This window comes from Heptranchias perlo, chromosome 3, assembly GCF_035084215.1.
Source record: "Heptranchias perlo isolate sHepPer1 chromosome 3, sHepPer1.hap1, whole genome shotgun sequence".
Classification (NCBI taxonomy): Eukaryota; Metazoa; Chordata; class Chondrichthyes; order Hexanchiformes; family Hexanchidae; genus Heptranchias; species Heptranchias perlo.
Genome location: NC_090327.1, coordinates 142,249,194 through 142,321,282, shown reverse-complemented (window position 1 = coordinate 142,321,282; position 72,089 = coordinate 142,249,194). Strand labels below are relative to the sequence as shown.

The window sequence follows — 72,089 nt, the reverse complement described above, 5'->3', positions numbered from 1 at the left end:
AGACACTAGCGAGGGAGTGGTGAGGTACAGACACTACCGAGGGAGTGGCGAGGTACAGACACTAGCGAGGGAGTGGCGAGGTACAGACGCTACCGAGGGAGTGGAGAGGTACAGACACTACCGAGGGAGTAGCGAGGTACAGACACTAGCGAGGGAGTGGAGAGGTACAGACACTACCGATGGAGTGGAGAGGTACAGACACGAGCGAGGGAGTGGAGAGGTACAGACACTACCGAGGGAGTGGAGAGGTACAGACACTTCCGAGGGAGTGGCGAGGTACAGACACTACCGAGGGAGTGGAGAGGTACAGACACTAGCGAGGGAGTGGAGAGATACAGACACTACCGAGGGAGTGGCGAGGTACAGACACCAGCGAGGGCGTGGTGAGGTACAGACACCAGCGAGGGAGTGGAGAGGTACAGACACTAGCGAGGGAGTGGAGAGGTACAGACACTAGCGAGGGAGTGGAGAGGTACAGACACTAGCGAGGGAGTGGTGAGGTACAGACACTAGCGAGGGAGTGGAGAGGTACAGACACTAGCGAGGGAGTGGTGAGGTACAGACACTAGCGAGGGAGTGGAGAGGTACAGACACTAGCGAGGGAGTGGAGAGGTACAGACACTACCGAGGGAGTGGAGAGGTACAGAAACTACCGAGGGAGTGGAGAGGTACAGACGCCACCGAGGGAGTGGTGAGGTACAGACACTAGCGAGGGAGTGGAGTGGTACAGACGCTACCGAGGGAGTGGAGAGGTACAGACGCCACCGAGGGAGTGGCGAGGTATAGACACTACCGAGGGAGTGGAGAGGTACAGACACTACCGAGGGAGTGGAGAGGTACAGACGCCACCGAGGGAGTGGAGAGGTACAGACACTAGCGAGGGAGTGGAGAGGTACAGACACTACCGAGGGAGTGGAGAGGTACAGACACTAGCGAGGGAGTGGCGAGGTACAGACACTAGCGAGGGAGTGGCGAGGTATAGACACTACCGAGGGAGTGGTGAGGTACAGACACTAGCGAGGGAGTGGAGAGGTACAGACACTACGGAGGGAGTGGCGATGTACAGACACTAGCGAGGGAGTGGAGAGGTACAGACACTACCGAGGGAGTGGTGAGGTACAGACACTACCGAGGGAGTAGCGAGGTACAGACACTACGGAGGGAGTGGTGAGGTACAGACACTAGCGAGGGAGTGGCGAGGTACAGACGCTACCGAGGGAGTGGCGAGGTACAGACACTACGGAGGGAGTGGAGAGGTACAGACACTAGCGAGGGAGTGGCGAGGTACAGACACTACCGAGGGAGTAGCGAGGTACAGACACTACGGAGGGAGTGGAGAGGTACAGACACTAGCGAGGGAGTGGCGAGGTACAGACACGACCGAGGGAGTAGCGAGGTACAGACACTACGGAGGGAGTGGTGAGGTACAGACACTAGCGAGGGAGTGGAGAGGTACAGACACTAGCGAGGGAGTGGAGAGGTACAGACACTAGCGAGGGAGTTGAGAGGTACAGACACTAGTGAGGGAGTGGAGAGGTACAGACACTACCGAGGGAGTGGTGAGGTACAGACACTAGCGAGGGAGTGGAGAGGTACAGACACGAGTGAGGGAGTGGAGAGGTACAGACACTACCGAGGGAGTGGTGAGGTACAGACACTACCGAGGGAGTAGCGAGGTACAGACACTAGCGAGGGAGTGGAGAGGTACAGACACTGGCGAGGGAGTGGAGAGGTACAGACACTACCGAGGGAGTGGAGAGGTACAGACGCCACCGAGGGAGTGGAGAGGTATAGACACTACCGAGGGAGTAGCGAGGTACAGACACTAGCGAGGGAGTGGAGAGGTACAGACACTACCGAGGGAGTGGAGAGGTACAGACGCCACCGAGGGAGTGGCGAGGTACAGACACTACCGAGGGAGTAGCGAGGTACAGACACTAGCGAGGGAGTGGAGAGGTACAGACACTACCGAGGGAGTGGAGAGGTACAGACACTTGCGAGGGAGTGGCGAGGTACAGACGCTACCGAGGGAGTGGAGAGGTACAGACGCCACCGAGGGAGTGGCGAGGTACAGACGCTACCGAGGGAGTGGAGAGGTACAGACACGAGCGAGGGAGTGGAGAGGTACAGACACTACCGAGGGAGTGGAGAGGTACAGACACTAGCGAGGGAGTGGCGAGGTACAGACGCTACCGAGGGAGTGGAGAGGTACAGACGCCACCGAGGGAGTGGCGAGGTACAGACGCTACCGAGGGAGTGGAGAGGTACAGACACCACCGAGGGAGTGGCGAGGTACAGACACGACCGAGGGAGTAGCGAGGTACAGACACTATGGAGGGAGTGGCGAGGTACAGACACTACGGAGGGAGTGGCGAGGTACAGACACTACGGAGGGAGTGGCGAGGTACAGACACTACCGAGGGAGTGGCGAGGTACAGACACTACGGAGGGAGTGGCGAGGTACAGACACTACCGAGGGAGTGGCGAGGTACAGACACTACCGAGGGAGTGGAGAGGTACAGAAACTAGCGAGGGAGTAGCGAGGTACAGACACTACCGAGGGAGTGACGAGGTACCGACACTACCGATGGAGTGGAGAGGTACAGACACTACCGAGGGAGTAGCGAGGTACAGACGCTACCGAGGGAGTGGCGAGGTACAGACACTACCGAGGGAGTGGAGAGGTACAGACACTACCGAGGGAGTAGCGAGGTACAGACGCTACCGAGGGAGTGGCGAGGTACAGACACAACCGAGGGAGTAGCGAGGTACAGACGCTACCGAGGGAGTGGTGAGGTACAGACGCTACCGAGGGAATGGAGAGGTACAGACACTACCGAGGGAGTGGCGAGGTACAGACACTAGCGAGTGAGTGGTGAGGTACAGACGCTAGCGAGGGAGTGGAGAGGGACAGACACTACCGAGGGAGTGGCGAGGTACAGACACTAGCGAGGGAGTGGCGAAGTACAGACGCCACCGAGGGAGTGGAGAGGTACAGACACTACCGAGGGAGTGGCGAGGTACAGACACAAGCGAGGGAGTGGTGAGATACAGACACTAGCGAGGGAGTAGCGAGGTACAGACACGAGCGAGGGAGTGGCGAAGTACAGACGCCACCGAGGGAGTGGAGAGGTACAGACACTACCGAGGGAGTGGAGAGGTACAGACACTAGCGAGGGAGTGGTGAGGTACAGACGCCACCGAGGGAGTGGAGAGGTACAGACACTAGCGAGGGAGTGGAGAGGTACAGACACTAGCGAGGGAGTGGTGAGGTACAGACGCCACCGAGGGAGTGGAGAGGTACAGACACAAGCGAGGGAGTGGAGAGGTACAGACGCCACCGAGGGAGTGGTGAGATACAGACACTACCGAGGGAGTAGCGAAGTACAGACGACACCGAGGGAGTGGCGAGATACAGACACAAGCGAGGGAGTGGAGAGGTACAGACACTACCGAGGGAGTAGCGAGGTACAGACACTAGCGAGGGAGTGGCGAGGTACAGACACTAGCGAGGGAGTGGCGAGGTACAGATACTAGCGAGGGAGTGGCGAGGTACAGACACTAGCGAGGGAGTGGAGAGGTACAGACACTAGCGAGGGAGTAGCGAGGTATAGACACTACCGAGGGAGTACCGAGGTACAGACGCTACCGAGGGAGTGGAGAGGTACAGACACTAGCGAGGGAGTGGAGAGGTACAGACACTAGCGAGGGAGTGGAGAGGTACAGACATTAGCGAGGGAGTGGCGATGTACAGACACTAGCGAGGGAGTAGCGAGGTATAGACACTACCGAGGGAGTAGCGAGGTACAGACGCTACCGAGGGAGTGGAGAGGTACAGACACTACCGAGGGAGTGGCGAGGTACAGACGCTACCGAGGGAGTGGAGAGGTACAGACACTACCGAGGGAGTGGCGAGGTACAGACACTAGCGAGGGAGTGGTAAGGTACAGACGCCACCGAGGGAGTGGAGAGGTACAGACACTACCGAGGGAGTGGAGAGGAACAGACGCTACCGAGGGAGTGGAGAGGTACAGACACTAGCGAGGGAGTGGTGAGGTACAGACGCCACCGAGGGAGTGGAGAGGTACAGACACTACCGAGGGAGTAGCGAGGAACAGACGCGACCGAGGGAGTGGAGAGGTACAGACACTAGCGAGGGAGTGGAGAGGTACAGACACTAGCGAGGGAGTGGCGAGGTACAGACACTAGCGAGGGAGTGGCGAGGTACAGACACTAGCGAGGGAGTGGAGAGGTGCAGACACTACCGAGGGAGTGGAGAGGTACAGACACTACCGAGGGAGTGGCGAGGTACAGACACTACCGAGGGAGTGGCGAGGTACAGACACTAGCGAGGGAGTGGAGAGGTGCAGACACTACCGAGGGAGTAGCGAGGTACAGACACTACCGAGGGAGTAGCGAGGTACAGACACTAGCGAGGGAGTGGAGAGGTGCAGACACTACCGAGGGAGTGGCGATGTACAGACACTACCGAGGGAGTGGCGAGGTACAGACACGACTGAGGGAGTGACGAGGTACAGACATGAGCGAGGGAGTGGAGAGGTACAGACACTACCGAGGCAGTGGAGAGGTACAGACACTAGCGAGGGAGTGGAGAGGTACAGACACTAGCGAGGGAGTGGAGAGGTACAGACACTAGCGAGGGAGTCGCGAGGTACAGACACTACGGAGGGAGTGGAGAGGTACAGACACTACGGAGGGAGTAGCGAGGTACAGACGCTACCGAGGGAGTGGTGAGGTACAGACGCTACCGAGGGAGTGGCGAGGTACAGACACTAGCGAGGGAGTGGTGAGGTACAGACGCTACCGAGGGAGTGGCGAGGTACAGACACTAGCGAGGGAGTGGTGAGGTACAGACACTAGCGAGGGAGTGGTGAGGTACAGACACTACGGAGGGAGTAGCGAGGTACAGACGCTACCGAGGGAGTGGTGAGGTACAGACGCTACCGAGGGAGTGGCGAGGTACAGACACTAGCGAGGGAGTGGTGAGGTACAGACGCTAGCGAGGGAGTGGAGAGGGACAGACACTACCGAGGGAGTGGCGAGGTACAGACACTAGCGAGGGAGAGGCGAAGTACAGACGCCACCGAGGGAGTGGTGAGGTACAGACGCCACCGAGGGAGTGGAGAGGTACAGACACTACCGAGGGAGTGGCGAGGTACAGACACAAGCGAGGGAGTGGTGAGATACAGACACTAGCGAGGGAGTCGCGAGGTACAGACACGAGCGAGGGAGTGGCGAAGTACAGACGCCACCGAGGGAGTGGAGAGGTACAGACACCACCGAGGGAGTGGAGAGGTACAGACACCACCGAGGGAGTGGAGAGGTACAGACACTAGCGAGGGAGTGGAGAGGTACAGACACCACCGAGGGAGTGGCGAGGTACAGACACTAGCGAGGGAGTGGAGAGGTACAGACACTACCGAGGGAGTGTTGAGGTACAGACACTACCGAGGGAGTAGCGAGGTACAGACACGAGCGAGGGAGTGGAGAGGTACAGACACTAGCGAGGGAGTGGTGAGGTACAGACGCCACCGAGGGAGTGGAGAGGTACAGACACTAGCGAGGGAGTGGAGAGGTACAGACACTTCCGAGGGAGTGGAGAGGTACAGACACTAGCGAGGGAGTGGTGAGGTACAGACGCCACCGAGGGAGTGGTGAGGTACAGACGCCACCGAGGGAGTGGTGAGGTACAGACACAAGCGAGGGAGTGGAGAGGTACAGACGCCACCGAGGGAGTGGTGAGATACAGACACTACCGAGGGAGTAGCGAAGTACAGACGACACCGAGGGAGTGGCGAGATACAGACACAAGCGAGGGAGTGGTGAGGTACAGACACTACCGAGGGAGTAGCGAGGTACAGACACTAGCGAGGGAGTGGCGAGGTACAGACACTAGCGAGGGAGTGGCGAGGTACAGACACTAGCGAGGGAGTGGCGAGGTACAGACACTAGCGAGGGAGTGGCGAGGTACAGACACTAGCGAGGGAGTGGAGAGGTACAGACACTAGCGAGGGAGTAGCGAGGTATAGACACTACCGAGGGAGTACCGAGGTACAGACGCTACCGAGGGAGTGGAGAGGTACAGACACTAGCGAGGGAGTGGAGAGGTACAGACACTAGCGAGGGAGTGGAGAGGTACAGACATTAGCGAGGGAGTGGCGATGTACAGACACTAGCGAGGGAGTAGCGAGGTATAGACACTACCGAGGGAGCAGCGAGGTACAGACGCTACCGAGGGAGTGGAGAGGTACAGACACTACCGAGGGAGTGGCGAGGTACAGACGCTACCGAGGGAGTGGAGAGGTACAGACACTACCGAGGGAGTGGCGAGGTACAGACACTAGCGAGGGAGTGGTAAGGTACAGACGCCACCGAGGGAGTGGAGAGGTACAGACACTACCGAGGGAGTGGAGAGGAACAGACGCTACCGAGGGAGTGGAGAGGTACAGACACTAGCGAGGGAGTGGTGAGGTACAGACGCCACCGAGGGAGTGGAGAGGTACAGACACTACCGAGGGAGTAGCGAGGAACAGACGCGACCGAGGGAGTGGAGAGGTACAGACACTAGCGAGGGAGTGGAGAGGTACAGACACTAGCGAGGGAGTGGCGAGGTACAGACACTAGCGAGGGAGTGGCGAGGTACAGACACTAGCGAGGGAGTGGAGAGGTGCAGACACTACCGAGGGAGTGGAGAGGTACAGACACTACCGAGGGAGTGGCGAGGTACAGACACTACCGAGGGAGTGGCGAGGTACAGACACTAGCGAGGGAGTGGAGAGGTGCAGACACTACCGAGGGAGTAGCGAGGTACAGACACTACCGAGGGAGTAGCGAGGTACAGACACTAGCGAGGGAGTGGAGAGGTGCAGACACTACCGAGGGAGTGGCGATGTACAGACACTACCGAGGGAGTGGCGAGGTACAGACACGACTGAGGGAGTGACGAGGTACAGACATGAGCGAGGGAGTGGAGAGGTACAGACACTACCGAGGCAGTGGAGAGGTACAGACACTAGCGAGGGAGTGGAGAGGTACAGACACTAGCGAGGGAGTGGAGAGGTACAGACACTAGCGAGGGAGTCGCGAGGTACAGACACTACGGAGGGAGTGGCGAGGTACAGACACTACGGAGGGAGTGGAGAGGTACAGACGCCACCGAGGGAGTGGTGAGGTACAGACGCCACCGAGGGAGTGGTGAGGTACAGACGCCACCGAGGGAGTGGTGAGGTACAGACACTACCGAGGGAGTGGTGAGGTACAGACACTACCGAGGGAGTGGAGAGGTACAGATGCCACCGAGGGAGTGGAGAGGTACAGACGCCACCGAGGGAGTGGAGAGGTACAGACACTACCGAGGGAGTAGCGAGGTACAGACACTAGCGAGGGAGTGGAGAGGTACAGACACTACCGAGGGAGTAGCGAGGTACAGACACTAGCGAGGGAGTGGAGACGTACAGACACTACCGAGGGAGAAGCGAGGTACAGACACTAGCGAGGGAGTGGTGAGATACAGACACGAGCGAGGGAGTGGCGAGGTACAGACACTACCGAGGGAGTGGAGAGGTACAGACACTACCGAGGGAGTGGAGAGGTACAGACACTAGCGAGGGAGTGGAGAGGTACAGACACTACCGAGGGAGTCGCGAGGTACAGACACTAGCGAGGGAGTGGAGAGGTACAGACACTACGGAGGGAGTGGTGAGGTACAGACGCGACCGAGGGAGTGGTGAGGTACAGACACTAGCGAGGGAGTGGAGAGGTACAGACACTAGCGAGGGAGTGGAGAGGTACAGACACTAGCGAGGGAGTGGAGAGGTACAGACACTAGCGAGGGAGTGGAGAGGTACAGACACTAGCGAGGGAGTGGAGAGGTACAGACAGTAGCGAGGGAGTGGAGAGGTACAGACACTACCGAGGGAGTGGAGAGGTACAGACACTACCGAGGGAGTGGTGAGGTACAGACGCCACCGAGGGAGTCGCGAGGTACAGACACTAGCGAGGGAGTGGAGAGGTACAGACACTACGGAGGGAGTGGAGAGGTACAGACGCCACCGATGGAGTGGTGAGGTCCAGACGCCACCGAGGGAGTGGAGAGGTACAGACACTACGGAGGGAGTGGTGAGGTCCAGACGCCACCGAGGGAGTGGCGAGGTACAGACACTACCGAGGGAGTGGAGAGGTACAGACGCCACCGAGGGAGTGGCGAGGTACAGACACTACCGAGGGAGTGGCGAGGTACAGACACTAGCGAGGGAGTGGTGAGGTACAGACACTAGCGAGGGAGTGGTGAGGTAAAGACACTACCGAGGGAGTGGTGAGGTACAGACGCCACCGAGGGAGTGGAGAGGTACAGACACTAGCGAGGGAGTGGCGAGGTACAGACGCCACCGAGGGAGTGGTGAGGTACAGACACTAGCGAGGGAGTGGAGAGGTACAGACACTAGCGAGGGAGTGGAGAGGTACAGACACTAGCGAGGGAGTGGAGAGGTACAGACACTAGCGAGGGAGTGGTGAGGTACAGACGCCACCGAGGGAGTGGTGAGGTACAGACACTAGCGAGGGAGTGGCGAGGTACAGACACTACCGAGGGAGTGGAGAGGTACAGACGCCACCGAGGGAGTGGTGAGGTACAGACGCCACCGAGGGAGTGGTGAGATGCAGACACTACGGAGGGAGTGGAGAGGTACAGACACTAGCGAGGGAGTGGAGAGGTACAGACACTAGCGAGGGAGTGGAGAGGTACAGACGCCACCGAGGGAGTGGAGAGGTACAGACGCCACCGAGGGAGTGGTGAGATACAGACACTAGCGAGGGAGTGGAGAGGTACAGACACTAGCGAGGGAGTGGAGAGGTACAGACACTACCGAGGGAGTGTTGAGGTACAGACGATACCGAGGGAGTGGAGAGGTACAGACACTAGCGAGGGAGTGGTGAGATACAGACACTAGCGAGGGAGTGGTGAGATACAGACATTAGCGAGGGAGTGGCGAGGTACAGACGCTACCGAGGGAGTGTTGAGGTACAGACACTAGCGAGGGAGTGGAGAGGTACAGACACTACCGAGGGAGTGGTGAGGTACAGACACTACCGAGGGAGTGGAGAGGTACAGACACTAGCGAGGGAGTGGAGAGGTACAGACACTACCGAGGGAGTGGAGAGGTACAGACACTACCGAGGGAGTGGAGAGGTACAGACACTAGCGAGGGAGTGGAGAGGTACAGACACTACCGAGGGAGTGGCGAGGTACAGACACTACCGAGGGAGTGGTGAGGTACAGACACTACCGAGGGAGTGGTGAGGTACAGACACTACCGAGGGAGTGGAGAGGTACAGACACTACCGAGGGAGTGGCGAGGTACAGACACTACCGAGGGAGTGGCGAGGTACAGACGCCACCGAGGGAGTGGTGAGGTACAGACACTACCGAGGGAGTGGCGAGGTACAGACACTACCGAGGGAGTGGCGAGGTACAGACACTACCGAGGGAGTGGAGAGGTACAGACACTAGCGAGGGAGTGGCGAGGTACAGACACTGGCGAGGGAGTAGCGAGGTACAGACACTACCGAGGGAGTGGAGAGGTACAGACACTAGCGAGGGAGTGGCGAGGTACAGACACTAGCGAGGGAGTGGAGAGGTACAGACACTAGCGAGGGAGTGGCGAGGTACAGACACTAGCGAGGGAGTGGCGAGGTACAGACACTAGCGAGGGAGTGGTGAGGTACAGACACTAGCGAGGGAGTGGAGAGGTACAGACACTACCGAGGGAGTGGAGAGGTACAGACACTAGCGAGGGAGTGGAGAGGTACAGACACTACCGAGGGAGTGTTGAGGTACAGACGCTACCGAGGGAGTGGAGAGGTACAGACACTAGCGAGGGAGTGGTGAGATACAGACACTAGCGAGGGAGTGGAGAGGTACAGACGCTACCGAGGGAGTGGTGAGGTACAGACGCTACCGAGGGAGTGGAGAGGTACAGACACTAGCGAGGGAGTGCGTGAAATACAGACACTACCGAGGGAGTGGCGAGGTACAGACGCTACCGAGGGAGTGTTGAGGTACAGACACTAGCGAGGGAGTGGAGAGGTACAGACACTACCTAGGGAGTGGTGAGGTACAGACACTACCGAGGGAGTGGAGAGGTACAGACACTAGCGAGGGAGTGGAGAGGTACAGACACTACCGAGGGAGTGGAGAGGTACAGACACTACCGAGGGAGTGGAGAGGTACAGACACTAGCGAGGGAGTGGAGAGGTACAGACACTACCGAGGGAGTGGCGAGGTACAGACACTACCGAGGGAGTGGTGAGGTACAGACACTACCGAGGGAGTGGTGAGGTACAGACACTACCGAGGGAGTGGAGAGGTACAGACACTACCGAGGGAGTGGAGAGGTACAGACACTACCGAGGGAGTGGCGAGGTACAGACACTACCGAGGGAGTGGCGAGGTACAGACGCCACCGAGGGAGTGGTGAGGTACAGACACTACCGAGGGAGTGGCGAGGTACAGACACTACCGAGGGAGTGGCGAGGTACAGAATCTACCGAGGTAGTGGAGAGGTACAGACACTAGCGAGGGAGTGGCGAGGTACAGACACTAGCGAGGGAGGAGCGAGGTACAGACACTACCGAGGGAGTGGAGAGGTACAGACACTAGCGAGGGAGTGGCGAGGTACAGACACTAGCGAGGGAGTGGAGAGGTACAGACACTAGCGAGGGAGTGGCAAGGTACAGACACTAGCGAGGGAGTGGCGAGGTACAGACACTAGCGAGGGAGTGGTGAGGTACAGACACTAGCGAGGGAGTGGAGAGGTACAGACACTAGCGAGGGAGTGGAGAGGTGCAGACACTACCGAGGGAGTGGAGAGGTACAGACACTAGCGAGGGAGTGGAGAGGTACAGACACTACCGAGGGAGTGGCGAGGTACAGACACAAGCGAGGGAGTGGTGAGGTACAGACGCTACCGAGGGAGTGGAGAGGTACAGACACTAGCGAGGGAGTGGAGAGGTACAGACACTACCGAGGGAGTGTTGAGGTACAGACACTAGCGAGGGAGTGGAGAGGTACAGACACTACCGAGGGAGTGGAGAGGTACAGACACTAGCGAGGGAGTGGAGAGGTACAGACACTAGCGAGGGAGTGGAGAGGTACAGACACTAGCGAGGGAGTGGAGAGGTTCAGACACTACCGAGGGAGTGGAGAGGTACAGACACTAGCGAGGGAGTGGTGAGATACAGACGCCACCGAGGGAGTGGCGAGGTACAGACACTAGCGAGGAAGTGGAGAGGTACAGACACTAGCGAGGGAGTGGAGAGGTACAGACACTAGCGAGGGAGTGGAGAGGTACAGACACTAGCGAGGGAGTGGAGAGTTACAGACACTAGCGAGGGAGTAGCGAGGTACAGACACTAGCGAGGGAGTGGAGAGTTACAGACACTAGCGAGGGAGTAGCGAGGTACAGACACTAGCGAGGGAGTGGCGAGGTACAGACGCTACCGAGGGAGTGGAGAGGTACAGACACTAGCGAGGGAGTAGCGAGGTACAGACACTAGCGAGGGAGTGGAGAGGTACAGACACTAGCGAGGGAGTGGAGAGGTACAGACACTAGCGAGGGAGTGGAGAGGTACAGACACTTGCGAGGGAGTAGCGAGGTACAGACACTAGCGAGGGAGTGGCGAGGTACAGACGCTACCGAGGGAGTGGCGAGGTACAGACACTAGCGAGGGAGTAGCGAGGTACAGACACTAGCGAGGGAGTGGCGAGGTACAGACGCTACCGAGGGAGTAGCGAGGTACAGACACTAGCGAGGGAGTGGCGAGGTACAGACGCTACCGAGGGAGTGGAGAGGTACAGACACTACCGAGGGAGTGGTGAGGTACAGACACTAGCGAGGGAGTGGAGAGGTACAGACACTAGCGAGGGAGTAGCGAGGTACAGACACTAGCGAGGGAGTGGAGAGGTACAGACACTACCGAGGGAGTGGCGAGGTCCAGATGCTATCGAGGGAGTGGAGAGGTACAGACACTAGCGAGGGAGTGGAGAGGTACAGACACTACCGAGGGAGTGGTGAGGTACAGACACTAGCGAGGGAGTGGAGAGGTACAGACACTACCGAGGGAGTGGTGAGGTACAGACACTACCGAGGGAGTGGAGAGGTACAGACACTAGCGAGGGAGTGGTGAGGTACAGACACTAGCGAGGGAGTGGAGAGGTACAGACACTACGGAGGGAGTGGTGAGGTCCAGACACTAGCGAGGGAGTGGTGAGGTACAGACACTAGCGAGGGAGTGGTGAGGTACAGACACTACCGAGGGAGTGGCGAGGTACAGACACTACCGAGGGAGTGGTGAGGTCCAGACACTAGCGAGGGAGTGGTGAGGTACAGACACTAGCGAGGGAGTGGAGAGGTACAGACACTAGCGAGGGAGTGGCGAGGTACAGACACTAGCGAGGGAGTGGAGAGGTACAGACACAACGGAGGGAGTGGTGAGGTCCAGACACTAGCGAGGGAGTGGTGAGGTACAGACACTAGCGAGGGAGTGGTGAGGTACAGACACTAGCGAGGGAGTGGAGAGGTACAGACACTACGGAGGGAGTGGTGAGGTCCAGACACTAGCGAGGGAGTGGTGAGGTACAGACACTAGCGAGGGAGTGGAGAGGTACAGACACTAGCGAGGGAGTGGCGAGGTACAGACACGAGCGAGGGAGTGGAGAGGTACAGACACTACCGAGGGAGTGGAGAGGTACAGACACTAGCGAGGGAGTGGCGAGGTACAGACACTACCGAGGGAGTGGAGAGGTAGAGACACTAGCGAGGGAGTGGAGAGGTACAGACACTAGCGAGGGAGTGGCGAGGTACAGACACTACCGAGGGAGTGGAGAGGTACAGACACTACCGAGGGAGTGGCGAGGTACAGACACTAGCGAGGGAGTGGTGAGGTACAGACACTAGCGAGGGAGTGGAGAGGTACAGACACTAGCGAGGGAGTGGTGAGGTACAGACACTAGCGAGGGAGTGGAGAGGTACAGATGGGTGTCATCAGTGTATTTGTGGAACCTGATTTCATGTCTTTCGATGATATTGTGAAGGGGCAGCAAACAGATGTGGAAGAGGAGCGGGCCACCTCGAGATCCATGGAGTATTCCAGAGGTAACGTTGTGGGGCTGTGAAGATAAAACCATTGCTGGAAAAGCTCTGGCTACAATTCTATCAGTAATGAATTCCTCAGGGCAGTGTCCTAGGCCCAACCATCTTCAGCTGCTTCATCAATGACCTTCCCTCCATCATAAGGTCAGAAATGGGGATGTTCGCTGATGATTGCACAGTGTTCAGTTCCATTCGCAACCCCTCAAATAATGAAGCAGTCCGAACCCGCATGCAGCAAGACCTGGACAACATCCAGGCTTGGGCTGATAAGTGGCAAGTAACATTCGCACCAGACAAGTGCCAGGCAATGACCATCTCCAACAAGAGAGAGTCTCACCACCTCCCCTTGACATTCAATGGCATTACCATCACCGAATCCCCCACCATCAACATCCTGGGGGTCACCATTGACCAGAAACTTAACTGGACCAGCCATATAAATACTGTGGCTACAAGAGCAGGTCAGAGGCTGGGTATTCCTTCATGTCTGAGAACAGGTGCTGTACCGAAACTGTCTAAACATGACCCCTCCATTGCCTCTTACTGTATTGAGTTATGTGGAAGCTCCTGCATCGATGTGGCAAGTTGCAAATACTGGAGTATAAATTCACAGCCGGCCATAGTGCAAAATGGGCAGTGGAGAATTTTGAAGGAAATGGGGGTAATTTTAACTTTGGGCCATGGTGAAAAATGTGCGAAATCGAACTTTGGTCAGTAAATGTATTATTACATTGAGTAGCCACGTGGGGCCTGCTGGAACTGGCTCCCACTAACCAGTCTCGGGGTTGGATCCTAACTTTTAATGGGCCAGTTCTGTTTTCGCCAGTGGTGAAGGGAGTCAATGTTTAGGGTGGTGGATGGGGTGCCAATCAAGCGGGCTGCGTTGTCCTGGATGGTGTAGAGCTTCTTCAGTGTTGTTGGAGCTGCACTCATCCAGGCAAGTGGAGAGTATTCCATCACACTCCTGACTTGTGCCTTGTAGATGCTAGAAAGGCTTTGGGGATTCAGGAGGTGAGTCACTCGCCGCAGAATACCCAGCCTCTGACCTGCTCTTGTAGCCACAGTATTTATATGGCTGGTCCAGTTAAGTTTCTGGTCAATGGTGACCCCCAGGATGTTGATGGTGGGGGATTCGGCGATGGTAATGCCGTTGAATGTCAAGGAGCTGTGGTTAGATTCTCTCTTGTTGGAGATGTTTATTGCCTGGCACTTATCTGGTGCGAATGTTACTTGCCACTTATCAGCCCAAGCCTGGATGTTGTCTAGGTCTTGCTGCATGCGGGCTCGGACTGCTTCATTATTTGAGGGGTTGCGAATGGAACTGAACACTGTGCAGTCATCAGTGAACATCCCCATTTCTGACCTTATGATGGAGGGAAGGTCATTGATGAAGCAGCTGAAGATGGTTGGGCCTAGCACACTGACCTGAGGAACTCCTGCAGCAATGTCCTGGGGCTGAGATGATTGGCCTCCAATGAACTGGAGACAATGTTCCAAATGTGTCGTCACTAGAGATGTTGCTGAGGTTTAAATGCCGTGTTTCATCGTATGCCCTTGAGATACAACCCACACATGAATAACATTGTCCCTGGTGCAGCACTGCCTCAGTCAGGGGTCAGAATCCTGTGGATTTAACAACTGCAGTTCAACAGTAACGGGGCTTCCTCGGCTGGTGTTCCAGCGAGCACAAGGATCAATCGAATATTGAAGAGGAGGCCCTCAGCTCAGGCTCCATAGGAACTACACAGGGAGAGGGGTTAGAGTGGAACTACATAGTGAGAGGGGTTAGAGTGGAACTACATAGTGAGAGGGATTAGAGTGGAACTACACAGGGAGAGGGGTTAGAGTGGAACTACAGAGAGAGAGGGATTAGAGTGGAACTACACAGGGAGAGGGGTTAGAGTGGAACTACAGAGGGAGAGGGGTTAGAGTGGAACTACACAGGGAGAGGGAATAGAGTGGAACTACATAGTGAGAGGGGTTAGAGTGGAACTACATAGTGAGAGGGGTTAGAGTGGAACTACAGAGAGAGAGGAGTTAGAGTGGAACTACACAGGGAGAGGAGCTAGAGTGGAACTACATAGTGAGAGGGGTTAGAGTGGAACTACAGAGAGAGAGGAGTTAGAGTGGAACTACATAGTGAGAGGAGTTAGAGTGGAACTACATAGTGAGAGGGGCTAGAGTGGAACTACACAGGGAGAGGAGCTAGAGTGGAACTACATAGTGAGAGGGGTTAGAGTGGAACTACACAGGGAGTGGGGTTAGAGTGGAACTACACAGGGAGAGGGTTTAGAGTGGAACTACAGAGAGAGAGGGATTAGAGTGGAACTACATAGTGAGAGGGGTTAGAGTGGAACTACAGAGAGAGAGGGGCTAGAGTGGAACTGCACAGGGAGAGGGGCTAGAGTGGAACTACAGAGAGAGAGGGGATAGAGTGGAACTACATTGGGAGATGGTTTAGAGTGGAACTAGATAGGGAGAGGGGTTAGAGTGGAACTGCACGGGGAGAGGGGTTAGAGTGGAACTAGATAGGGAGATGGGTTAGAGTGGAACTACACAGGGAGAGTGATTAGAGTGGAACTACATAGAGAGAGGGGGTTAGAGTGGAACTCACCTCCTGACTCCCCAAAGCCTTTCCACTATCGACAAGGCACAAGTCAGGAGTGTGATGGAATACTCTCCACTTTCCTGGATGAGTGCAGCTCCAACAACACTCAAGAAGCTCGACACCATCCAAGATAAAGCAGCCCGCTTGATTGGCACCCCATCCACCACCCTAAACATTCACTCCCTTCACCACCAGCGCACCGTGGCTGCAGTGTGTACCATCCACAGGATGCACTACAGCAACTCACCACGGCTTCTTCACCAGCACCTCCCAAACCCATGATCTCTACCACCTAGAAGGACAAGAGCAGCAGGCGCATGGGAACAACACCACCTGCACGTTCCCCTCCAAGTCACACACCATCCCGACTTGGAAATATATCGCCGTTCCTTCATTGTCGCTGGGTCAAAATCCTGGAACTCCCTTTCGAACAGCACTGTGGGAGAACCTTCACCACACGGACTGCAGCGGTTCAAGAAGGCGGCTCACCACCACCTTCTCAAGGGGCAATTAGGGATGGGCAATAAATGCCGGCCTCGCCAGTGACACCCACATCTCATGAACGAATTTAAAAAATGTTCTGGCCATGGGTGTTTCGAAAGATGCTATGGACAAGGTTGAGGAGAAGTCCAAGGATGATCCCGGGCTTTAGGAATCTAAGATTTGATGAGCAGGAGCACAAGAGCTGAACTGATTGTCAATGAAAAGTAAAGGGTAATGGAACAGGCTCTCAGACAAATCACCTGACTATCTCCTTCAAAAAAATCGAGACAAGTTTGGTTGAAGTATTAAAGGAGACAGAGATGTTCCTGGGCTGCAAAGTACAACCTCTCGATGGGATGACGAGCGATGATCACTGATGGCATTTTTTATAACAAGCAGACGTCAGAACTGATAACAACTCCCCCAAATGAGCATGGATACAGGAAGGGACTATTGATAGAATGGAACACGCCCAATGAGCCATCTCAACCCAATATAGCACAGGAAGTACTGGATGTCCCAGTGCAGGACACCAAGTGAAGGGAGTTCAGCATCCCAAGGAAACCTCCTGATCTGACAGACCAGCGGATACATCTCAACACAATGTCAGGACAGGAGGTCACAATGTGAGGGAGTTGCAATCCGACGAGATTGTGCCCAGTTAAAACTGGAGGTAATGCTCAGTGTGAGCGATTGGCGGGAACTTGTTGGCAGTCTCAGGTCAACTGTCCTGAATGGGGTTCAACATCACTGAGGATTTGGAAAGTAAGTTTTCTCGCTCCATTTGTACGTTTGTGGGCAGCAGCTTTTACTGCTTCCTCTCACTGCATTGCTTTCTCCTTCGAGCTGTTACATTGGCTCTGCAAAGCCCACGGTTGAATTTTCTATTCGTCGTGAAGCAGTTTCTCATGAAGGATTCTCATACAGAATTTGAAGGCCGAGTTCTATTTAATTTTAAAACAATTTCTTCTTCAGTTACAGAATTCGGGCTGCTGCATTTTACAAATGGTAAATCTGAGTTTGAACCACAACCTCAGATCTGCTGCAGCTCCATCACTGTAAGTTTGTCGAAAGGGCACGTATTATTTACAGGTCTAAATGGGGTTTTCACCACACTTACACTGGAATTACGGTGGTGGAGTGGGAGCAGCAGCGAGGCAACTACAGGCTCACTCATCTTCACTCCCTCTATATGATTGCATGACTGTGGGTCCCCTCTCCTACTCTCTCCCTCTCTCCTTTATCCCTCCTTCCGCCTCGCATTCTCTCTCTCTCTCCTTTATCCCTCGCTTCTCTTCTCATTCTCTCTCTCTCCTTTATCCCTCGCTTCTCTTCTCATTCTCTCTCTCTCCTTTATCCCTCGCTTCTCTTCTCATTCTCTCTCTCTCTCCTTTATCCCTTGGTTCTCTTCTCATTCTCTCTCTCTCTCCTTTATCCCTTGGTTCTCTTCTCATTCTCTCTCTCTCTCTCTTTTATCCGCCTGATTCCCCTCTCTCATTCTCCCTCTGCCTTTTATTTGCCTCATTCCCCTCTCTCATTCTCTCTCTCCCCATTATCCTCCTGTTCTCTCCTGTTCTCTCTCTCCCCTTTATCCACTTAGTTCCCCTCTCATCTTCGTTCCCTCCTCTTTATCCGCCTGATTCCGCTCTCTCATTCTCTCTGTTTCTTTTATCCTCCCGGTTCCCTTCTCTCAATCTCTTTCTCTTCTTAGTCCCTCGGTTCTCCCCTCTCATTCTCCCTCTCTCCTCCTCTATCCAGTTGCCTCTCTCATTGGCTCTCTCCTTTATTGCTCTCTTTTCTCTCACTCCCTCTCCCTGTTTCTTCTTGGTAGCGAATTTCTTGAGTGTGTTCAGGACTGCTTTCTGCGACAATATGTCCTAGAACCAACAGGGTGCAGGCCATATTAGATTTAATAAATAATGAGCCAGATTTAGTTAACAGCCTCATGAGGCGGAAACATTGATCTAATAGTGATCATAATATGATCAAGATCAACGTGTGTCCTCGTACAAGGAACACAGAAAGTTAACACACAGGTGCAGCGAGCAATTAGGAAAGTAAATGGCATGTTGGCCTTTATTGTAAGGGTTGGAGTACAAGAGTAAAGACGTCTTGCTACAATTGTACAGGGCTTTGGTGAGACTACACCTGGAGCACGGTTTTGATCTCCTTATCTAAGGAAGGATATACTTGCCTTGGAGGCGGTGCAACGCAGGTTCACTAGATTAATTCCTGGGATGAGAGGGTTGACCTATGAGGAGAGATTGAGTGGAATGGGCCTATACTCTCTGGAGTTTAGAAGAATGAGAGGTGATCTCATTGAAAGATATAATATTGTGAGGGGGCTTGACAGGGTAGATGCTGAGAGGTTGTTTCTCCTGGCTGGAGAGTCAAGAACCAAGGAACATGGTCTCAGGATAAGGGGTCGGCCATTTAAGACTGAGATGAGGAGGAATTTCTTCACTCAGAGGGTTGTGAATCTTTGGAATTCTCTACCCCAGAAGTCTGAGGATGCTCAGTCATTGAGTATATTCAAGGCTGAGATGGATAGATTTTTGGACTCTCGGGGAATCAAGGGATATGGGGATTGGGCGGGAAAGTGGAGTTGAGGTCAAAGATCAGCCAAGATCTGATTGATTGGTGGAGCAGGCTCGAGGGGATCGCATGGCCTACTCCTGCTCCTAATTCTTATGTTCTTATCATTGTGTTTGAAAGGGAGAAACCCGTATCAGAGACTGAGATTCTAAATTGAGTTAAGACCGACTTGAACAGGATGAGACAGGGACTGTCCACAGTAAATGGGACAAATCTGTTAATGGGTAAAAGGACAGAAGATCATTGGGAGGTGTTCAAAAAATTTGCGATGGTACAGAACCAGTTTATACCCCTAAGGGGCAAGAGCTCTACTTGCCAAATAAACAGCCATGGATGACAGAAGAGGTCAGGGACAACATAAAACTAAAAGAAAAAGCATACAAAAAATACAAAAAATAGCACAGATCCCGGCGACTGGGAGAGATACAAAGAACAGTAAAGGGTGACAAAATAGATAGTAAGAGCTTCAAAAAGGGAGAATGAAAAGAAACTTGCAAGAGATATCAAAATCAACACAAACATTTTTTACAATTATATTAGGAAAAGAGAGAGTGGTTAACATCAATGTGGGCCCTTAAACACTGGTCATGGCGATATTGTAATTGAAAATAACGAAATGGCAGATGTGTTAAATAATTACTTTGTGTCAGTATTTACAGTAGAGGAAGGGATAGCTTGCCAGATACCCCAAGGAAACTAATTTTGGATCAGGGACCGGGACTCACCATAATTAACATAAGCAAATTAACAGTAATGAAGAAAATAATGGCACTAAAGAGTGATAAATCCCCAGGACCAGATGGTTTCCATCCCAGGGTTTAAGAAAGTTGAGAGGGGGAAATCAAGGAATTATAGTCCAGTTAGCCTAACATTTATTGTCAGGAAATTACTACAGCCTATATAAGAACATAAGAACATAAGAAATAGGAGCAGGAGTAGGCCATTCGACCCCTCGAGCCTGTTCCACCATTCAATAAGGTCATGGCTGATCTTCAACCTCAACTCCACTTTCCCGCCCGATCCCCATATCCCTTGATTCCCCTAGAGTCCAAAAGTCTATCAATCTCAGCCTTGAATATACTCAATGACTGAGCATCCACAGGGTAGAGAATTCCAAAGACTCACAACCCCCTGAGTGAAGAAATTCCTCCTCATCTCAGTCTTGATTGGCTGACCCCTTATCCTGAGACTATGTCCCCTAGTTCTAGACTCTCCAGCCAGGAGAAACATCCTCTCAGCATCGACCCTGTCAAACCCCCTCAAAATCTTATATGTTTCAATGAGATCACCTCTCATTCTTCTAAACTCCAGAGAGTATAGGCCCATTCTACTCAATCTCTCCTCATAGGACAACCCTCTCATCCCAGGAATCAATCTAGTGAACCTTCGTTGCACCCCCTCTAAAGCAAGTATATCCTTCCTTAGATAGGGAGACCAAAACTGTATGCAGTTCTCCAGGTGTGGTCTCACCAATGTATTATATAACTATACAACTGTAGTAAGACTTCACTATACAATTGTAGTAACACTTCCTTACTCTTGTGCTCCAACCCACTTGCAATAAAGGACAACATGCCATTTGCCTTCCTAATTGCTTGCTGTACCTGCATACCAACTTTTTGTTTCCTGTACGAGGGCACCCGGATCTCTCTGAACACCAACATTTAAAAATTTCTCACCATTTAAAAAAATATTCTGTTTTTCTATTCTTCCTCCCAAAGTGAATAACCTCACATTTCCTCACATTATACCCCATCTGCCACCTTCTTGCCCACAAATTTAACCTGTCTATATCCCTTTGCAGAGTTTTTGTATCCTCCTCACAATTTACAATCCCACCTAGCTTTGTATCATCAGCAAACTTGGATACATTACACTCGGTCCCCTCATCTAAGTCATTTATATAGATTGTAAATAGCTGCGGCCCCAGCACTGATCCTTGCGGCACCCCACTGGTTACAGCCTGCCAACCTGAGAATGACCCTACTCTCTGTTTTCTGTCCTTTAACCAATCCTCAATCCATGCTAATATATTATCCCCAATCCCATCTGCCCTTATCTTGCGTAACAACCTTTTATGTGGCACCTTATTGAATGCCTTTTGAAAATCCAAATATACGACATCCACTGGTTTCCCTTTATCTACCCTGCTAGTTACATCCTCAAAAGACTCGAATAAATTTGTCAAACACGATTTCCCTTTCATAAAACCGTTTTGACTCTGTCTAATCATATTATGATTTTCTAAGTGCCCTGTTACCACTTCCGAAATAATGGATTCCAGCATTTTCCTGACGATTGATGTCAGGCTAATTGGCCTGTAGTTCCCTGATTTCTCTCTCCCTCCTTTCTTGAATAGAGGGGTAATATTTGCTGCCTTCCAGTCCACTGGGACTATTCTAGAATCGAGAGAATTTTGGAAGATCACAACCAATGCATCCACTATCTCCGCAGCCACCTCTTTAAGAGCCCTCAGATGGAAGTCATCGGGTCCAGGGGATTTGTCGGCTTTTAGTCCCATCAGTTTTTCTCTACTGATATTAATTGTTTTAAGTTCCTCACTCTCATTAGCCCCTTGGTTCCCCATTATTTCCTGTATGCTTTTTGTGTCTTCTACTGTGAAGTCAGATACAAAATATTTGTTCAACGTCTCTGCCATTTCCTTATTCCCCATTATAATTTCTCCTGTCTCTGCATCTAAGGGACCAACATTTACTTTTGCTATTCTCTTCCTTTGTACATACTTGTAGAAGCTCTTACAATACGTTTTTATATTTCTTGCTAGTTTACTTTCATATTCTATTTTCTCCCTTTTTATCAATTTTTTGGTTGTCCTTTCCTGGTTTCAAAAACTCTCCCAATCCTCAGGCTTACTACTCTTCTTGGCAACATTATAGGCCTCTTCTTTCAATCTAATACTCTCCTTAACTTCTTTAGTTAGCCACTGGTGGATCACTCTTCCCGTGGAGTTTATATTTCTCAATGGAATGTATATTTGTTCAGAATATTGTTTTGGCGCTACACGGCCTACCGACATCCAAGATGGCGTTTTGGATGCGCATGCACGTTTCATGCGTGGCATGCGCCGGACGCCATCTTGGTATAGGAGTTGGCATAGGTGCAGAAAATGAACGCTGGAATCATGTAAAGTAGGGAGAAAATGGCTTCAATCAGGCTGCAAAGCTGATTTAAAGTGATTGACACCATTTTGGGACCTAACGCTCAACTCAACGCACAGTCTTAACCCCGATCATCTGAACGTGTCTGTGCCTGGAGGACCCCTCACCCCCACCAGCGCTATTTAAAGGGACCATGCAGGATTTACAGGTTAGAGGCTGGATTATTGCTTCTGGCTGCCGAGACATTTGTAACTGTTTTTGGAGGTCTCCCAGACTTCAATACGAGGACGCAGGGACATAGTCTAACATTTAGAGTCAGGATGGCAGGAGTGAAGTTAGGAAATGCTTCCACACGCAAAGGGTGGGAGATGTTTGGAACGATCTTCTACAGACGGCAGTTGATGCTAGCTCACATGTGAAAGTTAAATCTGAGATTGATAGATTTCTGTGAACCAAAGGTATTAAGGGATATGGGGCTAAGGTGGGTATATGGAGTTAGGTCACAGGTCCACCATGATCTCATCGAATGGTGGAACAGGCTCGAGGGGCTAAATGCCACTTGCTGCCTCTTGATATGCGCCACCTTCTCCTGCAAGAAAGCGGGACGTGTGTCTGGGTGATGTGTCTGTCATGGTTGAATAGCTGCCAGTGTGTGTGGCCTGTGAGTTGTGGGTGGGTGGCTTGAAACAATGGTAATGTGTAAGGGTGAGAGGAAGCATCTGATTGGAAGAGTTGAGTACTGATGGAAAGAGTTTATTGGTGTGTGGGTGATGGGGGTATAGTGTGTGGAGCAGTTGGTTGGAGACACCACTTGACAGTTGACCTCACTCACCTTGACCACTCATGTCAGAGCATTGAACTTCTTCCTGCACTGCATCCATATTCATGATGCTGTGCGCCTGGCATTGACTTCATCCCCCGCTGCCTCCCACTGCCTTTTGGGTATATGTCTGGAGGGCCTCTTGCCCACCCCTGGGTGGATATAGGATGTCTCTCCTTCTGTCCACCTCTTGCACCAAGGTCTCTAGTGCATCAGCAGTGAACCTTGGTGCATGCACTCTCACAGGCCTGGTACAAACTCAGATCGGCAAATTGGTGAGGTCTGGTGTGTAGATTGGAGGATGGGGGATTTAGTGGTACACAACCTTTATTCAATGTTTTAACATAACTCATCAGCGTGTAAACGTAGGGATGGGACCTGCATCTGTGTTTTACGTGCACAATGTCTGATGTCTGTTCAGACTCCGTGCAGACAGTAGACTCTTATTTTCAGGAAATAACAGGTACCAGCAACCTTTAAGAGATTTCTAGGAAACATCCTCCCTTTAAGAGATTGCGCTCTCTCTGGTGGTGGAAAGTGCAAAATGCATTGATTCCATGTGCAAGGCCTGGAATGGAAGGCTGATTGCAGGTAAGTCCTCGGTTGGGTCCAAACTTGCATCCTGCCTGCGCAGGGGCCATTGGGCGTGGGGTAATAGCAAATCACGCTACCCCCGCCCAAAAACGGGCCCTATCGAATCTTTCCCCCATTGTCCCTTTCTGTCACACTCTGCTCATCTTTACCTAAGTCATTACACTGTTCCATTCTCTTAACTTTTCTCATTCGATTTTTAAAATGCCCTTCACCTGAATCCTCCAACCCCCACCCTTTTTAGTTTAAAGCCCTATCACCAGCTATATATTTAAGTATAGAGTAACTGAACACCTTGAAAATTTCCAGCTGATCAGAGAGCCAGCATGGATTTGCAAAGGGCAGGTCATGCCTGACGAACCTGATTGAATTTTTTGAAGAGGTGATTAAAGTAGTGGACAGGGGAATGTCAATGGACGTTGTTTATATGGACTTCCAGAAGGCATTCGATAAAGTACCTCATGAGAGATTGTTAGCTAAAGTCGAAACTCATGGAACTGAGGGTAAGTTATTGACCTGGTTAGGAAATTGACTGAGCGACAGGAGACAGAGAGTAGGGATAATGGGCAGGTACTCAAATTGGCAGGATGTGACTCATGGGGTCCCACAGGGATCTGTGTTGGGGCCTCAACTATTCACTGTATTTATTAACGACTTAGATGATGGGACAGAGAGCCACATATCCAAGTTTGCCAATGACACAAAGATAGGCAGCATTGTAAGTACTGTAGATGGAAGCATAAAATTACAGAGAGATATTAATAGATTAAGTGAATGGGCAAAACTGTGGCAAATGGATTTCAATGTAGGCAAGTGTGAGGTCATCCATTTTGGATGTAAAAAGGATAGAATAGAGCACATTCTAAATGGTGAAAAGGTCAAAACAGTGGAGGTCCAAAGAGACTTAGGGGTCCATGTACATAGATCATTAAAATGTCATGGACAGGTACAGAAAATAATCAAAAAGGCAAATGGAATGCTGGCCTTTCTATCTGGAGGACCAGAATACAAGGGGGTAGAGGTTATGCTACAGCTATACAAAGCCCTGGTTAGACCACACCTGGAATACTGTGTTCAGTTCTGGGCATTGCACCTTCGGAAGGATCTATTGGCCTTTGAGGGAGTGCAGCGTAGGTTTACTAGAATGATACCTGGACTTCGAGGGTTAATTACGAGGAGTGATTACACAAACTAGGGTTGTATTGCCTGGAATTTAGAAGATTAAGAACATAAGAAATAGGAGCAGGAGTTGGCCATACAGTCCTTCGAGCCTGCTCCACCATTCAATCAGATCATGGCTGTTCCTCAATTCATCTTTCCAGCCCTGTCCCCATATTGCTTGATTTCCTTCAATTTGAAAAAAACCTATCCATCTCAGCCTTGAATATACTCAATGACTGAGCATCCACAGCCCTCTGAGGTACAGAATTCCAAAGATTCACAACCCTCTGAGTGAAGAAATTCCTCCTCATCTCAGTCCTAAATGGCCGATCCCTTACCCTGAGACTATGCCTCCTTGTCCTAGACTCTCCAGCTAGGGGAAACAACCTCTCAGCATCTACCCTGTCAAGCCCCCTCACAATCTTATATCTTTCAATGAGATCACCTCTTAAGGAGTGATGTAATCGAAGTTTTCAAGATATTAAGGGGAACTGATAGAGAGAAACTATTTCCACTGGTTGGGGAGTCTAGGACTAGAGGGCATAGACTGAAAATTAGAGCCAGGACTTTCAGGAGTGAAGTTGGGAAACATTTCTACACACAAAGGGTGGTAGAAGTTTGGAACTCTCTTCCATAAACAGCAGTTGGTGCTCAATTATTAATTTTAAATCTGAGATTGATAGACTTTTGTTAACCAAAGGTATTAAGGGATATGGGGATAAGGCGGTATATGGAGTTAGGTCACAGATCAGGTATGGTCTCATTAAATGGAACATGCTCGAGGGGCTAAATGGCCTTCTCCTGTTCCTATGTCCCTCTGTTCCTTCAGTCTGTGCATTGTCACTTCTCAATCCAAGAATGTCGATTTTGAAATCGCTGAATTCCCTGATATTTAGGGATCTTCTTACTACATGAATGAGGTTGACCATTGACAGGTTCCCTGAGCACAAAGAAGCAGTTCCCCATCCCCCAGGTGGTGATTTGTTGAATCAGGGATTTCGAAGCACTCCGATAGGGCAAGGTTTGGAAACAGTTTTCCCGCTGGTAGAAAGTAACCCACAGGCTGAAAATTGACTATTTGCAGTTGGTTGTTGGCAAATAAGTTAATTTCCACGTTCATTTTGAAATAAACAACAATTACACTGCCTGGGCCAAAGGCATGCATTTTAGGTGCTCTCTCCTGATGGTAATTTGAAATGTTGCTCAGCTTCAAACAGTGCAGTGTTACGACCGTACAATTACACGGAGCCCTGAGCAGATCGAGTGATGGTAATAGCTGATCATGCAGCGGCTGCTGGCACCTTGTGGTGAGGAATATTCACCGTTCCCCACCCAATCATTGAAGCCCGATTCAGATCTAAAATGATGCACCAAGAGTCCACGGCCTAATACATAGTCCCACTGGCAGTGAGCAGCATGGAGCAGTGTCTGGTCATCAGCACAGTGGGAAAAGGCAGCTCCGGATAGGTGCAGCTGGAGAGAGAGGTGAAGAACATGAAACAGGTAAAGAGTAGGCGACAGAGAAAGGCTGCTCACCGACCCGGCCCAGGTTGGGGACATGATACCACCGTTCACAGCAAAAGTTCTTCTGCTAGGATTGTAAGCTGAGCAGCTCTGTGTCAAAGAGCCTGGGATGAGGGTTGTCCTATGAGGAGAGATTGAGTGGACTAGGCCTAGACGCTGGAGTTTAGAAGAGTGAGAGGTGATCTCATTGAAACATACAAAATTCTGAGAGGGCTTAAGAGGGTAGATGCTGAGAGGATGTTTTCCCCTGGCTGGAGAGTCTAGAACGAGGGGGCATAGTCTCAGGATAAGGGGTCGGCCATTTAGGACTGAGATGAGGAGGAATTTCTTCTCTCAGAGGGTTGTGAATCTTTGGAATTCTCTACTTCAGAGGGCTGTGGATGCTCAGTCATTGAAGATATTCAAGACTGAGATTGATAGATTTTTGGGGTGTGCGGGAATCTAGGGATATGGGGATTGGGCGGGAATGTGGAGTTGAGGTTGAAGATCAGCGATGGTCTTACTGAATGGTGGAGCAGGCTCGAGGGGCCGTATGGCCTACTCCTGATCCTATTTCTGATATTCTTATGAAGGGGGTCACCTGACAAAAACAACAGTCGCAGTGCAAGTCAAACAGCGTCCCTGTCTTAAGATAAAGGCCCACTATTTAGGCTGTCTGCAGACTGAATTTATTTGTTCACTTTCGTACTGAGGACTCTTCAAAAACTCTTGAATGTTGTGTTAATGTGTCAATGATCAAACTTGTTGGGGAAGAGAGGAGAGACGGGAACCTAATTAAATAAAGTTTGTGGTATTTCCAGATCAGATTTTTGTATTGTTCCATTCACTGTAGGACAAGCTGACTGCACGGAGCTAAAGCTGAAACAGAGACAGGCTCACATCCAGACCCCTGGACAAAACCTACCTGGAGATTGCAGAGGGTGAACCAGGATCAAAGCAGTGCAGAGTGAGCTCAGAGAGGATAATGCAAACACAGCTGGAAAAGAAGCATTCCAGCAGCTGCGGCTCCGAGGAGGACAGCTACAAACTAGAGAGTGACTACCAGTTTTGTGGGCACGCTTTGAGGATCACTGAGGACTTCAGCAATGATTTTGCGATAGCAGGAGTAATTTGGCCACCTGTAAGTCCAATGTTTGGTGTAAATGCTTGGATCTGATAGAGAGAAATGAAACCCAGAGTCTCTACCTTCTACTACAACACCCCCACCGCCCCCCCACCACCACCACCCCCAAACCCCACCCCCCACCCAACCCTCCACCCGCCATGTTGAGGAACCTCTATTTGATGCATTGGGTTTGCAGACAAAATTCATAAGAACATAGGAATTGGTGGAAGAAAGATTAAGGTCCATCTTATTCACCGTTTACCTTGCTGGTAGTCACATGATACGGTGATAACCGAGTTGTAGAATATTTATCGCAATCCATCCCATCAGTGAGTCTCCAACAGACCCAGACATGAGGTGAGGAAACCCCCAGTGGTGGAGAGCTTTGGGAACCAGAGGTCCAAACTCACCTCTTCCTCATGTCAAGACTTCCCGCATGTCATGTCTCAAATTAATCATCTGTTGCTTCCCAAAATGTTATTTTCTGAAATAAATCTATTTTATTTTCATTTGAGTGCATCAATACTGACTGCTTCAATCATCTCCCCAGGGAGCCTGTTCCATAGATGGACCACTCGCTCACTGAAATATAGTTACTGCAGATTAGTTGAGAATTTACCGCCTTCAAGCACAGGAAAGAAACAGACAGAAAAGACCAGCTCCTCCAACAGGCCTTTTCCATTCTGCCGTATTGCAACTAAGGAGCATAACCCATAATATGTCCCACCCACCAGCAACCGTGTAATCTCCCGGGAGAGGCAAACAAACCTCGGACAATTTAGGAAAAATAATTCTGGGAAATTCATCCCCAATCCCCAAAGGCGATCAAAAAGAATTTGCAGCCACTGGAGGTATCTCAGCACACACCCACTGACCCTGTGTACACAATGATATTCCTCTCCTTCAGAAACTCACCCAACTCCCTTTGAACTGCAGTGAATCCACACTGACTGCACTGAGTGAAGTTGGTTGCGCACATATCTTCAACCAACCTTCCTTTATATGCTTGAGACAATGTCACACCTTACTGGGAACCATGTACATGGCTAGTAATAACCCCCGCCCCCTTCACCCACCCCTGACCAGGGCACCATGTACTGGGCCTGTACCACCCAGGGCACCATGTACTGGGCCTGTACCATCCAGGGCACCATGTACTGGGCCTGTACCATCCAGGGCACCATGTACTGGGCCTGTACCATCCAGGGCACCATGTACTGGGCCTGTACCATCCAGGGCACCATGTACTGGGCCTGTACCATCCAGGGCACCATGTACTGGGCCTGTACCATCCAGGGCACCATGTACTGGGCCTGTACCATCCAGGACACCATGTACTGGGCCTGTACCATCCAGGGCACCATGTACTGGGCCTGTACCATCCAGGGCACCATGTACTGGGCCTGTACCATCCAGGGCACCATGTACTGGGCCTGTACCATCCAGGGCACCATGTACTGGGCCTGTACCATCCAGGGCACCATGTACTGGGCCTGTACCATCCAGGGGAAACATGTACTGGGCCTGCACCATCCAGGGCACCATGTACTGGGCCTGTACCATCCAGGGCACCATGTACTGGGCCTGTACCATCCAGGACACCATGTACTGGGCCTGTACCATCCAGGACACCATGTACTGGGCCTGTACCATCCAGGGCACCATGTACTGGGCCTGTATTCTCCTGGGCACCATGTACTGGGCCTGTACCATCCAGGACACCATGTACTGGGCCTGCACCATCCAGGGCACCATGTACTGGGCCTGTACCATCCAGGGCACTATGTACTGGGCCTGTACCATCCAGGACACCATGTACTGGGCCTGTACCATCCAGGGCACCATGTACTGGGCCTGTACCATCCAGGGCACCATGTACTGGGCCTGTACCATCCAGGGCACCATGTACTGGGCCTGTACCATCCAGGACACCATGTACTGGGCCTGTACCATCCAGGGCACCATGTACTGGGCCTGTACCATCCAGGGCACCATGTACTGGGCCTGTACCATCCAGGACACCATGTACTGGGCCTGTACCATCCAGGGCACCATGTACTGGGCCTGTACCATCCAGGGCACCATGTACTGGGACTGTACCATCCAGGACACCATGTACTGGGCCTGTACCATCCAGGGCACCATGTACTGGGCCTGTACCATCCAGGGCATCATGTACTGGGCCTGTACCATCCAGGGCACCATGTACTGGGCCTGTACCATCCAGGGCACCATGTACTGGGCCTGCACCATCCAGGGCACCATGTACTGGGCCTGTACCATCCAGGGCACCATGTACTGGGCCTGTACCATCCAGGGGAAACATGTACTGGGCCTGCACCATCCAGGGCACCATGTACTGGGCCTGTACCATCCAGGGCACCATGTACTGGGCCTGTACCATCCAGGGCACCATGTACTGGGCCTGCACCATCCAGGGCACCATGTACTGGGCCTGTACCATCCAGGACACCATGTACTGGGCCTGTACCATCCAGGGCACCATGTACTGGGCCTGTACCATCCAGGGGAAACATGTACTGGGCCTGCACCATCCAGGGCACCATGTACTGGGCCTGTACCATCCAGGGCACCATGTACTGGGCCTGTATCATCCAGGACACCATGTACTGGGCCTGTACCATCCAGGGCACCATGTACTGGGCCTGTACCATCCAGGGCACCATGTACTGGGCCTGTATTCTCCTGGGCATCATGTACTGGGCCTGTACCATCCAGGGCACCATGTACTGGGCCTGTACCATCCAGGGCACCATGTACTGGGCCTGTATTCTCCTGGGCATCATGTACTGGGCCTGTACCATCCAGGACACCATGTACTGGGCCTGTACCATCCAGGGCACCATGTACTGGGCCTGTACCATCCAGGGGAAACATGTACTGGGCCTGTACCATCCAGGGCACCATGTACTGGGCCTGTATCCTCCTGGGCATCATGTACTGGGCTTGTATCCTCCAGGGGAAACATGTACAGGGCTTGTGCCATCTGCTGGATTTAACTATCTGTCTCGCACCATGTACTGGATTTATACCTGCCCTCGAACCATGGGCAGGGTTTGTACCCTTTCCTTGTACCGAGTTTGCACCCTCCCTGGATCCATGTTTTGGGTTCATATCCTCCTTGGCACCATAAATTGGGTTGATAATCTCCTGTGTACATGCACTAGTTTATACCATCCTGGGCACCATAAATTGGGTTGATAATCTCCTGTGTACATGCACTAGTTTATACCATCCTGGGCACCATATACTGGGTTTTCACCCTCCCTAGCACAATGAACTGGGTCTGTATCCTGCCAGGTATATGTACTCGCTATATGTCCTACTGATTAAGATTAGTAAGGAAAAAGTACTGGAGAAATTAATGGAACGAAAAGCTGACAAATCTGCTGGACCTGATGGGCTACATCCTTGGGTTATAGGAAGTGGCTGCAGAGATAGTGGATGCATTGGCTGTGATCTTCCAAAATTCCCTGGAATCTACAATGGTCTCTGTGGATTGGAAGGTAACAAATGAAACACCGCTATTCAAGAAAGGAGGCAGAGAGAAAACAGAGAATTATAGACCAGTTGGCCTGACACCAGTAGTAGGGAAAATGCTAGAATCTATTATTACGGATGTAGTAACAGGGCACTTAAAAAAATCCTAACATTATAAGGCAGAATCAACACGGTTTTATGAAAGGGAAATCGTGTTTGATCAATTCATTTCTAGGATGAGAGGGTTATCCTATAAGGTAGAATGGGCCTATATTCTCTGGAGTTTAGAAGGTGGTCTCATTGAAACATATAAGATTCTGAGTGGGCTTGACAGGGTAGATGATGAGAGCCTGTTTCCCCGGTTGGAGAGTCTAGAGGCCATAGTCTCAGGATGATTAGTCGGCCATTTAAGGCAGAGATGAGGAGGAATTTCTTCATTCAGAGGGTTGTGAATCTTTGGAATTCTCTACCCCAGAGGGCTGTGGATGCTCAGTCATTGAGTATATTTAAGTCTGAGATCGTTAGATTTTTGGATTCTAGGGGAATCAAGGGATTCGGGAATCAGGCGGGAAAGTGGAGTTGAGGTCGAAGATCAGCCATGATCTTATTGAAAGGTGGAGCAGGCTCGATGGGTCGTATGGCCTATTCCTGCTCCAATTTCTTATGTTCTTATGTTCTTAAATCTATTAGAGATTTTTGAGGATGTAACTACCAGGGTAGATAAAGGGGAACCAGTGGATGTAGTATATTTGGATTTTCAAAAGACATTGGATAAGGTGCCACACAAGAGGTTGTTACACATGATTAGGGCTCATGGGTTGGGGCTAATATATTAGCATGGATAGAGGATTGGTGAACGGACAGAAAACAGAGAGTAGGGATAAACGGGTCATTCTCAGGCTGGCAGGCTGTAACCAGTGGGGTGCCACAAGGATCAGTGCTGGGGCCTCAGCTATTTACAGTCTTTATCAATCAGGGCGGAGTGTAATGTATCCAAGGTTGCTGATGATACAAAGCTAGGTGGGAAAGTAAGCTGTGAGGAGGACACAAAGAGTTTGCAAAGGGATATAGACAGGTTAAATGAGTGGGCAAGAAGGTTGCAGATGGAGTATAATGTGGGGAAATGTGAAATTATCCCCTTTGGCAGGAAGAATGGAAAAGCAGAATGTGTTTTAAAAGATGAGAGACTAAGAAATGTTGGTAATCAGAGGGATTTGGGTGCCTTGTAAATGAATGATAGAAAGTGAACATACAGGTAGTCTAGTGAATAAAGCGAATGAGCTGAGGGCACAGATAGACACGTGGCAGTACGATATCTTAACTATTACATAAACATGGCTTAATGAGGGGCAGAAATGGCAGCTCAACGTTCCTGGTTACAGGGTTTTGAGAGGAGATCGAGAGGGGGATAAAAAAGGAGGGGGGTGGCAATTTTGGTTAAAGGAACAATTACAGCTGTGAGGAGGGATGATACGAGAAGAATCATCAAATGAGCCAATATGGGTTGAGCTAAAGAACAAAAAGGGGCAGTCACACCGTTGCGAGTGTACTATAGACCCCCAAACAGTCAGAGAGAGATAGAGGAGCAAATATGTCGGCAAATGTTTGAGAAGTGCATAAACAATAGGACAGTAATAGTCGGGGATTTCAACAAACCTAATATTAATCAGTGTGAAAGGTATAGTGGGTGCAGAATTCTTAAATTGCATTCAGGAGAACTTTTTTAGCCAGTACGTAGCGAGTCCAACAAGAGAGGGGGGTAGTTCTGGATTTAGTTTTAGGGAATGAAGCTGGGCAGGTGGAAGGAGTATCAGTGGGAGAGCATTTTGCTGGTAGTGATTATAATTCAGTTAGATTTAGCATAGTTATGGAAAAGGACAAAGATAGAACAGGAGTTAAAGTTCTCAATTGGGGAAAGGCCAATTTTACTAAGCTGAGAAGTGAATTAGCAAAAATTAACTGGAAACAGCTACTTGAAGGTAAATCAGTGTCAGAGCAGTGGGAGGTATTCAAAGGGGAGATTCAAGGGGTTCAGGGTAAACATGTTCCCACAAAGAAAAGGGGAGGGACTGCCAAATCTAGAGCCCCCTGGATGACAAAGAGCACACAGGGTAAGATAAGGCAGAAAAGGGAAGCCGATGTCAGACACCGAGAGCTCAATACTGCAGAAAGCCTAGAGGAGTATAGAAAGTGCAGGGGTGAAATTAAAGAGGAAATTAGGAAAGCAAAGAGAGGGCATGAAAAAATACTGGCAAGTAAAATCAAGGAAAACCCAAAGATGTTTGATAAATATATAAACAGCAAGAGGATAACTAAGGAAAGATTAGGTCCTATTAGAGACCAAAAAGGTAAACTATGTGTGGAGGTGGAAGATGTGGGTATGGTTCTTAATGAATACTTTGCATCTGTCTTCACAAAAGAGGGGGACGATGCAGAGATTGTAGTCAAGAAGGAGGAGTGTGAAATATTGGATGGGATAAACATAGTGAGGGAGGAAATATTAAGGGGATTAGCATCTTTGGAAGTAGATAAATCGGCAGGCCCGGATGAAATGTATCCCAGGCTGTTAAAAGAAGCAAGGGAGGAAATAGCGGAGGCTCTGACCATCATTTTCCAATCCTCCCTGGATACAGGCGTGGTGCCGGAGGATTGAAAGACTGCACCGTTGTTTAAAATGGGAGCGAGGGATGAATCGAGTAATTATAGGCCTGTCAGTCTAACCTCGATGGTGGGCAAATTATTGGAATCAATTCTGAGGGACAGGATAACTTAGAAAGGCACGGATTAATCAAGGACAGTCAGCACAGATTTGTTAAGAGAAGATCGTGTCTGACTAAATTGATTGAATTTTTTGAGGAGGTAACAAGGAGAGTCGATGAGGGTAGTGCGTTTGATGTCGTCTACATGGATTTTAGCAAGGCTTTTTACAAGGTCCCACGTGGCAGATTGGTCAAAAAAGTAAAAACCAATGGGATCCAAGGGGAAGTGGCAAATTGGATCCAAAATTGGCTCAGTGGCAGGAAGCAAAGGGTAATGGTCGATGGGTGTTTTTGTGACTGGAAGGTTGTTTCCAGTGGGTTCTGCAGGGCTCAGTACGAGGTCCCTTGCTTTTTGTGGTATATATTAATGATTTAGACTTAAATGTAAAGAGCATAATTAAGAAGTTTGCAGATGACACAAAAGTTGGTTGATCGTGAGGAGGAAAGCTGCAGACAGCAGGAAGATATCAATGGACATCTGAGATAGATACCTTTTTGGCAACCAAAGGTATTAAGGGATATGGGACAAAGGCAGGTATATGGAGTTAGATCACAGATCAGCGATGATCTTATCAAATGGCGGAGCAGGCAAGAGGGGCTGAATGGCCTACTCCTGTTCCTGTGTTCCTATGTTCCTATGACAGATATCAAGGGATAGGCACTGTTCTCTGCAGCTGATAATGAGAGTCCCGAAGGCTGTGTTGCCTGCCCAGTGCCAGGGTTCAGGACATCTGCTCTGGGCTGGAGTGGAACTTGCAGTGCGGTGGGGTGGGGGGGGGGGGGAGGATCCAGATGTTGTGGTCTACGTAGGTACCAATGACATAAGTAGGATGAGGGAAGAGGTTCTGCTTCGGGAGTATGAGCAGCTAGGGGCTAAATTAAAAAGCAGAACCTCAAAGGTAATAATCTCTGGATTATTACCTGAGCCACGAGCAAATGTGCATAGGGTAAATAAGATTAGAGATTTAAATTCGTGGCTCAAAGAATGATTTGGGAGAAATGGGTTTCGATTCATGGGGCACTGGTACCAATACTGGGGAAAGTGGGAGCTGTACCGTTGGGACGGGCTTCAACTGAACCGTACTGGGGCCAGTGATCTGGCAAATCGTATAACTAGGGCGGTAGAGAGGGCTTTAAACTAAATAACGGTGAGCGAGGGATCGAGTAAGTGAAGATGTGATAAATTAAAGAAAGAAGACAAGGCAAAAGAGCAAGGTAGCAATAAGGGAAATAATAATCAGAGAGTGGCAGGAAGGGACAGAGCATGCAAACTTGAGAGTGCGCCAGCAGATAACACGAGAGGTTGCAAAAATAGTAAAAAGACAGCACTAAGGGCTTTGTATCTGAATGAGCGTAGCATTCGTAACAAAATGGATGAATTGACAGCTCAAATAGAAATAAATATGTACGATCTGAGAGCCATTACAGAGACATGGCTGTAGGATGGCAAAGGCTGGAACCTGAATATTCAAGGGGACTTGACATTTTGGAAGGACAGGAAGCTCGGAAAAGGTGGAGGGGTAGCTCTTTTAATTAAGGATGACATGAGTATAATAGGGAGAAATGACCTGAGTTCTAAAGACCAAGATGTAGAATCAGTTTGGGTAGAGATAAGAAATAGTAAAAGCAAGAAGTCACCTGTGGGAGTAGTTTATAGGCCCCCTAACAGTAACAGGACAGTAGTAGGACAGGGTATTCAGGAAGGAATAATGGGGGCTTGCAAGAAAGGAACAGCGATGATCATGGGTGATTTTAATCTACATACAGATTGGAAGAATCTGCTTGGCAAAGGTAGCCTGGAAGATGAGTTCATAGAGTGCTTTCGGGACAGTTTCTTAGAGCAGCACGTTCTGGACCCAACTAGAGAGCAGGCTATTCTAGATCTGGTAATGTGTAATGAGACAGGATTAATTAATCAGCTCATTGTAAAGGAGCCTCTAGGTAGCAGTGATCACAATATGATTGAATTTCATATTCAGTTTGAGGGAGAGAAGAGTAGGTCCAAGACTAGTGTTTTAAACTTAAATAAGGGCAATTATGAGGGCATGAAGACAGAGCTGGCTAAAGTGAACTGGGAACTTAGGTTAAGGGATAGGTCATTAAATGTCTGCCACTGCATCTCCAATGAGATATTTAATAACAATCCGCAAAGATACATTCCAGTGAGAAAGAAAGACTCCAGGGGAAGGACGTACCATCCGTGGCTAACTAAGAAAGTTAAAGATAGTATCAGATTGAAAGAAAAAGCATACAATTCCGCGAAGATTAGTGGCAGGTCAGAAGATTGGACAGAATATAAAAAACAGCAAAGAATGACTAAAATAATAATAATGAGCGAGACATTATAGTCCGAGAGAAAGCTAGCAAGAAATATAAAAACAGATAATAAGAGTTTCTACAGGTATTTAAAAAGGAAAAGAGTAAGTAAAGTGAGCATTCATCAGAGAAACATAGAAACAGAGAAAATAGGAGCAAAAGTAGACCATTCGGGCCTGCTCCACCATTCAAAATGATCATGGCTGATCGTCTAACTCAGTACCCTGTTCCCGCTTTTTCCCCATATCCGTTGATCCCTTTAGCATTAAGAAATATATCTATCTCCTTCAAATGACTTGGCCTCCACTGCCTTCTGTGGTAGAGAATTCCACAGGTTCACCACCCTCTGAGTGAAAAGATTTCTCCTCATCTCGGTTCTAAATGGCATACCCCGTATCCTGAGACTGTGACCCCTGGTTCTGGACTCCCCAGCCATCGGGAACATCCTCCCTGCATCTAGTCTGTCTAGTCCTGTTAGAATTTTATATGTTTCGATGAGATCACCTCTCATTCTTCTAAACTCGAGTGAATATAGGCTTAGTCGACCCAATCTCTCCTCATACGTCAGTCATGCCATCCCAGGAATCAGTCTGGTGAACCTTCGTTGCACTCCCTCCATGGCAAGGACATCCTTCCTCAGGTAAGGAGACCAAAACTGCACACAATACTCCAGATGTGGTCTCACCAAGGCCCTGTATAACTGCAGTAAGACATCCCTGCTCCTGTACTCAAATCCTCTTGCAATGAAGGCCAACATACCATTCGCCTTCCGAACTGCTTGCTGCACCTGAATGCTCGCTTTCAGCGACTGGTGTACAAGGACACCCAGGTCACGTTGCACCTCCCCTTTTCCCAATCTATCACCATTCAGATAATAATCTGCCTTTCTGTTTTTACAACCAAAGTGGATAACCTCACATTTATCCATGTTATACTGCATCTGCCATGTTCTTGCCCACTCACCCAACTTGTCTAAATCACATTGCAGCCTCTTTGCATCCTCCTCACAGCTCACATTCCACCCCAGCTTTGTGTTGTCTGTAAACTTGGAAATGTGACATTAGTTCCCTCATGCAAATCATTGATATATATTGTGAATAGCTGGGGCCCAAGCACTGATCCCTGCGGTACCCCACTAGTCACTGCCTGCCACCCGGAAAAAGACCCGTTTATTCCTACTCTCTGTTTCCTGTCTGTCAACCAATTCTCAATCCATGCCAGTATATTCCCCCCAATCCCATGTGCTTTAATTTTGCACACTAACCTCTTGTGTGGAACCTTATCAAAAGCCTTCTGAAAATCCAAATACACCACATCCACTGGTTCTCCCCTATCTATTCTCCTAGTTACATCTTCAAAAAACTCCAGTAGATTTGTTAAGCATGATTTCCCTTTCATAAACCCATGCTGACTTTGTCCAATCCCGTTAATGCCCTCCAAGTGTTCTGTTATCACATCTTTTATAATAGATTCTAGCATTTTCCCCACTACTGATGTCAGGCTAACTGGTCTGTAATTCCCTGTTTTTTCTCTCCCTCCTTTTTTAAATAGTGGAATTACATTTGCCACCCTCCAATCTGTCGGAACTGTTCCAGAGTCTATAGAATTTTGGAAGATGATCACCAATACATCCACTATTTCCAGGGCCACTTCCTTTAGTACTCTGGGATGTAGATTATCAGGCCCTGGGGATTTGTCTGCCTTTTGCCCCATTAATTTCCCTAGCACTATTTTTTTTACTAATACTGGTTTCCTTCAGTTCCTCCCTCTCACTAGACCCTTGGTTCCCTAACATTTCTGGCAGGTTATTTGTGTCCTCCTTTGTGAAGACAAAACCAAAGTATGTGTTTAATTGTTCTGCCATTTCTTTGTTCCCCATTATAATTTCCCCCATTTCTGACTGTAAGGGACCAACATTTGTGTTAACTCATCTTTTTCTCTTCACGTGTTTATAGTTCCTCAAGGCAGTGTCCTAGGCCCAACCATCTTCAGCTGCTTCATTAATGACCTTCCCTTCATCATAAGGTCAGAAATGGGGATGTTCGCTGATGATTGCACAGTGTTCAGTTCCATTCGCAACCCCTCAAACAATGAAGCCGTCCGAGCCCGTAAGCAGCAAGACCTGGACAACATCCAGGCTTGGGCTCATAAGCGGCAAGTAACATTTGCGCCAGACAAGTGCCAGGCAATGACCATCTCCAACAAGAGAGAGTCTAACCACCTCCCCTTGACATTCAACAACATTACCATCGCCGAATCCCCCACCATCAACATCCTGGGGGTCACCATTGACCAGAAACTTAACTGGACCAGCCATATAAATACTGTGGCTATGAGAGCAGGTCAGAGGCTGGGTATTCTGCAGCGAGTGACTCACCTCCTGACTCCCCAAAGCCTTTCCACCATCTACAAGGCACAAGTCAGGAGTGTGATGGAATACTCTCCACTTGCTTGGATGAGTGCAGCTCCAACAACACTCAAGAAGCTCAACATCATCCAAGATAAAGCAGCCCGCTTGATTGGCACCCCATCTACCACCCTAAACATTCACTCCCTTCACCACCGGCGCACTGTGGCTGCAGTGTGTATCATCCACAGGATGCACTGCAGCAACTCGCCAAGGCTTCTTCGAAAGCACCTCCCAAACCCGCGACCTCTACCACCTAGAAGGACAAGAGCAGCAGGCACATGGGAACAACACCACCTGCACGTTCCCCTCCAAGTCACACACCATCCCGACTTGGAAATATATCGCCGTTCCTTCATCGTCGCTGGGTCAAAATCCTGGAACTCCCTTCCTAACAGCACTGTGGGAGAACCGTCACCACACGGACTGCAGCGGTTCAAGAAGGCGGCTCACCACCACCTTCTCAAGGGCAATTAGGGATGGGCAATAAATGCTGGCCTCGCCAGCGACGCCCACAACCCATGAATGAATTTTTAAAAAATATTTATAGAAGCTTTTACAGTCAATTTTTATGTTCCCTGCTAGTTTATTCTCATACTCTATTTTTTCCCTCTTAATCAATCTTTTTGTCCTCCTTTACTGAATTCTGAACTGCTCCCAATCCTCAGGTTTGCCGCTTTTTCTGGCAATTTTATATGTTTCCTCTTTGGATCTAATATTATCCCTAATTTCTTTTGTACGTCACGGTTGAGCATCCTTTCCTGTTTGATTTTTGCGCCAGACAGGAATGAATAATTGTTGTAATTCCTGCACACGTTCTTTAAATATTAGCCATTGCCTATCCACCGTCATCCCTTTCAGTAAAGTTCCCCAATCTATCCTAGCCAACTCGCACCTCATACTTTCGTAATTTCCTTTATTTAGATGCAGGACCCGAGTTTCGGATTCAACCACTTCACTCTCCATCTTAATGAGGAATTCTATCATTTTATGGTCGCTCTTCCCTAAGGGACCCCGCACAACAAGATTGTTAATTAATCCTTTCTCATTGCACAATACCCAGTCTAGGATCGCCTGTTCTCTAGTTGGTTCCTCAATGTATTGGTCTCGAAAACCATCACGTACACACTCCAGGAATTCCTCTCCCACAGTATTATTGCGAATTTGGTTTGACCAATCTATATGTAGATTAAAGTCACCCATGATTACAGTTGTACCCTTCTTGCATGCATCTCTAATTTCCTGTTTAATGCCCTCCCCTACATCTCCACTACTGTTTGGGGGCCTATAAACAACCCCCACCAACGTTTTCTGCCCCTTGGTGTTTCTTCGCTCCACCCATACAGATTCCACATTGTGATTTTCCGAGCCAATATCCTTCCTCACTATTGCATTGATTTCCTCCTTTACTAACAACACTACCCCACCTCCTTTCCCTTTTTGCCTGTCCTTCCTAAATATTGAATATCCCTGGATGTTCAGTTCCCATCCTTGGCCACCCTGCAGCCATGTCTCTGTAATCGCAACTGTATCATAACCGTTAATATCTCTCTGCGCTGTTAATTCATCTACCTTATTACGAATGCTCCGAGCATTCAGACACAATGGGCCCGATTTTAGCATTGGGTTTCGTGTGTGTTCTCGGCGGGGGGGCCTTGATAATCCCGATCCCCAGGTGCGGGACCGGAACGCGCCGCGATCCCGGCCACTTCCGGGTTCCACGCTGACGTGCGGGGCTGCGCGCGCAGCCCCCGCTGGTGGGAATCCCGCAGGCAATTAAAGCCAGCGGGATGCCATTTGAGTGTATTTACTTTGCTTGTTGAGGTCATTAAATGACCTGGTTCAGCTGTCTTATTAGGAAGTGTGGGATTTTACCTTCAACTCAGACTGTTTCACATACTCGGGGAAACAGTCTCACTCCAACCGGTCGTGTTCCAGCCAGCAGCCTGTGGCAGCTGCCAAGGTGCACCCCACAGGGGGGGAGAGCCCTCACCCACGCAGGAGGCCACCGCGTCACATAGGGCAACCCCTGCCCTCCACCACCCCCCGCCAAGCCAGAGGACAGACCGACGTGAAACCGCAGCCCCAGTGCGAGGAACCACCTACCTACCCTGCACAACCCCTCAGACCAACACCTGCCTGATGGGTGGTGCGTTGACATCCTCGGAGGACGAACAGCATGACCAGCCCCAGCAGCCTCGCAGTCCACACCATCCGCCTCATCGACGTGGAGCCCCCCAACACGTTGCTGCGGCACATCCACCTGCACAGCAGGAGGGAGGGCAACCGCAGAGAGAGATGCGTCGCAGGAGGCACTACCCTCGGCACAGGGTGTACAGACCGAGGCTCAGCTTCATGGACCTCCCCGAGGAGCAGTGCATACGGAGGCTCAGAGTCACTCGCCAGGTAGTCGCCGACATCTGCAGCCTCCTTAATGACGAGCTGCTCCCGGATGGACCAAGCAGCATCTTCTTACCCGTCGCCGTCAAAGTCACCACTGCCCTCAACTTCTTCGCCTCCGGTTCCTTCCAGGGTGCCACGGGGGACATCACCGGGGTCTGTCAGTCGTCTGCACACAAGTGCATAAGGCAGGTCACCGATGGGTTGTTCCACAGGGCCTCGCACTACATCAACTTCGCCATGGACGAGCGCAGCCAGATGGAGAGGGCGGTTGGATTCCATGCCATGGCCGGCTTCCCACGGGTGCAGGGTGTGATCGATTGCACCCACATAGCAATACGGGCACCTCCACATGAGCCAGGACTGTTCATCAACAGGAAGGGGTATCACTCCATGAACGCCCAGCTCATCTGTGACCACCGCCAGAGATTCCTACACGTGTGCGCCAGATACCCTGGCAGCTGCCGCGATGCGTTCGTCCTCAGGGAGTCCACTGTCCCACCCCTCTTCCACGCACCCAACACTGTCAACGGCTGGCTCCTCGGTGACAAGGGATATCCCCTGCACACGTGGCTTATGACACCTCTGAGGAACCCCATCACCGAGCCGCAGCGTCGATATAATGACAGCCACATTGCTACCAGGTCTGCAATTGAGCAGGCTATAGGGCTGCTCCAGATGCGCTCCAGGTGCCTTGATCGTTCTGGGGGAGCGCTCCAATACACGCCACTCAGAGTGGGACGAATTATAGTTGTCTGCTGTGCCCTGCACAACATGGCCCAACAGAGAGGGGTGCCGCTGGAGGAGGCCCCATGCACATCCACCACCCACATTGAGGACGACGATGAGGAGGAGGAGGAGGAGGAGGAGGAGGAGGAGGAACGACCCATGGGCTGAACACCGGCTCACCTGGATGCTCGTCAGGCCAGGGAGGCACTCATATGTCAACGGTTCTCGTAACATCAGACTGTCTGAGGCGTTCACATCTCATCACGTGCAAAGAGGAGCGGCCATAACAGCCCCCTCCACAGAAGAGTGGTGCCTGTACACCTGCACCCACTGTAGTGTGGCCAATGGGTGGGACCAGGTATCCGCCGTCATGATGAGCCGCACGGAAGGGACCTATTGCACAAGCCGCAGAATTATGGACAAGAGGTGGCAGCATTGGTGAGAAAAAGTGACTTTATTTCGTGTTGCCATTCAAAGACTGGAAATAAAAAGATAACAAATAGACAAACACCCTGGTGCAATCCCTGTGTGCTCACGGAACTTTGGGTTTTCGTTTCCTGGTACCCCTACGTGGTGCTACCCCTGTGGCTCCAGCAGAGGTGGTGGCAGGTTGCTCCTGTTCATGCCCTGACCGGGTAGATGCTTTGGGCCGACGCCCCCTGGGTTTCGGTGCCCGTGAGGGCACCTCCACATCCTTCCAGGCTGCAACCGGGGACATCCCCGGTGTCTCTCAGTCGTCTGCGCGGATGAGCCCTGCAAATACACCTACACCCACTCTGCAGTGACACACTGGGTGGCATCAGTGGTGGGTCCTCATAGGGATACCCAGGAGTGGGCATTATTGCATAAACCGGACAGGATTCGCGAAGACATGACAGTAGTGGTGCCAATATACTGTGTGATGTGAGTTGTTCTTTAATTCAATAGAAGTAAGAACCCTCAAACCCTCAAACACCCTTGTGCATCCCCTTCCTGCTCACGGCACGTTTGCCTTACGCTTCCTACTGCACATATGTGATGCATGCCCTGTGGCTGCAGCACAGGTAGTGGCAGGTTGAGTGAGGCTGGCCGTGAAAGAGATGCATCAGAGGGTGAGTATGAGATAGAGCCATGAGATTGTATGAGGATTGGGTTGAGTGGTAGTGGCAGGATGAGTACTGGTAAGGTGAGTAGGTGCAGATACGATGAGGATGAGGTTTGAGTGGGTATGAGGGGTGATGTGACAGAGTAGTGTTGGCAGTGCAGAAGGAGATGTGGGGTGGGGGCGGTGATGTGTCAGACGGAGTGTAGGGGAAAGACTTCGTGTTCTCACTGTGGCTGACCTACTGAGGTCATTGGAGCGCCTCCTGCACTGTATGCAGGTTTGTGATATGTTGGTGGTGCAGCTGACCCCCTCTGCCACCTCGGGCCAGGCCTTCCTGGTGGCAGAGGCAGGCTGCTTCCTCCCGCCCACCGGGGGGATGATCTCTTTCCTCCCCCTCCTCCTCACCCCATCTATTGATACCTGGAGTGAGGCATCATTAAACTGGGAGCAGCCTTCCCCCTGGGCTGCTCCATGCTGTAATTTTTACTTTTTGTTGCAGCATCTGTCAGTGGAGGACTGCCCCTTTAAATAGAGCTCCTCCAGCTGACAGATCTTACTGCGCATGCGCAGCCCGCCCGACGCGCAGATCAGCAGTGGGGAACCCGGAGGAGCAGGTAAGTGGATCCAATTAGTGGTTTGCCTGCTACGATCGCGTGGGAAACCCACTAATTTCACCGGACGCGTTTGGTACGTGCCCGCAGGCCGACCCGCCGGGAACCCGCACCCCTGGTAAAATCGGGCCCAATGTCTTTAGACTAGTCTTATTAAGATTGCCAGTCATCTTAGTTTTATTTTGCACTATGGCCCTATTTGTTTCTCGCCCTTGATTTCTCTGCCTTCCACTATTGCTTCTTCACATTTTAATTTTGTTTCTATCCTTGTTTCCCCCTCCTCTGTCTCCCTGCTCAGGTTCCCATCCCCCTGCCATTCTAAACCTTCCCCAACAGCACTTGCAAACACCCCCGTGAGGACATTTGTCCCGGTCCTGCTCGGGTGTAACCCGTCCTGTTTGTACAGGTCCCACCTTCCCCAGAACCGGTCCCAATGTCCCAGGAATCTAAATCCCTCCCTCCTACACCATCCCTGCAGCCACGCATTCATCCAGTCTATTCTGCTGTTCCTGTGTTCAATAGCACGTGGCACTGGAAGCAATCCTGAGATCACTACCTTTTAAGGTCCTGCTTTTTAATTTATCTCCTTACTCCTTAAATTCACCTTGCAGGACCTCATCCCTTTTTTTACCGATGTCGTTGGTACCGATATGGACCATGACTACTGGCTGTTCACCCTCCCCCTCCAGAATGCCCTGCAGCCGCTCCGTGACATCCTTGACCCTAGCACCAGGGAGGCAACATACCATCCTGGAGTCACGTTTGCGGCCGCAGAAACGCCTATCTGTTCCCCTTACAATTGAATCCCCTATCGCTATAGCCCTGCCACTCTTCTTCCTCCCCTCCTGAGCAGCAGAGCCACCCGTGCTGCCCCGAACCTGGCTCTTGCCGCTTTCCCCTGATAAGCCATCTCCCCCAACAGTATACAAAGCAGAATATCTGTTTGAGAGGGAGATGGCCCCAGGGGACTCCTGCTCTACCTGCCTAGTCCTTTTACTCTGCCTGTCAGTTACCCATTTCCTTTCTGCCTGTGTAATCTTTACCTGCGGTGTGACCACCTCACTGAACGTGCTATCCACGATAGTCTCAGCTTCGCGGATGCTCCACAGTGAATCCACCCGCAGCTCCAGCTCCGAAATGCGGTTAGTCAGTAGTTGCATCTGGAGACACTTCCTGCACACATGGTCGCCAGGGACACTGGTAGTGTCCATGACTTCCCACATAGTGCAGGAGGAGCATATCATGGGTGCGAGCTCTGCTGCCATGACTTGCCTTAGATTTACATTGCTTTCACCTCTCGGACTCTCTGCCCGCTCTGGGACTCTCCATTTACACCGCGCTCACCTCTCGGACTCTCCTCCCGCTCTCAGACTCTCCTTTTACACTGCGCTCACCTCCAGAGAGTGAGTCTGGGGAATTAATAATGGAGAATAAGGAAATGGCGGATGAATTGAACAGATATTTTGCGTCCGTCTTCACTGTAGAAGATACAAATAACATGCCAGAAATAATTGTGAATCAAGAGGTGAAAGGGAGGGAGGAAATTAAAACATTTACAATCACCAGGGAACTGAAAGCTGACAAGTCCCCAGGTCCTGACTGACTTCATCCTCGGGTCTTAAAAGAAATGGCTGCAGAGATAGTAGATACATTGGTATTAATTTTCCAAAATTCCCCAGATTCTGGAAGGGTCCCATCAGATTGGAAAATAGCGAATGTAACTCCTCTATTCAAGAATGGAGGGAGACAGAATGCAGGAAACTACAGGCCAGTTAGCTTAACATCTGTCATAGGGAAAATGCTAGAATCTATTAGTAAGGAGATTATAGCAGGGCACTTAGAAAATCTTAATGCAATCGGGCCGGGTCAACATGGCTTTGTGAAAGGGAAATCATGTTTGACTAATTTATCAGAGTTCTTTGAGGAAGTAACACGCAACGTAGATAAAGGGGATCCTGTGGATGTGGTGTACTTGGATTTCCAGAAGGCTTTTGACAAGGTGCCACATCAAAGGCTACTACACAAAATAAGAGCTCATAGTGTAGAGGGTAACATATCAGCATGGATAAAGGATTGGTTAGCTAACAGGAAACAGAGAGTAGGCATAAATGGGTCATTTTCAGGTTGGCAAGATGTAACGAGTGGAGTGCCACAGGGATCAGTGCTTGGGCCTCAACTATTTACAATCTATATCAATGACTTGGATGAAGGGACCGAATGTATGGTTGCTAAATTTGCTGATGACACAAAGGTAGGTAGGAAAGTAAGTTATGAAGAGGACATAAGGAGTCTGCAAAGGGATATCGATAGGTTAAGTGAGTGGGCAAAAATTTGGCAGATGGAGAATAATGTGGGAAAATGTGAACTTGTCCACTTTGTCAGGAGGAATAGAAAAGCAGTATATTATTTAAATGGAGAGAGATTGCAGAACTCTGAGGTACAGAGCGATCTGGGTGTCCGAGTACATGAATCACAAAAAGTTAGTATGCAGGTACAGCAAGTGATTAGGAAGGCAAATGGAATGTTGTCATTTATTGCAAGGGGAATGGAATATAAAAGTAGAGATGTTTTACTACAGTTATACAGGACATTGATTAGACCACATCTAGAATACTGTGTGCAGTTTTGGTCTCTTTATTTCAGAAAGGACATAATTGCTTCAGAGGCAGTTCAGAGAAGGTTCACTCGACTGATTTCTGGGATGAGGGGGTTATCATTTGAGGAAAGGTTGGACAAGTTGGGCCTGTATACACTGGAGTTTAGAAGAATGAGAGGTGATCTTATTGAAACATATAAGATTCTGAGGGGACCAGAAGGGGTAGATACTGAGAGGATGTTTCCCTTGTGGGAGAGACTAGAACTAGGGGCCACAGATTAAAAATAAGGGGTCTCCCATTTAAGATGGAGATGAGGAGAATTTTTTTATCTCAGAGAGCGGTGAGTCTGTGGAACTCCCTTCCCCAGAGTGCGGTGGAGGCAGGGTCATTGAATATTTTTAAGGCTGAGTTAGATAGTTTCCTGATTAATAAGGGAGTCACAGGTTATAGTGGGTAGATGGGAAAGTAGGGTTGAGGTCACAATCAGATCAGCCATGATCTTATCAAACGGCAGAGCAGGTTTGAGGGGCCAAATGGCCTACTCCTGCAATTAATTTGTATGTTTGATGTTCGTATGACTAGTCAGGTGGGCAGAAAAGTGGCAAATAGAATTCTATCCAGAGAAGTGTGAGGTAATGCATTTGGGGAGGGCAAACAAGGCAAGGGAGTACCCAATAAATGGGAGGATACTGAGAGGTGTCGAGGAAGTGAGGGACCTTGGAGTGCATGTCCACAGATCCCTGAATGTAGCAGGACAGGTAGATGAGGTGGTTAAGAAGGCATACGGGATACTTTCCTTTATTAGCCGAGGCATAGAATATAAGAGCAAGGAGGTTATGCTGGAACTGCATAAAACACTAGTTAGGCCACAGCTTGAGTACTGCGTACAGTTCTGGTCACCACATTACAGGAAAGATGTAATTGCACTGGAGAGGGTACAGAGGAGATTTACGAGCATGTTGCCAGGACTGGAGAATTTTAGCTTTGAGGAAAGATTGGATAGACTGGGGTTGTTTTCATTGGAACAGAGGAGGCTGAGGGGAGATTTAATTGAGGTGTATAAAATTATGATGGGACTAGATAGAGTGGATATGGAGGATTTATTTATCTTAACAGAGGGGTCAGTTGCCAGGGGCCATAGATTTAAAGTAATTGGTAGAAGGATTAGAGGGGAGTTGAGGAGAACTTTTTTCACCCAGAGGATGGTGGAGGGTGGTAGAGGCAGAAACCCTCAACTCATTTAAAAAGTACCTGGATGTGCACCTGAAGTGCTGTAACCTACAGGGCTACGGACCAAGTGCTGGAAAGTGGGATTAAGCTGGATAGCTCTTTTTCGGCTAGCACGGACACAATGGACTGAATGGCCTCCTTCTGTGCCGTAACTTTCTATGATTTGATTCTAGTGGGGTGTCGCAACTAGTGCTTGGGTCTCAGCTATTTACAATCTACATTAATGGCTTGGATGAAAGGACCGAGTGTAATGTATCCAAGTTTGCTGATGATACAAAGCTAGGTGGGAAAGTAAGCTGTGAGGAGGACACAAAGAGTCTGCAAAGGGATATAGACAGGTTAATTAAATGGGCAAGAAGGTGGCAGATGGAATATAATGTGGGGAAATGTGAGGTTATTCACTTTGGTGGAAGAATAGAAAAACAGAATATTTTTCAAATGGTGAGAAACTATTAAATGTTGGTGTTCAGAGAGATTTGGATGTCCTCGTACAAGAAACACAATAATTTAACAAGCAGGTACAGCAAGCAATTAGGAAGGCAAATGGCATGTTGGCCTTTATTGCAAGGGGTTTGAAGTCCAAGAGTAAGGAAGTCTTACTACAGTTGTATAGTTATAATACATTGGTGAGACCTCACCTGGAGTACTGCGACAGTTTTGGTCTCCTTATCTAAGGAAGGATATACTTGCTTTAGAGGCAGTGCAACGAAGGTTCACTTGCTTGATTCCTGGGATGAGCGGGTTTTCCTATGAGGAGAGATTGAGTAGAATGGGCCTATATTCTCTGCAGTTTAGAAGAATGAGAGGTGATCTCATTGAAACATAAAAGATTCTTAGTGGGCTTGACAGTGTCGATGCTGAGAGATTCGTACCCCTGGTTGGAGAGTCTAGAGCTAGAGGTCATAGTCTCAAGATAATGGGTCGGCCATTTAGATCACAACCAATGCATCAATTATCTCTGCCCCCACCTCTTTTAAAACCCTAGGATGGCCCTCAGGTCCAAATCGAGGGATATGGGAATCAGGCGCGAAAGTGGAGTTGAGCTCGAAGATCAGCTATTTTGTGATTGAATGGTGGAGCAGGCTCGAGGGGCCGAATGGCCAACTCTTGCTCCTACTTCTTATGTTCTTATGTTCTGACACCATATACTGGGTTTATTCTGGCCTTGCACGATATACTGAATTTGTAGCCTCCTGAGATCCGTGTAATGGGTTTGCACCTTCCCAGGCACCATGTGCTCGCTCTGCATCCTGCCAGCACATGTACACTGTTTGTGTCCTCCTTTCCAAAGTTACTGGGTTTATACACTTCCGGGTACTATGCTCTCAGTTTGCACACTCCTTGGCACCATGTACTGGGTTTGCACACTCCTTGGCACCATGTACTGGGATGCACACTCCTTGGCACCATGTACTGGGTTTGCACACTCCTTGGCACCATGTACTGGGTTTGCACACTCCTTGGCACCATGTACTGGGTTTTCACACTCCTTGGCACCATGTACTGGGTTTGCACACTCCTTGGCACCATGTACTGGGTTTGCACACTCCTTGGCACCATGTACTGGGTTTGCACACTCCTTGGCACCATGTACTGGGTTTATACCCTTTCTGGCACCGTGCGCGTGCTTTATATTGTCCTTAGCACCATATACTAGGTTTATATCCTTCTGGGCACATGTACTAGTTAATATCCTTCTGATCAACATATACTAAGTTTGCAGCCTCCCTAGCACCATATACTGGGTTTATACACGTCTAGGGACATGTAGTCGGTGTATGTCATTCCTGCACCATGTACTTGATTTCATAGTATCATACAGCACAGAAGGAGGCCATTCTCTGCTCTAATGAGACCAATCCCAGCTTAAGAACATAAGAAATAGGAGCAGAAGTAGGCCATACGGCCCCTCGAGCCTGCTCCGTCATTCATCAGATCATGGATGATCTCCGAACTCAACTCCACTAGCTTCACTGGTCACTCCACCTAACTGAAGTCCCTCATCCCTGGCACCATTCTAGTAAATCTCCTCTGCACCCTCTCCAAGGCCTTGACATCCTTCCTAAAGTGTGGTGCCCAGAATTGAACACAATACTCCAGCTGGGGCCTAACCAGTGATTTATAAACGTTTAGCAGAACTTCCTTGTTTTTGTACTCTCTGCCTAAATTTATAAATCAAGGATCACATGTGCTTTTTTAACAGCCTTCTCAACTTGTCCTGCCACCTTCAATGATTTATGTACATACACCCCCAGGTCTCTCTGTTCCTGCACCCCCTTTAAAATTGTACCATTTAGTTTATTTTGCCTCTCCTCATTCTTCCTACCAAAATACATCACTTCACACTTCTCTGTGTTAATTTTTATCTGCCGTGTGTCTGCCCATTTCACCAGTCTGTCTGTGTCCTCCTGAAGTCTGTTACTATCCTCCACATTGTTCACTACATTTCCAAGTTTCATTTCTCTGCATACTTTGACATTATGCCCCCTATACCTAAGTCCAGGTCATTAATTTCTCTCAAATCGACCATTGGTCCTAACACCGACCCCCGGAGGTCACCATTATATTCTTCCTGCCAGTCTGAAAATTCACCACCACTCTGTTTTCTGTCCCTTGGCCAATTTTGTATCCACGCTGCCACTGACCACGGGCTTCAATTTTACTAACACATCTATAACGTGGCACTTTATAACACATCGATAACGTGGCACTTTATAACACATCGATAACGTGGCACTTTATAACACATCGATAACGTGGCACTTTATAACACATCGATAACGTGGCACTTTATCAAATGCCTTTTGAAAGTCCATATACACAACATCAACCGCACTCCCCTCATCAACCCTCTCCGTTACTTCATCAAAGAACTCAATCAAGTTGCCTTTAAGAAATCCCTGCTGACTGTCATTTATTAAACCATGTTTTTCCAAGTGACAATTAATTTTGTCCCAGTTTATTGGCTCTATGCATTTCCCTGCCAGTGATGTTAGGCTGACTGACCTGTAGTTGCCAGGGTTATACTTCTCTCCTTTGTTGAACAGGGGTTTAACATTTGCAACCATCCAGTCCTCTGTCACCACTCCCATATCCAAGGAGGATTGGAAGATTATGGCCAGTACCTCCACCATTTCCACCCTTACTTCCCTCAGGAACCGAGGATGCATCCCATCCGGACCGGGTGGCTTTTCTACTTTGAGCACTGCCAGCCTTTTCAGTATCTCCTCTTTAACAACTTTTATCCAATCCAATTTCTCTAACCCCTCCTCCTTTACCGTGAAATTGGCAGCATCCTCTTCTTTTGTGAAGACAGATGCAAAGCCTTCATTCAGTACCTCAGCTGTGACTCCACAAGACAATCTTTTTGGTCCCTAATCGACCCCACCCTCCTTTGACTATCCTTTGACGATTGATATGTTTATGAAAGATTTTACTGTTCCCTTTATGTCCACCAGTATTTTCTCAAACACTCTCTGGCCCCTTTTATTTCCTTTTTCAGTTCTCCTCTGCACTCTCTGTATTCAGCTTGATTCTCTACTCTATTATGAATTTATCATTAGCCTCCTTTTTCTATTTCATTTTAATCTCTATATTTTTAATTTTTCAGTGAGCTCCAGCTTTGGACTCCCTTCCTTTCCCCCTTAGAGGAATGTGTTCAGTTTGTACCGAATCTATCTCCTCCCTGAAGGCCTCCCATTGCTCATTTACTGTTTTTACAGTAAATCTTTGTTTCCAGTCAACCTGGGCCGGGTCCCTTTTCAACTCACTGACATTAGCCCTCAGTATATTCACCATCGATTGATCTCTGTCTCTTTCAATTAATACTCTACACCTGATTTAAACCATCGATGGCTCCTTGTACTGTCTTTGTATCCTCCATGGCACCACGGACATTGTTTTTACCCTCTTGGCCACATGTACCGAGTTTGCCTCCTTCCTGGCACTACATGCTGGGTTTATAACATTCTTGCATTGTGTACAAGGTTTATACGCTCCATGGTACCATATCCTGGGGTTATGCCCTCCTTATCACTATACACTCGGTTTATAACCTCCCCGGCACCATGCACTGATTGATATGTCCTCCTTGGAATCAAGTACTGGTTAATAGTAGTGGGTAAGTTGTTAGAGGGTATTCTGAGAGACAGGATCTACAGGCATTTGGAGAGGCAGGGACTAATTAGGAACAGTCAGCATGGTTTTGTGAGAGGAAAATCATGTCTCATGAATTTGATTGAGTTTTTTGAAGGGGTAACCAAGAAGATAGATGAGGGCTGTGCAGTAGACGTGGTCTACATGGACTTTAGCAAAGCCTTTGACAAGGTACCGCATGGTAGGTTGTTACATAAGGTTAAATCTCACGGGATCCAAGGTGAGGTAGCCAATTGGATACAAAATTTGGATTGACGACAGAAGACAGAGGGTGGTTGTGGAGGGTTGTTTTTCAAACTGGAGGCCTGTGACCAGCGGTGTGCCTCAGGGATCGGTGCTGGGTCCGCTGTTATTTGTTATTTATATTAATGATTTGGATGAGAATTTAGGAGGCATGGTTAGTAAGTTTGCAGATGACACCAAGATTGGTGGCATTGTGGACAGTGAAGAAGGTTATCTAGGATTGCAACGGGATCTTGATAAATTGGGCCAGTGGGCCGATGAATGGCAGATGGAGTTTAATTTAGATAAATGTGAGTCGATGCATTTTGGTAGAACGAATTGGGCCAGGACCTACTCCGTTAATGGTAGGGCGTTGGGGAGAGTTATAGAACAAAGAGATCTAGGAGTACAGGTTCATAGCTCCTTGAAAGTGGAGTCACAGGTGGATAGGGTGGTGAAGAAGGCATTCAGCATGCTTGGTTTCATTGGTCAGAACATTGAATACAGGAGTTGGGATGTCTTGTTGAAGTTGTACAAGACATTAGTAAGGCCACACTTGGAATACTGTGTACAGTTCTGGTCACCCTACTATAGAAAGGATATTATTAAACTGGAAAGAGTGCAGAAAAGATTTACTAGGATGCTACCGGGACTTGATGGTTTGACTTATAGGGAGAGGTTGGATAGGCTGAGACTTTTTTCCCTGGAGAGTAGGAGGTTTAGGGGTGATCTTATAGAAGTCTATAAAATAATGAGGGGCATAGATAAGGTAGATAGTCAAAATCTTTTCCCAAAGTAGGGGAGTCTATAACGAGGGGACATAGATTTAAGGTGACAGGGGAGAGATACAAAAGGGTCCAGAGGGGCAATTTTTTCACTCAAAGGGTGGTGAGTGTCTGGAACGAGCTGCCAGAGGCAGTAGTAGAGGCGGGTACAATTTTGTCTTTTAAAAAGCATTTGGACAGTTACATGGGTCAGATGGGTTTAGAGTGATATGGGCCAAGTGCAGGCAATTGGGACTATCTTAGTGGTATAAACTGGGCAACATGGACATGTTGGGCCGAAGGGCCTGTTTCCATGTTGTAACTTCTATGATTCTATGATTCTATGATAATACCCAAACTGGCACTGTGAACTAAGTTTATACCCAACTTGACACCAGGCGTGGTGTATCCACCATCCTAGACACCATGGGCGGTGTATCCACCATCCGAGACACCATGGGCGGTGTGTCCACCATCCTTGACACCATGGGCGGTGTATCCACCATCCTAGACACCATAGGTGGTGTATCGACCATCCTAGACACCATGGGCGGTGTATCCACCATCCTAGACACCATGGGCGGTGTATCCACCATCCTAGACACCGTGGGCGGTGTATCCACCATCCTAGACACCATGGGTGGTGTATCCACCATCCTAGACACCATGGGCGGTGTATCCACCATCCGAGACACCATGGGCGGTGTATCCACCATCGTAGACACCATGGGCGGTGTATCCACCATCCTTGACACCATGGGCGGTGTATCCACCATCCGAGACACCATGGGCGGTGTATCCACCATCCGAGACACCATGGGCGGTGTATCCACCATCCGAGACACCATGGGCGGTGTATCCACCATCCGAGACACCATGGGCGGTGTATCCACCATCCGAGACACCATGGGCGGTGTATCGACCATCCTAGACACCATGGGCGGTGTATCCACCATCGTAGACACCATGGGCGGTGTATCCACCATCCAAGACACCGTGGGCGGTGTGTCCACCATCCTTGACACCGTGGGCGGTGTATCCACCATCCGAGACACCATGGGCGGTGTGTCCACCATCCTTGACACCATGGGCGGTGTATCCACCATCCTAGACACCATGGGTGGTGTATCGACCATCCTAGACACCATGGGCGGTGTATCGACCATCCTAGACACCATGGGCGGTGTATCCACCATCCTAGAGACCATGGGTGGTGTATCGACCATCCGAGACACCATGGGCGGTGTATCCACCATCCTAGACACCATGGGCGGTGTGTCCACCATCCTAGACACCATGGGCGGTGTATCGACCATCCGAGACACCATGGGCGGTGTATCGACCATCCTAGACACCATGGGCGGTGTATCGACCATCCGAGACACCATGGGCGGTGTGTCCACCATCCTAGACACCATGGGCGGTGTATCGACCATCCTAGACACCATGGGCGGTGTATCCACCATCCGAGACACCATGGGCGGTGTATCGACCATCCTAGACACCATGGGCGGTGAATCGACCATCCTAGACACCATGGGTGGTGTATCCACCATCCGAGACACCATGGGCGGTGTGTCCACCATCCTAGACACCATGGGCGGTGTATCGACCATCCTAGACACCATGGGCGGTGTATCCACCATCCGAGACACCATGGGCGGTGTATCGACCATCCTAGACACCATGGGCGGTGTATCGACCATCCTAGACACCATGGGCGGTGTATCCACCATCCGAGACACCATGGGCGGTGTGTCCACCATCCTAGACACCATGGGCGGTGTATCGACCATCCTAGACACCATGGGCGGTGTATCGACCATCCTAGACACCATGGGCGGTGTATCGACCATCCGAGACACCATGGGCGGTGTGTCCACCATCCTAGACACCATCGGCGGTGTATCGACCATCCTAGACACCATGGGCGGTGTGTCCACCATCCTCGACACCATCGGCGGTGTATCCACCATCCAAGACACCATGGGCGGTGTATCCACCATCCAAGACACCATGGGCGGTGTATCGATCATCCAAGACACCATCGGCGGTGTATCAATCATCCTAGACACCATGGGCGGTGTATCCACCATCCTAGACACCGTGGGCGGTGTATCCACCATCCAAGACACCATGGGCGGTGTATCCACCATCCTAGACACCGTGGGTGGTGTATCCACCATCCAAGACACCATGGGCGGTGTATCGATCATCCAAGACACCATCGGCGGTGTATCCACCATCCAAGACACCATGGGCGGTGTATCCACCATCCTAGACACCATGGGTGGTGTATCGATCATCCTAGACACCGTGGGCGGTGTATCCACCATCCTAGACACCATGGGCGGTGTATCGACCATCCTGGACACCATGGGTGGTGTATCGATCATCCTAGACACCGTGGGCGGTGTATCCACCATCCTAGACACCATGGGCGGTGTATCCACCATCCTAGACACCATGGGTGGTGTATCGATCATCCTAGACACCGTGGGCGGTGTATCCACCATCCTAGACACCATGGGCGGTGTATCGACCATCCTAGACACCATGGGCGGTGTATCCACCATCCTAGACATCGTGGGCGGTGTATCCACCATCCTAGACACCATGGGCGGTGTATCCACCATCGTAGACACCATGGGCGGTGTATCCACCATCCTAGACACCATGGGCGGTGTATCCACCATCGTAGACACCATGGGCGGTGTATCCACCATCCTAGACACCATGGGCGGTGTATCCACCATCCTAGACACCATGGGCGGTGTATCCACCATCGTAGACACCATGGGCGGTGTATCCACCATCCTAGACACCATGGGCGGTGTATCCACCATCCGAGACACCATGGGCGGTGTATCCACCATCCGAGACACCATGGGCGGTGTATCGACCATCCTAGACACCGTGGGCGGTGTATCGACCATCCTAGACACCATGGGCGGTGTATCGACCATCCTAGACACCATGGGCGGTGTATCCACCATCCTAGACACCATGGGCGGTGTATCGACCATCCTAGACACCATGGGTGGTGTATCGACCATCCTAGACACCATGGGCGGTGTATCCACCATCCTAGACACCATGGGCGGTGTATCGACCATCCTAGACACCATGGGCGGTGTATCCACCATCCTAGACACCATGGGCGGTGTATCGACCATCCTAGACACCATGGGTGGTGTATCCACCATCCTAGACAACATTGGCGTAGGCCATTCAGCCCTTCGGGCCTGCTCCGCCATTCAATATGTTCATGGCTGATCGTCGAACTCAGTACCCTGTTCCTGCATTTTCCCCATATCCCTTGTTCCCATGTACCTGCTGCCCTTGTCCTTCTAGGTGGTCGAGGTCGCGGGTTTGGGAGGTGCTGTCGAAGAAGCCTTGGCGAGTTGCTGCAGTGCATCCTGTGGATGATACACACTGCAGCCACAGTGCGCCGGTGGTGAAGGGAGTGAATGTTTAGGGTGGTGGATGGGGTGCCAATCAAGCGGGCTGCTTTATCTTGGATGGTGTCGAGCTTCTTGAGTGTTGTTGGAGCTGCACTCATCCAGGCAAGTGGAGAGTATTCCATCACACTCCTGACTTGTGCCTTGTAGATGGTGGAAAGGCTTTGGGGAGTCAGGAGGTGAGTCACTCGCTGCAGAATACCCAGCCTCTGACCTGCTCTTGGAACCATAGTATTTATATGGCTGGTCCAGTTAAGTTTCTCGTCAATGGTGATCCCCAGGTTGTTGATGGTGGGGGATTCGGCGATGGTAATGCCGTTGAATGTCAATGGGAGATGGTTAGACTCTCTCTTGTTGGAGATGGTCATTGCCTGGCACTTGTCTGGTGCGAATGTTACTTGCCACTTATCAGCCCAAGCCTGGATGTTGTCCACGTCTTGCTGCATGTGGGCACGGACTGCTTCATTATTTGAGGGGTTGTGAATGGTTCTGAACACTGTGCAATCATCAGCGAGCATCCCCATTTCTGACCTTATGATGGAGGGAAGGTCATTGATGAAGCAGCTGAAGATGGTTGGGCCTAGGACACTGCCCTGAGGAACTCCTGCAGCAATGCCCTGGGGCTGAGCTGATTGGCCACCAACAAGCACTACCATCTTCCTTTGTGCTAGGTATGACCATAACTGGTTTATATCCCCCTTGGAACTATTTAGTGCCTTGAACCCTCCCTTGCATTCTCCCTTGAACCCTCCCTTGCACCCACCCTTGAACCCACCCTTGCACCCTCCCTTGAACCCACCCTTTTGCCCTTTCTTGCACCCTCCCATGCACCCTCCCTTGCACCCACTCTTTTGCCCTCCCTTGAACCCTCCCTTGCACCCTCCCTTGCACCCACCCTTGAACCCACCCTTGCACCCTCCCTTGCACCTACTCTTTTGCCCTCCCTTGCACCCTCCCTTGAACCCACCCTTGCACCCTCCCTTGCACCTTCCCTTGCACCCTCCCTTGAACCCACCCTTGAACCCTCCCTTACACCCTCCCTTGAACCCTCCCTTGCACCCTCCCTTGCTCCCTCCCTTGCACCCACCCTTGCACCCTCCCTTGAACCCTCCCTTGCACCCACCCTTGCACCCTCCCTTGCACCTTCCCTTGCACCCTCCCTTGCACCCACCCTTGCACCCTCCCTTGAACCCACCCTTGCACCCACCCTTGCACCTTCCCTTGCACCCTCCCTTGCACCCACCCTTGCACCCTCCCTTGCTCCCTCCCTTGCACCCACCCTTGCACCCACCCTTGCACCCTCCCTTGCACCCACCCTTGCACCCTCCCTTGAACCCACCCTTGCACCCTCCCTTGCACCTTCCCTTGCACCCTCCCTTGCACCCACCCTTGCACCCTCCCTTGAACCCTCCCTTGAACCTTCCCTTGCACCCTCCCTTGCTCCCTCCCTTGCACCCACCCTTGCACCCACTCTTGCACCCTCCCTTGCACCCTCCCTTGCACCCACCCTTGCACCCTCCCTTGCACCCACCCTTGCACCCTCCCTTGAACCCTCCCTTTTGCCCTTTCTTGCAGTATGAACTGGGCTTCAGAAAGTTCTCGGTGAACTAATTCTAACGTTTATGCCACATTTTGTTTCAGGGACTCGTTCTCTGCCGGTTCTTTGAGAAAGAGAAGATCAGTTTTTCTGGGAAGAAGATGATTGAATTGGGGTCGGGCACTGGGATCGTGGGGATTCTTGCCATCCTGTTGGGTGAGTTAAAGGGTCCACACTTTGCATGTGTGAGGGAAAGTGATGAACTGGAATGGAGCAGGACGGTTATAGTGAGAATGGCCACGGTATTGACTGGTGATTGGGGGAATGAAACCCCCACTTCCATGTATGGTTTGTGAACACTGCAGTCTCTTCTTCTATTGAGGTCTTTACTGTTGACAGTTCTTCACCTCTAGTTTTGATCTGTTTGAAAGAGAATTCTTTCAATGCACAGGACCCTAACATCAGGTAATAAGAATGATGCCTCAAAACAGTCACAGCTTTCCAGATTGAGCTGCTCCACCCGCCATTTTGGACCAAGTCCCTCCTCCCATCGGGGAGCAGGATCTCAGTTCATCTGCTGCTGATCCGTGAGAATCCGGTAAATGTGTGAATCCGGTAAATGTGAACGTTAACCTTTTGAACACATTTCTCCTTTCGCTGATTAGCTGCGAACTGAACACCGATCAGAAATGGCCTGTCAACATTCACTAATATTTCCACAGCATCCTGAACATCTCGAGTCTGATTGGACATTTAACGGGGAAGCTGTAGCTTTTGTTAATGTTTTTAAGCCCTTCTCAGCTCCAGCCATGTGTCCAGCACCCAACTGATGGGCAAATTAGGTCCCGTGAAACAGTAAGCATGTCTGTCGAATAAATCCAGGGATTGTTCTCCCAATGTTCAGACATTAGCTGTCAATAGCACCTTTAGTACACTTGATCTGTTCAATGAAATGATGCTAAGATATCAGGCTAAATTCGACAATCAATGTTGCGGACCTGTGTCCAACCTTTTTTAAAATTCATTTTCGGGATGTGGGCGTCGCTGGCGAGGCCGGCATTTATTGCCCATCCCTAATTGCCCTTGAGAAGGTGGTGGTGAGCCGCCTTTTTGAACCACTGCAGTTCATCTGGTGAAGGTTCTCCCTCAGTGCTGTTAGGAAGGGAGTTCCAGGATTTTGACCCAGCGACGATGAAGGAACGGTGATATATTTCCAAGTCGGGATGGTGTGTGACTTGGTGGGGAACGTGCAGGTGGTGTTGTTCCCATGTACCTACTGCCCTTGTCCTTCTATGTGGTAGATGTCGCGGGTTTGGGAGGTGCTATCGAAGAAGCCTTGGCGAGTTGCTGCAGTGCATCCTGTGGATGGTCCACACTGCAGCCACTGTGCACCGGTGGTGAAGGGAGTGAATGTTTAGGGTGGTGGATGGGGTGCCAATCAAGCGGGCTGCTTTGTCTTGGATCGTGACGAGCTTCTTGAGTGTTGTTGGAGCTGCACTCATCCAGGCAAGTGGAGAGTATTCCATCACACTCCTGACTTGTGCCTTGTAGATGGTGGAAAGGCTTTGGGGAGTCAGGAGGTGAGTCACTCGTCGCAGAATACCCAGCCTCTGACCTGCTCTTGTGGCCACAGTATTTATACGGCTGGTCCAGTTAAGTTTCTGGTCAATGGTGACCCCCAGGATGTTGATGGTGGGGGATTCGGTGATGGTAATGCCATTGAATGTCAAGGGGAGGTGGTTAGACTCTCTCTTGTAGGAGATGGTCATTGTCTGGCACTTGTCTGGTGCGAATGTTACTTGCCACTTATGAGCCCAAGCCTGGATGTTGTCCAGGTCTTGCTGCATGCCGACACGGACTGCTTCATTATCTGAGGGGTTGTGAATAGAACTGAACACTGTGCAATCATCAGCGAACATCCCCATTTCTGACCTTATGATGGAGGGAAGGTCATTGATGAAGCACCTGAAGATGGTTGGGCCTCGGACACTGCCCTGAGGAACACATGCAGCAATGTCCTGGGGCTGAGATGATTGGCCTCCAATAACCACAACCATCTTCCTTTGTGCTAGGTATGACTCCAGCCACTGTAGAGTTTTCCCCCTGATTTCATTAGCTTCAATTTTACTAGGGCTCCTTGGTGCCACAGTCGGTCAAATGCTGCCTTGATGTCAAGCGCAGTCCTCATCTCTGACCTCACCTCTGGAATTCAGCTCTTTTGTCCCTGTTTGGACCAAGGCTATAATGAAGTGTGGAGCTGAGTGGTCCTGGTGGAACCCAAATTGAGCAGGTTATTGGTGAGTAAGTGCCGCTTGATAGCACTGTCAACGAAACTTTGCTGATGATTGAGAGTAGACCGATGGGCGGTAACTGGCTGGATTGGATTGGTCCTACTTTTTGTACATAGGATGTACCTGGGCAATTTTCCACATTGTTGGGTAGATGCCAGTGTTGTAGCTGTAGTGGAACAGTTTGGCTGGAGGCGCAGCTAGTTCTGGAGCACAAGTCTTCAGCATTACAGCTGGGATGTTGTCGGGGCCCACAGCCTTTGCTGTATTCAGTGCACTCAGCCGTTTCTTGATATCACGTGGAGTGATTCGAATTAGCTGAAGACTGGTCTGCGCTCTTATTGAGGATGGGAGTGTTCATGGAGCCTCTTTCTCCCATTAATTGCTTAATTTTGGACCAGGATTCGCGAGAGTCTCTGGTCGGATTTCCGAGCTTTGACCTGATTGGTTGGTTTTGGGAGTGCTGAGCTCTGTGCATAGAATGGTGCCCTCACTGTTTATAATCCATCGTAATCCTTTGTTGTAGCTTCACCAAGTTGGCACCTGATTTTCAGGTCGGCCTGTTGCTGCTCCTGGCATGCCCTTCGACCTTCCTCTTTGAATCAGGTTTGGTCACCTGGCTTCAGGCTGATGGAGAAGTGAGGGATATGTTGGGCCCGGCAGTGACAGATTGTGCTGGAATACAATTCTGTTGCTGCTTATGGCCCACAGCACCTCATGGATGCCCGGTTTTGAGCTGCGAGATTTATTACTAATCTATCCCACTCAGCACGGTGGGAGTGCCACACGACACGATGGAGGGAGTCCTCTGTGTGAGGAGAGATCTGATTCTCTGAGTATGTCAGAATGTTGCTTGACTAGTTTGTGAGACAGCTCTCCCAGCTCTGACACCTGTCCCTAGTTGATAGAGAGGAGAATCTCGAAGGGGAAACTGGGCTGGGGGGGTGGGGGGTGCATTTCTGTGTCTGAATTATATGCCTTGGTCACAGACGAGTGTTCTATACAGTTTTATTGCATAACTAAAGAAAGAGTAGGGCCTTTTAGATACCACAATAGTAACCTGTGTGTGGAGGAGGAAGATGTGGGTCTGGTTCTTAATGAATACTTTGCGTCTGTCTTCACAAAAGAGGGGGACGATGCAGACATTGTAGTTAAGGAGGAGGAGTGTGAAATATTGGATGGGATAAACATAGTGAGAGAGGAAATATTAAGGGGATTAGCATCTTTGGAAGTAGATAAATCACCAGGCCCGGATGAAATGTATCCCAGGCTGTTAAAAGAAGCCAGGGAGGAAATAGCGGAGGCTCTGACCATCATTTTCCAAACCTCACTGGCTACAGGCGTGGTGCTGGAGGATTGGAGGACTGCTAACATTGTACCGTTGTTTAAAATGGGAGCGAGGGATAGACCAAGTAATTACAGGCCAGTCAGTCCAACCTCGATGGTGGGCAAATTATTAGAATCAATTCTGAGGGACAGGATAAACCATCACTTAGAAAGGCACGGACTAATCAAGGACAGTCAGCATGGATTTGTTAAGGGAAGGTCGTGTCTGACTAACTTGATTGAATTTTTTGAGAAGGTAACATGGAGGGTCGATGAGGGTAGTGTATTTGATGTAATCTACATGGATTTTAGCAAGGCTTTTGACAAGGTCCCACATGGCAGACTGGTCAAAAAAGTAAAGGCCCATGGAATCCAAGGGAAAGTGGCAAATTGGATCCAAAATTGGCTCAGTGGCAGGAAGCAAAGGGAAATGGTCGACGGGTGTTTTGTGACTGGAAGGCTGTTTCCAGTGGGATTACACGGGGCTCAGTACGAGGTCCCTTGCTTTTTGTAATATATATCAATGATTTATACTTAAATGTAGGGAGCATGATCAAGAAGTTTGCAGATGATACAAAAATTGGCCGTGTAGTTGATAGTGAGGAAGAAATCTGTAGACTGCAGGAAGATATCAATGGACTGGTCAGGTGGGCAGAAAAGTGGCAAATGGAATTCAATCCATAGAAATGTTAGGTAATGCATTTGGGGAGAGCAAACAAGGCAAGGGAATACACAATAAATGGGAGGATACTGAGAGGTGTGGAGGAAGTGAGGGACCTTGGAGTGCATGTCCACTGATCCCTGAAGGTAGCAGGACAGGTAGATAAGGTGGTTAAGAAGGCATACGGGATACTTTCCTTTATTAACCGAGGCATAGAATATAGGAACAGGGATGTTATGCTGGAACTGTATAAAACACTAGTTAGGCCACAGCTTGAGTACTGCGTACAGTTCTGGTCACCACATTACAGGAAGGATGTAATTGCTCGAGAGAGAGGGTACAGAGGAGATTTACGAGGATGTTGCCAGGACTGGAGAATTTTAGCTGTGATGATAGATTGGATAGACTGGGGTTGTATTCTTTGGAACAGAGGAGGCTGAGGGGAGATTTAATTGAGGTGCATAAAATTAAGAGGGGCCCAGATAGAGTGGATAGGAAGGACCTATTTCCCTGAGCAGCGGGGTCAATAACCAGGGGGCATAGATTTAAAGTAATTGGTAGAAGTATTAAAGGGAATTGAGGAGAATTTTTTTTCACCCAGAGGGTGGTGGGGGTCTGGAACTCACTGCCTGAAAGGGTGGTAGAGGCAGAAACCCTCAACTCATTAAAAAGTACCTGGATGTGCACTTGAAGTGCTGTAACCTACAGGGCTACGGACCAAGTGCTGGAATGTGGGATTAGGCTGGGTGGCTCATTTTCGATGGGCCGAACGGCCTCCTTCTGTGCCCTAAATTTTCTGTGATTCTATTTCGATGATTCTATTCTTGTTTTGATACGACTGAATGGCTTACAAGTACAAGGCCGTATCAGAGGGCAGTTTCGAATCAAGTACATTGGTGTGAGACTGAAGCTCCACACAGGCCAGATTGGTCAAAGTTTCCATCCCTAAAGGGCATCAGTGAACCAGTTGGGTTTTTACGATAATCCGACAGCTTCATGGTCACTTTGGGTCGATATTGACTTGGTGATGTAATTTGAAACACGCGATAGTGAGTCGATAGCTGAAAATAAAAACCGGGAGAGATGATAAACCGGCTACAAACTCACCCTCAGCGGTTTTATGCTACGGCCTCAGTTTGTTACAGTTGGAGCTGAGCTGGTTTTGATGATGTTGATAATTTCTAGATTTTTGGACTCTCGGGGAATCGAGGGATATGGGGATCGGGCGGGAAAGTGGAGTTGAGTTTGAAGATCAGCCATGATCTGATTGAATGGAGGAGCAGGCTCGAGGGGCCTACGGCCTACTCCTGCTCCTATTTCTCGAGGGGCCGTACGGCCGACTCCTGCTCCTATTTCTCGAGGGGCCTACGGCCTACTCCTGCTCCTATTTCTCGAGGGGCCTACGGCCTACTCCTGCTCCTATTTCTCGAGGGGCCTACGGCCTACTCCTGCTCCTATTTCTCGAGGGGCCGTACGGCCTACTCCTGCTCCTATTTCTCGAGGGGCCTACGGCCTACTCCTGCTCCTATTTCTCGAGGGGCCGTACGGCCTACTCCTGCTCCTATTTCTCGAGGGGCCTACGGCCTACTCCTGATCCTATTTCTCGAGGGGCCTACGGCCGACTCCTGATCCTATTTCTCGAGGGGCCTACGGCCGACTCCTGATCCTATTTCTCGAGGGGCCTACGGCCGACTCCTGCTCCTATTTCTCGAGGGGCCGTACGGCCTACTCCTGCTCCTATTTCTCGAGGGGCCGTACGGCCGACTCCTGCTCCTATTTCTCGAGGGGCCGTACGGCCTACTCCTGATCCTATTTCTCGAGGGGCCTACGGCCGACTCCTGATCCTATTTCTCGAGGGGCCTACGGCCTACTCCTGCTCCTATTTCTCGAGGGGCCGGACGGCCTACTCCTGCTCCTATTTCTCGAGGGGCCTACGGCCGACTCCTGCTCCTATTTCTCGAGGGGCCGTACGGCCGACTCCTGCTCCTATTTCTCGAGGGGCCGTACGGCCTACTCCTGATCCTATTTCTCGAGGGGCCTACGGCCGACTCCTGATCCTATTTCTCGAGGGGCCTACGGCCTACTCCTGCTCCTATTTCTCGAGGGGCCGGACGGCCTACTCCTGCTCCTATTTCTCGAGGGGCCTACGGCCGACTCCTGATCCTATTTCTCGAGGGGCCGGACGGCCTACTCCTGCTCCTATTTCTTATCTTCTTTTGGCACAAACTCATGTTCTCCCCTTTTACTGATACCAGCTTTTTATTTACACATTTTTGAACTGAATTCAAATTCTCAAACTGCCATGGTTGGATTTTAACTCAAATTCCTGGATTTTTAGTCAGGAGTTTTGGATTACTAATCCAGTAAAATAACCGCTGTGCTCATGTAACAGCTCATCTAACTTGCTGCCTGCTCGCTGTTTCTCTTGTCTTTCAATTCTGTGACACTGCAGAAGTTCATCATTACATTTAAAACTCTTTGTTGTGTTAATGAGCTTTGCCCCAGAATCCCTTTTGCCTCCATTTACCATTTACAGATTGCTGTCACAGAGAAACAATAAGTGGAGACACCTCATTAATCTTTTACATTCTTTTGGCAGGTGGAGACGTGACCTTGACAGACAAACCAGAAGTTCTGAATCAAATCATATTCAATGTGGCCAGAAATATCCCCTCTTCCATTGTGCAGCAGGCAAAAGTCTCTGCTCTCTCGTGGGGTGAAAACCATGAACACTTTCCCACAGACTATGACTTCATCCTGGGTTCGGACATCGTCTACAATCCATGTGATTTCCACTCACTGATAAAGACCCTGCAACATCTGAGCAACCAAAACACGATCATTTACCTGTGTTCGAAGATGCTTCAGGCCATCGGAGCAATCGATTTTTATGAGAAGCTCATTCCGCAGTATTTTAACTCTGAGATTATTCACATGGTCCCAGGTGATAAAATCAACCTGTACAAAGTGACCAAAAAAGGTCCTGGTGTTTATTAGGGAAAGAGTTCCAGAGAAAACAGTGGAGGCAGTTAAAGGTCTCCTAATGGGGAGAAGCACAAGAGGCCAGAGTGAGAGAACTGAATGGTGCCGGAGGAGGTTGCAGGGAGAGAGTGGGATTTAGAGTTAACTCTAACACCCTTATCCTAACCCTAATCCCATTACCCTAACCCTAACACCTTAACCCTAACCCTAACCCCCTAACCCTAACCCCCTTACCCAAACCCCCTTACCTAAACCCCTTACCCTAACTCTAACCCAAACCCCCTTACCCTAACCCCCTTACCCTAACCCCCTTACCCTAACCCTAACACCTTAACCCTAACCCAAACCCCCTTACCCTAACCCCCTTACCCTAACCCCCTTACCCTAACCCCCTTACCCTAACCCTAACCCCCTTACCCTAACCCTAACCCCCTTACCCTAACTCTAACACTTTAACCCTAACTCTAACCCCCTTACCCTAACCCTAAACCCCTTACCCTAACTCTAACCCCCTTACCCTAACTCTAACCCCCTTACCCTAACTCTAACCCCCTTACCCTAACTCTAACCCCCTTACCCTAACCCTAACCCCTTACCCTAACCCTAACCCCCTTACCCTAACTCTAACCCCCTTACCCTAACCCTAACCCCTTACCCTAACTCTAACCCCCTTACCCTAACCCTAAACCCCTTACCCTAACTCTAACCCCCTTACCCTAACTCTAACCCCCTTACCCTAACTCTAACCCCCTTACCCTAACCCTAACCCCCTTACCCTAACCCTAAACCCCTTACCCTAACTCTAACCCCCTTAACCCTAACCCTAACCCCCTTACCCTAACTCTAACCCCCTTACCCTAACTCTAACCCCCTTACCCTAAACCTAACCCCCTTACCCTAACCCTAACCCCCTTACCCTAACTCTAACCCCCTTACCCTAACCCTAACCCCCTTACCCTAACCCTAACCCCCTTACCCTAACTCTAACCCCCTTACCCTAACCCTAACCCCCTTACCCTAACCCTAACCCCCTTACCCTAACCCTAACCCCCTTACCCTAACTCTAACCCCCTTACCCTAACCCTAACCCCCTTACCCTAACTCTAACCCCCTTACCCTAACCCTAACCCCCTTACCCTAACCCTAACCCCCTTACCCTAACCCTAACCCCCTTACCCTAAGCCTAACCCTGACATCGTAGCCCGAGCCCAACTCTAACACTAGCCCCAGTCCTAGCCCTAACCCTAACCCCCTAATGCAATGACCAGAACCTTAACCCACGAACCCTAACCCCATTAATTTCACTGTAATCTAACTAGACTAAGGGCAGGCAGGGTGGGTTAGGGTTTAAGGTTAGGGACCCTCTACAGGGTCAGCTTCACCCTGGATCTAACTTCAGTCTATCACTGCAGAACACAGCACATGACCTCCAGACTACCTAACAGTTTATGGGACATGTGGACTGCAGCGGTTCAAGAAGGCGTCTCACCTTCTCAAGGGTTACTAGGGAGGGGCAATAGATTCAGGCCTTGCCAGCGACGCCCACACCCCGATAATGAATATAAAAAAATAAACTTGTGAAGTTCTCACTGTTTTGAATTTTTCTCTTTGCCACATTTTACAGTGAACTTCAGTATATAAAGAACAAATGCATTCCAAGAAGGTGCATTCACGGGGACCTGGCTCAGTCTTAGCAGGGTACCAGCTAGACACACATAACTGACATGGCTCCCCCACACACAACCCACGATTTGAACCCTGGTGTGGGAGGGTGAAAGGTCAGTATCTGACACACTGTGGCACCTGGTCCTTCGATGGCTGGAGGCGAGATAATACAGCTGGGTACAGGATAGTACAGCTGGAGATAATACAGCTGGGGGCATAGAGTACAAAAGCAAGGAAGTTATGCTAAACATTTATAAATCACTGGTTAGGCCCCAGCTGGAGTATTGTGTCCAATTCTGGGCACCACACTTTAGGAAGGATGTCAAGGCCTTAGAGAGGGTGCAAGAGAGATTTACTAGAATGGTGCCAGGGATGAGGGGCTTCAGTTATGTGGAGAGACTGGAGAAGCTGGGACTGTTCTCCTTAGAGCAGAGAATGTTGAGAGGAGATTTGATTGAGGTGTTCAAAATCATGGAGGTAATAGAGTAAATAAGGAGAAACTGTTTCCAGTGGCAGAAGGGTCAGTAACCAGAGGACACAGATTTAAGGTGATCGGTAAAAGAGGCAGAGGAGTGGTGAGGGGGAATGAGTAAACATTTTTTTTACGCAGCGAGTTGTTATGATCTGGAATTCACTGCCTGAAAGGGCGGTGGAAACAGATTCAATAATAACTTTCAAAAGGGAATTGGATAAATACTTGAAGGGAAGTAAAATTACAGGGCTCTGGGGAAAGAGCAGGGGAGTGGGAATAATTGGATAGCTCGTTCAAAGAGCCGGCACAGGCATGATGGGCCGAATGGCCTCCTCCTGTGTTGTACCTACTATGATACTATGTGAAGGAATCAGCAGTAAACTCAATTCAGTAGCCTGATATCTGAAGCGGCGTCAGATACACACATAATGGAATAATATTTCATAACAGTGATAACCAATAAATACATTGTAATCCCAGTTAAACTGGAGCATGTTATTGGGGAGGGAGGACATTGAGCTGCCTCCTTGTAACACTGAGACCGTGAGCTGTCTCATTATCAATCACTGAAAACACATTGATGAAAATATATTCCAGGACAGGTTAGTTCCACAACATGAAACTGATCACAGCTCCTGATGGTCTGATACCAGCTCTTAGCCCAGACACCTGATTCCAATACATTCAGTTCAGAGAATTATTCAGTAACAATGCCAGGCTTGGATTATATACAGAGGTCACTGCAGATAAAATGCAATTGCAACAGACCGAACGTTTCGAAGTTGAGCACATACCGTTATTCAACAGTACATTCAGGACAGTGAATAGTCCAGTAACAATGCCAGGGTTGGATATACATCGTTGTTTACACATATAATGCAGTTCCTACAAGACTGAAAGAGCAGAGGCTTTAAACATTCCATCATTCAACCGATAGACCAGAACAGGCGGCTGTGTAAAACATGGTGGGAGAAAAAAATAATTTGCCAAGTACAGCGGGACAGTTAACACCGATTTACAATATTCACAGATGAGTTAATGGCTACCGGGAACTCCAATAACTGCAAGAACAGGATAGTTAATGCGTTTTAGCCAAAACATTACTGGATATTGGGTCAAGTGGGTCAAGTGTCAGTGGGGGAACATTTAGGGAGCAGTGATCATAGTAACATAAGGTTTAGATTAGTTATGGAAAAGGACAAGGAGAAATCTAGAGTAAAAATACTTAATTGGAGGCTGGCCAATTTCAGTTGGTCGAGAACAGATATTGACCAGTAAATTTGAATCAAAGATTGTCAGGCAAAACTGCAATCAAAATATGGGTGGCCTTTAAAGAGGAGATAGTTTGGGTACAGTCTAGGTACAGTGCCATGAGGGGGAAAGCTAAGAGCTCCCTGGATGATGATGAGAGAGAGAGAGAATGTCGGATCAGGCAGAAAAGGGGGCGTATAATAGATGTCAGGTTGATAATAAGGTGAGAACTAGCTGAATATAGAAAGTTGCAGCGGCCAAGTGAAAGGAAATAAGAGAGTCAAAGAGAGAGTATGAGAATAGACTGGTGGCCAACATAAAAGGGAATCCAAAAGTCTTCTATAGGCATGTAAATAGTAAAAGGATGGGTGGGGCCAATTAGGGACTGAAAAGGAGATCTACTCACTGAGGCAGAGGGCATGGCTGAGGTACTAAATGAGTTCTTTGCTTCTGTCTTTACCAAGGAGGAGATGCTGCCAGAGTCACAGTAAAGGGGAGGTAGTTGAGAAACTGGATGGGCTAAAAATTGATCAAGAGGGAGGTACTAGAAAGACTGTAAGTCCCCCGGTCCGGATGGGATGCATCCTAGGTCGCTGAGGGATGTAAGGGTGGAAATTGTGGAGATACTGGCCACAACCTCCCAAACATCCATATATACGGGGGTGGTGCCAGAGGACTGGAGAATTGCAAATGTTACACTCTTGTTCAAAAAAGGGTGTAAGGATAAACCCAGCAACTACAGGCCAGTCAGTTTAACCTCAGTGGTGGGGGAAACTTTTGAAACAATAATCCAGGACAGAATTAACAGTCACTTGGACAAGTGTGGATTGATTAGGGAAAGCCAGCACGGATTTGTTAAAGGCAAATTGTGTTAACTAACCTGATTGAGTTTTTTGATGAGGTAACAGAGAGGGTAGGTGAGGGCAATGCAGTTGATGTGGTGTATATGGACTTACAAAAGGCTTTTGATAAAGTGCCGCATAATAGGCTTGTGAGCAAAATTGAAGCCCATGGAATAAAAGGGGCAGCGGCAGCATGGATACAGTATTGGCTAAGTGACAGGAAACAGAGAGTAGAGGTGAACGGTTGTTTTTTGGACTGGAGGGGAGGTGTGCAGTGGTGTCCCCAGGGGTCAGTACTAGCACCACTGCTTGTCTTGATATATATTAATGACATGGACTTGGGTGTACAGGGCACAATTTCAAATTTGCAGATGACAAACACTTGGAAGCGTAGTAAACAGTGAGGATAGTGATAGATTTCAAGAGGATATAGACAGGCTGGTGGCATGGGCGGACACGTGGCAGATGAAATTTAATGCAGAGAAGTGCATTACATTTTGTCAGGAAGAATGAGGAGAGGCAATATAAACTAAATGGTACAATTCTAAAAGGGGTACAGGAACAGAGAGATCTGGGGATATATGTGCACAAACCTTTGTAGGTGGCAGGGCAGGTTGAGAAAGTGGTTAAAAAAGCATTATTCAACATCCTGTAATTAATAGTGAGTCTCCAAGATTCATCCGGCTTCCTGACCGGCCATATGGGGGAGTTGGTGGTAAAGTTCCTTTCCTTATCACCCCTGGTCTTCCAGTGAGGCAATGACTGTTCGCAAATACGGAATACTCTCCCTTGGAATCAGACATTGCTCACAGGATCGGTGTGGCTGACCATTCATTTGCACTACCCCAGCCATCTGTCCACAATCGTGTTTAGTTTGAGCGAATATGTCAGCGTGTGTTAATCAATTCCTGTACCTCAGGCAACCGGTGGGTCGGTAATCCCAGCTGCCCTGCCTTTTTTGACAGCATGCACGGAGTGCGTGTCCAAAATCTGGAGTACGTCCTCCACCCCTGATCACACCCACATGCTATCATGATTGTAGTCTTTTTTTTTATCAGTAACTCTCCGTTTAATGAACGCCACGGTGTCATTCAACATAACTTCTGGGCCTTTCCCTCGGCATTCCAACAATAAATCCTCCACATCGATCCCACAACACTCCTTCTCTATCCCAGTACTACACTCCTCTCTAATCCCCAGTACTATACTCCTTCTCTATCCCAGTACTACACTCCTTCTCTATCCCCAGTACTACACTCCTCTCTATCCCAGTACTACACTCCTTCACTATCCCAGTACAATACTCCTTCTCTATCCCAGTACTACACTCCTTCTCTATCCCAGTACTACACTCCTTCTCTATCCCCAGTACTATACTACCTTCTCTATCCCAGTACTACACTCCTTCTCTATCCCAGACTACACTCTTCTCTATCCCCAGAACTACACTCCATCTCTATCCCAGTACTACACTCCTTCTCTATCCCAGTACTACACTCCTTCTCTATCCCAGTACTACACTCCTTCTCTATCCCCAGTACTACACTCCTTCTCTATCCCAGTACCTTGCAACTCCTCTCTCTATCCCAGTACTACACTCCTTCTCTATCCCAGTACTGCACTCCTTCTCTATCCCAGTACTACACTCCTTCTCTATCCCAGTACTATACTCCTTCTCTATCCCAGTACTACACTCCTTCTCTATCCAGTACTACACTCCTTCTCTATCCCAGTACTACACTCCTTCTCTATCCCAGTACTACACTCCTTCTCTATCCAGTACTGCACTCCTTCTCTATCCCAGTACTACACTCCTTCTCTATCCCAGTACTATACTCCTTCTCTATCCCAGTACTACACTCCTTCTCTATCCCAGTACTATACTCCTTCTCTATCCCAGTACTACACTCCTCTCTATCCCAGTACTACACTCCTTCTCTATCCCAGTACTACACTCCTTCTCTATCCCAGTACTACACTCCTTCTCTATCCCAGTACTACACTCCTTCTCTATCCCAGTACTACACCTCCTTCTCTATCCCAGTACTACACTCCTTCTCTATCCCAGTACTACACTCCTTCTCTATCCCAGTACTACACTCCTTCTCTATCCCAGTACTACACTCCTTCTCTATCCCAGTACTACACTCCTTCTCATCCCAGTACTACACTCCTTCTCTATCCCAGTACTACACTCCTTCTCTACATCCCAGATCCTATCACTCCTTCTCTATCCCAGTACTACACTCCTTCTCTATCCCAGTACTAACTCCTTCTCTATCCCAGTACTACACTCCTTCTCTATCCCAGTACTACACTCCTTCTCTATCCCAGTACTACACTCCTTCTCTATCCCAGTACTACACTCCTTCTCTATCCAGTACTACACTCCTTCTCTATCCCAGTACTACACTCCTTCTCTATCCCAGTACTACACTCCTTCTCTATCCCAGTACTACACTCCTTCTCTATCCCAGTACTACACTCCTTCTCTATCCCAGTACTACACTCCTTCTCTATCCCAGTACTACACTCCTCTCTATCCCAGTACTACACTCCTCTCTATCCAGTACTACACTCCTTCTCTATCCCAGTACTACACTCCTTCTCTATCCCAGTACTACACTCCTTCTCTATCCCAGTACTATACTCCTTCTCTATCCCAGTACTACACTCCTTCTCTATCCCAGTACTACACTCCTTCTCTATCCCAGTACTACACTCCTTCTCTATCCCAGTACTACACTCCTTCTCTATCCCAGTACTACACTCCTTCTCTATCCCAGTACTACACTCCTTCTCTATCCCAGTACTACACTCCTTCTCTATCCCAGTACTACACTCCTTCTCTATCCCAGTACTACACTCCTTCTCTATCCCAGTACTATACTCCTTCTCTATCCCAGTACTACACTCCTTCTCTATCCCAGTACTACTACTCCTTCTCTATCCCAGTACTACACTCCTTCTCTATCCCAGTACTACACTCCTTCTCTATCCCAGTACTACACTCCTTCTCTATCCAGTACTACACTCCTTCTCTATCCCAGTACTACACTCCTTCTCTATCCCAGTACTACACTCCTTCTCTATCCCAGTACTACACTCCTTCTCTATCCCAGTACTACACTCCTTCTCTATCCCAGTACTACACTCCTTCTCTATCCCAGTACTACTACTCCTTCTCTATCCCAGTACTACACTCCTTCTCTATCCCAGTACTACACTCCTTCTCTATCCCAGTACTATACTCCTTCTCTATCCCAGTACTGCACTCCTTCTCTATCCCAGTACTACTACTCCTTCTCTATCCCAGTACTGCACTCCTTCTCTATCCCAGTACTATACACTCCTTCTCTATCCCAGTACTACACTCCTTCTCTATCCCAGTACTACACTCCTTCTCTATCCCAGTACTACACTCCTTCTCTATCCCAGTACTGCACTCCTTCTCTATCCCAGTACTACCCTCCTTCTCTATCCCAGTACTACACTCCTTCTCTATCGCAGTACTACACTCCTTCTCTATCCCAGTACTACACTCCTTCTCCATCCCAGTACTACACTCCTTCTCTATCCCAGTACTACACTCCTTCTCTATCCCAGTACTATACTCCTTCTCTATCCCAGTACTGCACTCCTTCACTATCCCAG

At 49.6% G+C, this 72,089-nt stretch overlaps 1 protein-coding gene across 1 annotated transcript; it reads left to right on the top strand.

The window, feature by feature from the left end:
• Nucleotides 1–27,034: 27,034 nt before the first annotated feature.
• Nucleotides 27,035–64,220, top strand: LOC137309196 (EEF1A lysine methyltransferase 3-like). Its single transcript, XM_067977460.1, has 3 exons — nt 27,035–27,190; nt 57,053–57,164; nt 63,823–64,220. Exons 1-3 carry the CDS (start codon nt 27,035–27,037, stop codon nt 64,218–64,220), a joined length of 666 nt encoding a protein of 221 aa, XP_067833561.1.
• Nucleotides 64,221–72,089: the final 7,869 nt, after the last annotated feature.

Excerpts from the sequence above, each read along its gene's own strand:
- LOC137309196 (XM_067977460.1), top strand. The coding sequence starts at position 27,035 with ATGCAAACACAGCTGGAAAAGAAGCATTCCAGCAGCTGCGGCTCCGAG. Across the intron at positions 27,191-57,052 it reads CAGGAGTAATTTGGCCACCT|GGACTCGTTCTCTGCCGGTT; the intron begins GTAAGTCCAATG and ends ATTTTGTTTCAG. Across the intron at positions 57,165-63,822 it reads GATTCTTGCCATCCTGTTGG|GTGGAGACGTGACCTTGACA; the intron begins GTGAGTTAAAGG and ends TTCTTTTGGCAG.